Source organism: Pseudorca crassidens, chromosome 6, assembly GCF_039906515.1.
Source record: "Pseudorca crassidens isolate mPseCra1 chromosome 6, mPseCra1.hap1, whole genome shotgun sequence".
Classification (NCBI taxonomy): Eukaryota; Metazoa; Chordata; class Mammalia; order Artiodactyla; family Delphinidae; genus Pseudorca; species Pseudorca crassidens.
This window is the reverse complement of record NC_090301.1, coordinates 65922012-65980720: the sequence shown is the minus strand read 5'-3', so window position 1 is coordinate 65980720 and position 58709 is coordinate 65922012. Positions and strand designations below refer to the sequence as shown.

General features: G+C 37.7%; 1 protein-coding gene and 1 long non-coding RNA gene across 4 annotated transcripts; both read right to left on the bottom strand.

The window, feature by feature from the left end:
• Positions 1 to 402: 402 nt before the first annotated feature.
• GALNT3 (polypeptide N-acetylgalactosaminyltransferase 3) lies at positions 403 to 45902 on the bottom strand. Of its 3 annotated transcripts, none has more exons than XM_067741679.1 (11): positions 45416 to 45902; positions 21613 to 22236; positions 17220 to 17392; positions 13569 to 13718; positions 11332 to 11566; positions 10596 to 10713; positions 8961 to 9161; positions 6819 to 6950; positions 6513 to 6614; positions 2360 to 2512; positions 403 to 1486 (listed from the first exon to the last, which is right to left on the bottom strand). In XM_067741679.1, the coding sequence occupies exons 2-11, from the start codon at positions 22125 to 22127 to the stop codon at positions 1364 to 1366; spliced, it is 1902 nt and encodes a 633-aa protein (XP_067597780.1). In that variant the 5' UTR covers positions 22128 to 22236; positions 45416 to 45902; the 3' UTR covers positions 403 to 1363. The 3 variants fall into 3 exon arrangements, with proteins under 3 accessions (XP_067597780.1, XP_067597782.1, XP_067597781.1); XM_067741681.1 differs by having other exon boundaries at positions 45869 to 45891; XM_067741680.1 differs by lacking the exon at positions 45416 to 45902 and adding an exon at positions 45102 to 45328.
• Positions 30917 to 37597, bottom strand: LOC137226578 (uncharacterized). Its single transcript, XR_010944413.1, has 2 exons — positions 31666 to 37597; positions 30917 to 31187 (listed from the first exon to the last, which is right to left on the bottom strand). It is a non-coding gene; the product is annotated as an uncharacterized lncRNA (long non-coding RNA).
• Positions 45903 to 58709: the final 12807 nt, after the last annotated feature.

The following is a 58709-nucleotide window of genomic DNA, read 5'->3' as shown; positions in this document are numbered from 1 at the left end:
ATGAGAAGATGGAGTCAATAATTGTAAAATATTTTCTTATGTACAACTGAAGCCAGGTTTAAAACATAAAGCCAATCATATATTACTTCTTCAATAAGAATAGATCTATATATAAAATGACCAAAAATTGTTAAATCTTCTCAGTAAGCATCACATTTTTAAAAAATTACTCTATCATATGCTCAAGGAAAGTTATCAGAAATTGGTACAAAATTTTCTAAATATCTAACACATAATCTTCTCCATTCCCCACTTTTTATGCCATTACTATTAAATGTTTTTTCCCTTCAGAAATATCTGATGACTCTGCAGTGGGTGCTTAGAAATTCAGGATACAAAATTCATGCTTTCCCTAGCTATTATCAATTATATATTTTATCCAAAAAATAAAAAAACAAATAGTTACAATAGTGATAAGAATTTGTTTTATTGTGTTTTCCATAGATAGTAATAAGGTTTTTTGGTGAAAAAATTCATTACAAAGACAATCTATAATTGAATCAGTAACAAAAAAATTTTTGCTTTAAATGAGTCAAGTATTCTGCATTTGAAATTCAATTTCATAAACATTCAAGATTAGTGAATTTTGATAGGAAAAAAGACTAACAGAAAGGAAAAAGACACCTTTTTAACAGATAGCGACTTAGAGGTTTTTTTTAAATTTCTTTGGGAAAACACACAGTATAGTTATTTTTTTAAGTCTTTTGCTTCAAGTCAAGTGAACTTTAGACTAAGAAATACTTTTAAATTTGCCAAGAAATTGAAGTGTTAAAAATAGTCTTCTCCTTATTCATTTAATTTCATGTTTAAGGAAATATTTGACAGATAAGTTAACAAAATGCAAAAGAAATTTACCTGCATTTTTATATAATAAATTCTAGCTCTATAAAAAATTTCCTGGTTTTACACAAAGGCCAATTTTTGACCTTCATTGATCCATTTTCTATGTAGTTAAAAAAATACAGTATCAAATCTTTCTCCCTCCCCCCCAAAAAAACTAGAAGAAAATTTTTAAATTGTGAGTGTGTGAATGTAGCTATGCATATTCTCAAGCGTACAAAGCACACGAACATCACTTTACTTGGAAAATTATTTTCATCATACTGTAAACATCTTTACCTCTGCATCTGGACTTTTCAAAATAGTCTTTGGTATTACTAGCTATTGTGCTTTGAAATGGAAACTTAAGGGATTTCTGTAGCGGTGCTACATAGACATTTTAAGATATAAATAAGAAAAATGCACTTGGAATAAGTTACAGTTAGCTGCTTTTGCATAATTTTCAAAAACTACAGTGTATGCCTAGTCACAGTTTTATAAGAAAGAATATCTCCTTTTTCAACTCCTTAATTTTAAGGAACACTTAACCATTTTGGCTAAAAATCCATTTTTGGAGTGGATCTGATGGATTGCATGACACTAAGCTTGGATGCTCTCCACTTGCTGAAAGGCACATTTTAAAGAATGAATTATATAGAAGTTGGTCCTAGAATAAAAAGAAATACAACAGACATTAAGTTTCAAAACTCAAAGTTAACGGAGAAATATAAAAACAATTTATGGTCTCATGGAAGCCAAAGAGAGACTTATGTAACAAATATACACCATTCTTAACTTTTAATCTTTCTAATATCTACTATGTCTGATAAAATCTTGTTGGTTTTTGGTGTAGGCAACATCATTTATGCCACCACTGTTCAATTCACAGAAGGTGTTATATAAATGAAGAGAGGTATGCAGAAAAAGGTCTCAATCAAGTTCTCAAATAACAAATATTTCATTGATATAAGTGATAAAACTCTAAAAAATCCTGTCATAAAAGTCAGTTTTATAGTGTTCTAGAATTACACAAAACAATATTCAGGTAGGAACTGTTAGTTTCCAGCTAAGTTTTAAAACATATGTTTAAAAACAGAAAAAAAGCCTTTCACATATTCTCTCAATTCTAGATTCATGAAAAAGTATTAAAATAGGGAAGGAAAGAATTAATCACTTTAGGTAAGAAAAAATAATTATTTTTCTCTTCTCTGCCAGGAAAACAAAAGTATGACTGTCACAAGAAGCATCATAAGAAATTCTAAAACATATACAAACAAATATTACTAATAATCCACAGACATGTTGAACTGCATAAATCACGCTGTAAGATATTTTATAACTATTTTGCTCCTAAGAGTATTTAATTCATAGATATCTTCTTTCTTACCACATGGGTAGACATACATAATGACAAAGTTAACAAAGACAGAAATTCTGACAGATAATATCAATATAGTATGTTTCATGTATTTTCCCAGATAAGCAATTAGAGCTAATCAAAATAATTACATAAAGGGGTGAATTAATTGTACTGAGGTACCTTCTGGATCTCCCATATCTGTTCTCCAGTGACAAATGTCTTGTGACCTTTGTAAGCACATGCCTTCAGCTGAACGACACCTTGAGCAGCATGAAGACATAATTCCTTCTGGATGTTATGCCGAATTTCATGTTGAACAGAGTATTCAAAGTACTGTGAAAGGAAGAATGCTGTTACTGACGAGAGCACTCTATATCCTCAGTTGCAAAATTGTCAGCCAAAAAAAAAAAAATCAGCAACTCACTGAATAATGGAGTCAGATGTACTTCACCAAAATAATACAATGAAGTAAGTATCAGAATCGTAACCTGAGTTTTTGGGACAGAAGATATTATAGCCTTTCTCCAGCCTATCACCAACAGATAGTTACTTAATTAAGAAGGCATTGTCTTCCTTCCCATGTCAGAAATTGGAAGCTATCAGGTAGGATGGAGGCTAGAATAAGTTTGCCACAGAAAAGAGTCTGGAAACATTTAGCAAGCCCATTAACTACCTCTTTCTCTCCACAAGTGTTTCTTCTCTCTTATTCATCTCAATTAATGGCATTTTCATTTAAACTAGAAACATTTGAACAGGGTACTCTTGGGAATTCCCTGGTGGTCCAGTGGTTAGGACTCTCTGCTTTCACTGCCATGGCCCATGTTCAGTCCCTGGTTGGGGAATTAAGATTCTGCAAGCCGCACGAAGGTGGGGGGCGGGGGGCACACGATGACACTTTTCCTGCCTCAGTTTCCTTGCCTGTAAAATGGGTAATTTAATAACTCCTACCTCATAGGGTTATGAAGATAAATGGTTTAATACATGTAAAACATTTAGACCAATAACTGGTACATGGTAAGCATTCAATACATTTTTAGCTGTTGTTACTATTATTGATGTTTCTCTCTCCCCACATGTCCAATTAAGTAGCCCCTTAGTCTTACTGAATTTTCCTCTCAGATGTTACCATCCCACCGATCCTTACTTCCACATCCTCACTTCTTTTGTTCAGGCACTCAAAATCTCTACTGCAATACCTCCAGGTACCTCCAATTTCTGCTCCTATAATTTGGTCCACTCTGCTGCCAGTTATTCTTTTGTAACATTGATTTGATCCCTTACATTCCCTGCTTAGTGATTCACAATCACTACTGTTGCTAAGATAAAGTCCACACTTCTTTTTTTTTTAAATTAAGGGTACTTTAATTAATTAATTTATTTATTTTTGGCTGTGTTGGGTCTTCGTTTCTGTGCGAGGGCTTTCTCTAGTTGTGGCAAGCGGGGGCCACTCTTCATCGCGGTGTGCGGGCCTCTCACTGTCGCGGCCTCTCTTGTAGCAGAGCACAGGCTCCAGGCGTGCAGGCTCAGTAGTTGTGGCTCACAGGCCTAGTTGCTCCACGGCATGTGGGATCCTCCCAGCCCAGGGCTCGAACCCGTGTCCCCTGCATTAGCAGGCAGATTCTCAACCACTGCGCTACCAGGGAAGCCCCCACACTTCTTAATTGGTACGTGAAATCTTCCACTTTCAGTCTAACATCAACCATTGTCCCAATTATACACTATGCTCCTTTCACACAATTCTACCAATGCAGAACATATGTATCCGTAACTCCACTTTGCTTTACTCCCTAGAATATCTTTCTGGATCCTTTTCTGCCTAGCTAACTCCTTTTGATCCTTCAAAAGCCAATTCAAATATTACCTTCCTTCTTTAGTTTTCCCTGAATTTGTCTTATGCACAAAATTACACTCTTCTCAGGTTTCCCATAGTGCATCAGAGATAACCTTCATAGCACTCTATTGGAATTGTGTGTGTAGCTAGCTGACTTCACCATAGACCAAAGTCAGGCAGTGTATCTAGTAATAACATCCATTATACATCAAATATTTCATAATGTTGACATTCCAAAGAAAAAATGAGTGAACATAATTGATTTTCAATAGTGAAATTATTAGTCTTAGCACTAATATTTATTGAGCCCTTATTATGTGCTAGGCAGGGACTGTTCTAAACCCTTTATGTGTATTAGAGTAGGCACTCCACAAACATTAGCCGAATTAATCTTGAGTTCCCCTGGTCTTAGCCTCATGCTTAATTTATCTCATTCCATAAATATAATATCATTTTTATAACTGATAGCTCTTCAGATGGAGACATTGAAAAAAAATGGGTTTAGATCACGAAAACAGCACTCTGGCTGTACTTCTTTAAGAAAGATAAACCTTAGGATTTCAAAGATGATAAGAAAGGCTGACCAGAACTTTACATTACTCATATTATTTTTTAAAAACCACTAAAATGGAAGTTATAAGGAAAGGAGAATAGTTGAAGATACTTAGACAACCAAAGAGTATGTTATTATCTAGTTGAGAACACTGGAGAGAATTTTACCTTAGAACCAGGACAACTACACTGGAAGAGAAAGGGGAAGAGGAAAAGCATTGTGTTACAAAGCCATAATGAATTAAACTGCACTGAACCAGTATATTAGTCAATTTAGTCACATTATCAAAATACTTATTTTCATTTGGCATAGTGCAATACTGTTACAATGGAGTTTTATGCTATAAAAAAAAATATCATTATCTGGTCAAAACAGTAGAAGGGAACATGAGGAAATGATCGAGTTAGATGATATCTCAAAAACATCTAGCACTCAAGGAACTACAATTCCCAAACTAGTTTAAATGCAATGCTTGATTGAAAATAACATTTAAAGGAAATAAATCAAAATAAAATCAATGGCTATGTCAGGGTGATAGAAGCCAGAGTTATCTTCTTAAAATATAAACTAGAAAATATAATTCTTTAGCTCAAAATCCTCAGGTGGCTTCTGTCACACTTGGAATTAAATTCAAGTTCCTTAACGAGGCCAGCAAAGCCTTATATGACCCGGCCCCTAATTCATGTCTCTGACCTCATTTTCCACCCCTCTCTTCCTGGACCACTCTGCTCCAGCCACACTGGCTTTATGCTTGCTCTTTTTACCTGCCGCTGGGCCTCTGGCCTTGAGTCCTCTGCCAAGATGCTCTCCTCCTGGAACATGGTTCCTCTCCCAACTCCTCAGGCCTCCACTCTAAGGTCACCTTCTCAAAAACGTCTTCCTGAACCTCCAAAATTAACAACCCCCCCGCACACACATTATCCCCCTACTCTGCTTTATTTTTCTTTATACCTAAAATTACATATTTATTTTTTCCTTTCCTTCTAGAATATAAGCTCCACAAGATAGAGACTTTGTCTTTTTCACTACTATAAGAGTGTGAGTTACATTATAGGCGCCAAACAAATACTTGTTGAAAGAATATGTGAATTATTTCAGCATCCCCAAATTTCTAAAAGATGGCTATATGCTATTTATAATTTAAAAATTATTTTAGAGACAGAACTATAAAAACATCTTTATGGCAATGATAGGAGAAAAACAGGCAGAACAATGTATAAAATATATCTTCAACTTTTACGATAAAATAGATGTAATGCTAGAAGAAGCCTGAAATAAATTTATAAGTATTTACATTTAGTGATAAGATTTTTACAAATGAGGAAATATTTCTCATTGCTCAAAACCTTAATTTTTACTAGGATAGTCCAGTGTTATTTCTAAAAGAATGTAACTATTTATATAATTATGTTTTCTTCTAATATATAGTGTGTAAGGAAAATTTTAAGATATGAATATATATACACATCGACATATATGTACATATATGTATCTGTATATATCTCTGTGTGTGTGTGTGTATCTCTATCAAACTTTTAATATCATGAACCACAAAAATACAGTATGAACATGATGTTATTTGCTGTCAAATCCAGTTAAATATAGCCTTTACGTATAATTTAGCAAAATCACCATGCTAATAGTCATGCAACATCAAAGATTCACATAGAAGATCCTGTTTTTCATTTCAAATGGTATTATTCTATTATTTTCTCATTTACCTTTCTACTAAATGGGTAAGCAACCTCAAACTGCTTTCAGGGGCAGAGTGAAAATCAAAATAAAGTACTCTACAACTTCTATATGAATTGCCAAACTTAATCTAAAAACATTTCACATACCAGTTTACCGGAACATAAAATTGATTTAGGGATTCTGAAAAACGCGCAACAACTTACTTCTGTTTGTAGGTACTAAAGAGAAGGGAGGATTTTTAGTGCAGTGCTCACCTGGTTTCCCCCAAGTCCATGACACGTATACAAAATTAATGGTTTGCCTCCTTGATTATTTTCTCCAACATCCAGACATAGAGGCTGACCAAGACTCTTAATCTAAAGGGAAATTTTCAAGTTATAAATTTTTTTAAAAATCTATGTGGTTTATATTTTTTCGCAGTTAATTTCAGGAAGTGGTGTTAATAATAATGTAAAATCTCAAAAGCAATAAAACAGAAAATCTTTCAGCAATTTTTCTGAATCACATAAATATTGGTGGAAGGGAATATACCAACTAAAAAGGAACAGGAAAATACTCACATATCCAGCTATAACAGGATTAAGGTCTGGCACATACGCTTCTGGATAAATATTGTTCAGATACCATGTAAAATTTTTACACTGAAGGCGGTGCTTTATTTCAAATCTTTTTGAAAGATCACCAAATGACTTCTGGAGAAAGATGAGAAGTGAAGGCGGATGTTTAATTAAAACAGAACTGATAAAGTACTTCGAATGCTACTATTTGTATTTACATTTAGGTCTTAAAAAAAAAAATTCTGGGCCAAAATATAAGATGCGATTTAACTACAGTCACCATTCATTCAGGCAACAAGTATGCCTGGCTGCTCACTTCTGGCTTCAAAGAGAATCAAGGACCACTGCAGTGCCGACCTAGTGCTATTTTATTCTTCCTTTGTGCCACAAACCTCTGTCATGGGACAAAGATCCCTAGCGAAATGCTGAAGGCAAAAAATGGTAGTGGGGGCATCCAAAACTGATCCTAGTTTTATACGCAAAAGTGGTCTGTAAAGTGTGGTGTGAGAAAGCAGGTATAGAGAAACAGTGCCAACTGTGCATCATGTAACATATCTCTTCTCCAGTCAAGACCACAAAAAGCAACGCAGTTGGGAATATTTTTTTCTAGTTTTAAGGGTATTGCTTACTCCTAACACTATCTTCTAATAATATCCTAACAATAACAATGTTTTAGTAGAAAAAGTCAAGTTTTTAATCAATTGTATTTTATTTTCCTTTACCTTATTTAAAAGGACTAAGAAAACTTAAAAAAAAAAAAAGCACTAAAATTGAAAAGGTATTTGGTACAGGCAAAATTTTAAAGAAAATTTACAGTGGGTGCCTAAATATATGAAAAAGTAAATATTCAAGCTTATCAGTTCAACTAAGGAAAATATTTTCTCTGCCACCTTCAATGTTTTGAACCCAGGTGTTTTAGCAAAAAGTATGAAACTCTGAAGGACTTCTGGGTAGCTTATGCATTTTACCGTATGGATCTACTTGCCCTATGTTAAAAACAAGGGTTTGCTGGCTCACTTGCCCCTCTGTTGGTGACAAGAGAGCATAAACTGTATTTAGCATCCACTCGCCTGGTTAGCCAAGCACTTTTGTGCAGTACACAATCTGCCCGATTTGTTTTGGTGGCCCTGGGTAAAAAGTTAGCAATCTGACCCAGTAGTGCTCTGACTTTGCATGGTACTGACATGTGACAGGGAGATACCAGAGACCAAAGAAAAAGCGAAATGAGGTAACCAGATCCTTCTTTATGACATTCGAAATGTTGATGCCCTTTAATCTCAATATATACCGGCTTGCAAATCGGCACTGTTTCTTACAAAGAGTTGGGTGCCATTTGCCGAAGCATGCCCTTAAACTCTCCAGTTTATTTACCACATCCAATGTTGAAACTGTTGGGACTCAGTTCTAATGCGTTAGGCATGATGATTCTGCAGAGCTTTGATCTAGGACAGGTCAATAACAACCACAGTGCCATGCACTTGTTCGCAATTATTTCCTTATTTCACAGCTGCTCTGGGAGACAGGCAAGTATTTTATCTCAAGACAGGGAGGGAGAGAGAAGAAACGTGGTAGAGCACATGCTCCATGTCAGGCCAATCTGTCAACCACCCTATGAAGCACCATAACCATTTCACAGTCTCAAGGGGCTTTGCCAAAGTCACCCCTCCAGGGAGCAGTGGAACCAGAACTGGAAATAAGAAAGCTTGATACTTCTGGTTCATTTTCCTGCCCCATTCTGACACTGTCTAGCTCTCCAGTTCAAAATGTCACTTAGCACCTTGATTTAGGTGCTAATCACATCACCTAAAACCAGTTAAAAGCAGTTCCACTTAATCTTATTTTCTTTGAGTAAAATACTGAACCAAAGCAGTTACAAAAACTAAATATCTTCCATATTAAAAGGGTAACATCAGGTAGAATGCCTCAACTTTTTAAATGCAGTTTACTTGACTTTTTCAAAAAAAAAAAAAGAAAGAAAAAAGAAAACTGACATCAATGAGTTATATATTTTTGAGTTCAAAAGCCCAGCTTTAAAAATAACTTTTTAAAAAAATGTTTTAGGCTTGAGTTGACTCAAACAGGTAAAAGGACATGTGAACTTGTTGTGGATTTTTACCGTAATTTAATTATTTAGTCCTAACTTACTTGTTTAACAATTTTTGCTGCATCTGTGTTTCTCCTATAAAATATTTCCTTATATTCATCCATCCAGACTTCTGCAAGGCGAACTTGGTTGCGAGCAATCACCTGAGTGCCTTTTGGAAAGGTATGAGGGCTTTTGCTGCGAAAAACATGTCCAACAACAGAGCAAGGCATAATCTCCAACTGCCCACCACATTGCCACACCTGATAATTAATGATATTTGTTTAAATTTACAGTATTTTAGGAAAATCAAAGTGTTGCTTTTAAGTTCACCGTTAAGATACTAATAAAAACAAAATAAGAGATTTATTGCAGCTTTACAAATAGTCTCTGTTCACTGCCAGTTCAGTTTAAGTTCTCAAAGATAAAGAACTATTATTAAATGGTACAGATCCAAGAGACAAAAACCCCCACATTTTCAGAAATTACTTTAACAAAATAGTGATTTCAGATCTCTCATAAAAGTCCACAATTTCTTCTTCTTTTTTTTTTTTTTTTGCAAAAATTATTCAAGCTATCTAGTATCCACACAGAAGACCAATGGCTCTTCTGCATTTGACTTCCACAGCAGACTTGGAGAAAGTGAGCCCAGACTCTATTTATCTCTTGTATATTCAATTTTGTGATCAAGAAACAAATTCCAGACAGTCATTATTACCAAAGCACAATCTATTAAACTTGATCATTATAAAAACTTCATACTATTTAGAGATAGAGGGTCAAAGAACTTATTTGCATTAACTCTAAAATGGCAAATCACTAAATCAATACCTACTCACTTAAATATCTTGACAGTTTGTTTGTTCTGCCATAAATGAAAAATCTAAAAGTCATGTTTAATAATATGTGCTAATATTAGGGCAGTGGTTGTATTCTCTCTCTCTCTCTTTTTTTTTTAAACAAGTGAGAAAGCTTGGTGATATGTTTTGTTCAACAGACTGCTTAAGATCCAACATGTGCTGGGGGTTAGGAATACTTAAATGAATAAAACAAGATCCCTGCCCTTAAGCAGCTCAAACTTGGCCAAGATCATCACTGCCATTATGTGATGAAGCCAGAGCCAAAACTTAAATCTTCCAACTCCTAGTTCAGTTCTTTTTCCACTACATTCCAGCCTAAGTGATAAGAAATGAATGACAAAATCATTGTAGAAAATGAACTCATGAAATCAAATACGTATATGTGGAGACCATCTAACACCTTTCTTTTATTTCTCATATTAACGTTTAATATGTATAGGGGAAAAAAGCTTGTTTAATCCGAAGAGTTAAATTCAATGTCCTTTAAAATTATACATAAATGTTTTTCCATTCTGACTGGCTTGATAATCAACCAATTTCCTGAAGCACTAGATTTAATTATATTTATCTTGGCTGGAATTCAGTAGCTACAAGTGCATTAATTGGTGTTACTGCCTGGACACAGGCGTTTAACTGATTCTTCTTGTTACACTGGCAGCAATAAATAAATATATTAAGTTACACTTTAAGAGGAAATATATTTATTCTAAAATTTCTAACAATTAAATTTTAGAAAGCACAAAAAGTAAAGACTACATTCATCCATGATAATCTGTATCAGCCAACTAGAAATATATATTTCATTGTTTAGTATAAGCGCTATATTTATAAACTTACTCTGAAAGACATTTCTATATTTTCACCTCCCCAAATTTCCATTTCTTCATCGTAAGTTCCAATATATTCAAAATAGTCTTTTGATATGGAAAAAAGGCCTCCTGCAAAAGTGGGTGTTCTGAAAAATAATCCATTGTTAAACTTTGTTATAAAAACCAAATAAGAAAAAAAACATATTTTAAGAGCAACTGAATCAAATGTACAAATAAATTAAAGAGAGATGACAATTTCAAGGCTTTATATAGATTAATAAAAACTAAAAATGCTATCTTCAAAGTCAAGTTTTGGGGGATGGGGAGGAAGAACTTTAAGTATCCTTCCCTAACAGAACAAAATTATTGTGTCTTCTAACCAAACTTAAAAGATTCTCAAGGGAATTCCCTGGTGGTCAGTAGTTAGGACTCCGTGCTTCCACTGCTGGGGGCCCGGGTTCGATCCTTGGTAAGGAAACCAAGATTCTGGCCTCATGGCTCGGCCAAAAACAAAAAAGATTCTTAAGTAATGATTATAAGGAAGACATAAGAGCTCACTTAATTCTACTTCCTACTCAGTAACATCATGTATAAACAAGTACATAAATATATAAATGACTTTCCTATTCCTTCTATACAGAATATGTGTATTCTTTATTTTGTTAATGTGAATTACCTTTGTAGAAATTACTGTAAAAAGCAAAGAATGCATACATATTCAAATACTTGAACTGTATATAAGACTTTGAGAGCAATCATCTTACTTAATTGGATAAGTTTCATCCTTCCTTCTTTGCTGCTCATGATCGGGAAGTGACTCCCAGCCAAATGAAAGACTCCAGTCAAAATTCCCACGGTTGTGGTTACTTCCATAAGGAGAAGGTTTGTTGAATTCAAACGTGTTCAGATCTATGGATGCAATATCTGGGCTCACGACAGCAGTGTAGTTCTCAGCTATTCTGGCCAACAAAGGTTCTAACCAGCCATAGAAACACTCACCTAGAAGGAATACAATTTTAATTAATTCAATGAAAACACTCAGGGTTTTTTTCCTTTTGTGTTTTGGAAGAGGGTTTACAGAGAAATGAGAATAACCAAGTCATTAGTGTTTTGAACATTTATATAGGGGAGATTTCTTAAAGGTTTCTTGTGAGATAAGGGTAGGATGAAAAATATAAGACAAGATTAAGCATAGTTAGGAAATGACTGATTTTTTTAACCTTACAATGGAAGCAAAATGATACTGATATATTTATGTTTCAGACTGTGTATTTCTGTTTAAAATGGGCTATGAATCAAGGATAATGTTTTGCTGATCCATACCACCTAGCTCCAGAAGTGTTCTGATTTACTTAAACTTGTCTCCCTGAGTAAGGTAGAGTAACTGAAATCTTTATTTCTCTGACAGGTTCTTAGGAGAAAATAAGTAAAGGAATCAGAATATTCTGATTTTAGCAGTTGGAGACGAAGTACCATTCAAACCTGCCCAGCGCTAATGAAAGAGAGTGGAGGAGTGGCATGAAAGGTCTGGGTTCTGGCCCCAGGCCAGGCTGTCTCACATCACACATAGAGTTCAGGAGATGTGGCATGTACAATGCTACTCAGGGCTTCCCATCATTCAGTGGAGTTTGGCAGTCATGGTCCAGGAGGACCATCAGACTCATTTGCCTGGAGGGGAAGAATGCCCAGTCTGACAGTATTGTAATTTTGGATCAGGAGAGGGAATGCTGGAGAAGCAGCCATTTCCTTTTGAAAACACCTCTCCTGGATTACCTTTAGACCTTTCTTAAATGCTGGGTATTAAGAGAATACTGAGGGCTTCCCTGGTGGCGCAGTGGTTGAGAGTCTGCCTGTGGATGCAGGGGACACGGGTTCAAGCCCTGGTCCAGGAGGATCCCACATGCCGCGGAGCGGCTGGGCCCGTGAACCACGGCTACTGAGCCTGCGCGTCTGGAGCCTGTGCTCCGCAACAAGAGAGGCCGAGACAGTGAGAGGCCCGTGCACCGCGATGAAGAGTGCCCCCCCCCACCGCCTCGCTGCAACTAGAGAAAGCCCTCGCACAGAAACGAAGACCCAACACAGCCAAAAATAAATAAATAAATTTATTAAAAAAAAAAAATAGTCACAGGACAAGGCAGTTCCCATTCTACCATTTAAAAAAAAGAATAAAAAAAGAGAATACTGAATGTGAAAGCTCTAAAGAGACTCAAGCAAATCCAAAAGCCCTTCTGTAAAAATTAGCGTATGCTCAAAACCATTTGCTTGGTCAGACATAACCTAAAGGCTGGCCAATCCAAAGCTAAACACTCACACAAAGAGTAAAACTCACTAAACTTAGAGCTCGAGGGAATAAGTGACATTTTAATAATACCTAACATGTACATTAAACATTGACTCTAAAAATACTGTCTAAGTACTTTATTTAAAATCACTGACACTGAAAAAAAATCAAAATACAAAGAGAAAAACCCCAGCAGCAACAAAAACTAACAACATTCATGGGAAAGATACCAGAAGCTGTAAAGGAGCACCCCTAACTTGGCACAAAAAGGAGTGTGTGAATCTTTGGGGGAAAAAAAAACCTGAAATATAAAAAGTAAAAGTGTTAGGACAAAGTTTAATGATAGGGTTGACTACACTTAAACAAAACTTTCACTCACTTTAAAGTGTAGTAATCAAGAATAATAAGGAAAACCACATTTTTTTGACAAAATGAGCATATGAAAAAATCCTAGGCATGGATAAGTCGCTGGGGAAGCTGTTCACTGGAGGCCATAAAGTTAAGGAGCCTCAAACAAAAGGACGTAAGATCTTTGAATAAGTGAAAGGAATTTCCTACCCAGAGCTGTAATCTGCTTGGGCTGTCACTGCTATAATCACTAGCTGAAAATGATGTTAAAGAAAATGCAATTAGGCATTTAAAGAAAAGGCTTCCTTACCTTTTAAGTTAGAGGGAGGGGGAGGGAAAATGTTACAACTATGTCTATACTTGTATACTTACAGTGAGCATCTAAAAATGTGAGTGTTTCAGCTGTTGCTACTGTTGCTCCTAGCAACCTTGCAGTGATCAGACCTTTTCTCTCCTTTTGTCTGACTATTTTTACGATAGAAAATTGTTTTATATATTCCTCTAGTTTACCATGCAAGTACTCTGTAAGAAAAAAAATCAAGATTAACTCCTTTCTAAGTATATTTTCATATATATGAAAGCTAATAAAGAAACCACAGAGCAATGAGTCCTCCACATGCATAATCTTAACGGTTGTACACATCCATCCTTAAGACAAAAATTATATCTTCAACTCTTATTGGAAAACAAAAATTACATATACAGATCTTAACTTTTGAACGATTATAATGCGTGACATTACCACACATAGTTATCCTGCCCATGTCATATCAGTAAACACAATGTGTTTGGAGGGGGACACTTCCAAAGGAATAGGCCCCAGGAGTTAAGAAGACTCATTTAGAGGCCAGAGAAAAGGGACAAAGGAGTGAAAGAAACTGAATTTGGCCAAAAAGATATTTGATTCTTATTTAAATTGGCATTTAAATCTGCAAATGTATAGAAAAGTTTCAAGTATCAAAAAAATTATCTGATATTTAGGCAGTGGTCAAAATAATTTAAGACCAAAATCTTGAGAGAAAGATGAGTAGGAAAATCCAGGGCTACAGCAGTTTGGGAATATTTCTACAAAGAGTCAGCAAAAAATTTTTGAAAGCTCTAGAGTCTCCTGACACAGAATTTTTTCCTGTAAAAATACGAAGGAAGAAAAGAGTATGTAAATCAGAAATGAGGTTAGAAACAGGCAAAATTTTAGTCATGGGTGTGTATAATTTAAGATACCCCATAGTCCAATTTGGATGACATACATACTAGGCAAGAGTTAAAATAGCAGGTAAAAGAAAAACACATCAATCAAGTCAATCAAGTGTTGTCCATATTTTTAAACAATGTCTTAAGCCTGCTTGTTCACCATTGAATTCTTGACTCTTTGTTGAGTATATAATGCAGTTCTTCAAGTGGCCTCTTTGGACCCATAGCACAGACTCAAAAAGATTTGGGAATATTGAGAACACCAGCAAACATCCTGGGTAGATGTTTGCTTCTGCCAGATTTCAGAAGAAATTGCAGGTGACGTTGACTTTATCTGTAATTACATATTTTTAAAAACTCTCCAGTGGTGCAGATAAGAGAGTTGCTTATTTAAAGCTTAAACATTCATGAAGGAGGTAAGAGTCCAGGAATAACTTTTGTGGAAAAATAAGCCTATCTAAACATTATCGTCTCAGAGTAACAGATTAACTTTTTTAACACCTTCTAAGTACCTCAGAATTAATACTCCGAAAGACAAGTAGGATTGTAATTTGTCTTAAAAATATAATCATAGCTATTTCTGCTTTAATCATAGACTTATAGAGCAGTAACTTAAAAATAGAAACATTGTAAAGGTCTTAATGGGAGTTGATTTTTAAAACAGAGTCACTACAGATTCCTTCAATAAACCCTCCCACTGTTCATATGTTAAGAAATTTTTATTCATCCACAACTTCTGAACTTCCTATAAATTCTTACCTGCCCTTTAAATTTAGCCCCCATCCACACCCTAATTTTATGAAGTTAAAAACACAAAGCCGTGAAATCAGATTTCCTGGGTTTGATTTATAGCACCATTACTTTTAGCTATGTGACCCTGGGCAAATTATTTTACCTTACTGTACCTCGGTTTCTTTACCTATAAAGTGAGATAATAGAAAAAATGGGGCTAATAGGACTAACCCTCACAGGGAATTGTTAGGAGGATACAATGAGAGATTATTGTACAAATAAAACATTTAAGACAAGAACTAACTAGCACATGGTCTATGCTCTGAAAATCTTAATTATATTTTGTTTGCTATCATTGGGATTTAGCTACCAGTTAACTGATTACCTACATATTTATGCTGCTTTTCCTTAAGCAAATTGAACTCAGGGACTATGGTTTCTACTTCACAAGCTCTTCTATGGTAACAAGGGACACATTTTCCACAGTGGGGGACTCATTAGGTAGTTCTTTGACTGACTCAATAAGACAAATTACACTATTCTTCAAAGATAGCCCTCGCCAAGAAAACTTTTCCAAATCTATTGTTGATTGCTATAAAGAATTATAAAAAATACTCAGACCCTTTGACCAAGCAGTCCTACCTCTCCTAACTTATCTAAGGATATAATTCAAAAAAAGGGAAAATAACATAAGCACAAGGATATTTATTGTAGTATTACATATAGTAAGGCTAAGGGGTAAATAAAAGTGAATGGTTAAGTAAAATGTATCTAGTCCATTTTTGTCATTAAAATTAAAGTTTTGAAGGTAACAGAAACAGGCTAATAATGTTACATGAAAATGTCAGATTTCAAAACTAGATTTCTGACATGGATATAATTAGATAAACATTATATGTTTATGTAGACAGTGATTAGGAAAGAAAAGATTAAAATGGTTGAAACATTAGGTTAAAAATGTTATGCTTTATTCACTTACAACCACGTCTAAAGTCTGGATACATCTTATAATTAATTGATGACATGTCATCTAATAGGTAGTGGGGTTTTTTTTCCCATGGTCTGTAAAGTAATGATTTACCTTACAGTAGATGGTGCTTTGGATTTGATGGAAGAGTGTTATCCTCAGTTTACAGATATAAGGAAACTGCTCATTAGTGCTGGAGCTAGAATTTGACTTTAAGGAATCTAGTTCCAAACTTGGGCTCATTCAGGAATAAATTTTGCAATCGTTGAAATAATCTGTATTTGTTTGGTACTTAAAATACTTGTAATGTTTGAAAACTCAGCAAATTATAGTATTTGTCTGATTATCCTTGTGAGTCCAATTTAAAATGTGTAACTTAGCAACTGATTATTGACATAAAATTAAGTGAAAATTCATTAAAGATTTTGGCTAGCTTTGTAAATGGTATTGGAATATTTAAAAGCGCCAAAATAAAACAGGATGTGGTAACTCTTCAGTAATTTTTAACTACTCTTTGATATTATTAATTAATAGATTATTTATATGAATACTTCTAATCTTTAAAACAACCCTAGGAGTTATGTACTAATGTATTCCCTCATTTCTAAGCTATACAATTATATACTTCTTATAAGCGATGGTATGTTCGTTTAATTGGCTGTAAGGGTCTTTTATTCTACTGGTATGTAAACTAATGATGTATTATACAATCAATTTGATGAAATATGGCATTTCCCCCATTTTACAGATAACGAAACTGAGGTATAGGGGGGTTAAGTAACTTTCCCAAGTTACATAGCTGGTTAGGACCAGAACTGGGATTCAAATCAAGGCAGCCTAACTCAAGGCTCAAGTGTGTGCTCTTAACCACTATGTCTTACAATAAAATTCTCATATTGAGGACTACAAAGTTATAAATAATGGTGTTTCACACGTTTCACACATTTCTGAACTCCAAAATATTTGAATATGGACTTCCTTGGATTCTCCCTTCATCCATCATATATAGCATCCAAGACACTATATTCAAGATCTGAGGTGGCATACAGAGAGCACCATATACCCAAATAGACTTAGGACAACGCCACATGGATTTACTTAGGAAACAATCTAATTTGCATGTGCTTTCTTACCATCTACACTAGCATCATCCACCAAAATGATCTCCTTCAGCAATATGGCAGGTGAAGAATAGAGCACGCTGTGGACAGTTCTAAGCAGCGTGGACCATGCTTCATTATGAAAAACTATTATGACACTGGTGGTAGGCAGGGGAGGACAGCGCTTAAATTTTTGTTCAATACATCTAGAAAAAGTCAAAGTAGAAGAACAATTATGAATTTTATTACTTTATTTCACAGCTATACCATTACTAAATTATCATTATTTAAACCTTTAAAACAATAGAAATGATAGTGGATACTTTATTTATATGTAAGATGATCTTAATGCTATATAAAGGCAAATAGATCAAAACAAAATTTCTTACAAATAGACCACTCACCCAGAGATCATGTCCACTGATATTGATCACATGTCACGAATTAAAACATGCTATTGTAAGCTTTCTCCATAATATAATTTTAAATACAAATAACATTTTAAATAAGAAAAATAACCTAGAAGTGAGACAACCTGTAAAAATAGCAAATACTTGTAACTGCTCAAATACAAACCAAGTTTTTTTCTTTCCTTGTAGAAATCATGCATTTTTCTTAACATTTGCAATTTTTAATTATTAAATGAATATTCATCTTTGTAGAGATTATCTTAAATTAGATACTTTCCTAGGAATGTAATATTTTCTAAGTTTAATCAATTTCCTTAACCGGTAACTGAACCAAAAGGGGAAAAAATTGCTTACTAAAAATCCTATTTCCTTCAGCAAGAACTTAAGTACCTACCATATGTCACATGCCATGCTGTGTTAAAGATTTTGCTCCAGTAAGGAGAGAGACCCTAAATAGTTTTTGACTGATTAGCGGTATTACTCATTCACTAAAAACTTTAGTTATAAATTTATCTTGAATTCATTTTGATAGCAATGTCATCCTCAATGAAAATAATCTTCATATGAAGCCATTGGGGTGTGTGTGGGTCTGTACAATGTCCAGGCTTTGAGAATGGAGATGACCACAGTCCCTCACCTGCTGAGTTGAGGTGAGGATCAAATGAAATAACATATAGGAGAGGGCTTCAAAACACTGTAAAATCAAACAGAGTGAAGCTGGGACATAAAACATGTGTGATCTATGGTAAAGATAAATAAGTAAAATAACTGGACCTTTGATAACAATAAATGGTTGTACAATTTTAGACAACAGGCTATGAAATCCTCCTACACAGTCAAAAGCCACTATAAGTAGTGTGTGAACAATCAAACAGTGCTGTTCAAACCCAAAGATAAGGAAGTAAATCATTCACTCATGGAGATAGGAGCCCAGCACACTTTGGTTGCCCTGCCAGGGCCAATGGTGAAACCAGAGCCCCCAGAATGGTGGCCTGGGAAAGCCACCCTAAAAGAGAGATTCTACAAACTCTCATTAATTACTACATTTACAGCCATACCTCAGTATGAATGTGTTTCAAATCCTTTCCTGAGAGGATGTCTTTAGGTCGAAATATTTGTAGTGATAAGAAAGGAATTAAATTAGGGATAAAATATTGAGAGGGTGTCAACACCACTGAGTAGGAAAAGAGGAGGAAGGTGAAACTGATTTTGCTTTCTAGGACCATCATGATTTTAAAGTGTAACATACATGCATAGCCAGAAGAAAATAATCACATTCATCCTCACTGGTAGATGAAAGCAAATGATTTATTCTAAAGTGAATTTTGGATAAACTATCAATTAAAAATAAAGTCCAAACACAAACTACCTATTTATCTATCTTCGAATTAAAATTACACGGAAACAAATGACTAAATATAAGTTTGTATTTTTAATACATAAAGTCTTATAAGCCAACATAAAAGTATAAGTAAAAATTATGAAAAGCTCCATACTATAGTATTTCTTTTTTAGGAAAAAAATTTATAATTTTGTCTTATAAGCATTTTGGGGAGTGAGTTTGGGGATTTAAAAAAAAAATTTTCCTATATTTATTTGCCACGTGACTAATTAATATAGTTTTAATATAGAATTATTAAAAGGTTTTGAAGATTTAAAGTATGACACTTTACAAAAATTCACACTAGGGCTTCCCTGGTGGCGTAGTGGTTGAGAGTCCGCCTGCCGATGCAGGGGACACGGGTTTGTGCCCCGGTCCAGAAGGATCCCACATACCGTGGAGCGGCTGGGCCCGTGAGCCATGGCCGCTAAGGCTGCGCGTCCGGAGCCTGTGCTCCGCAATGGGAGAGGCCACAACAGTGAGAGGCCCGCGTACCGCAAAAAAAAAAAAAAAAAAAAAAAATTCACACTAATAAAGTGTTATCTCCTTAATCTCACAAGGCTTTCCCTCAGTTTAAGCAAGGATTTATTTGCTTAACTGATAAGTACTAATATCAAGTAAAAGTGTCATGTTATATCATCAATGCAAGTGATAATAAAATTTCACAGTATGATTTCATAAGCCCCATTTATTTTGAAACAATTAGCATGCTCAACTTATGTTTAAAAGTTGTTTCACATGTCATTTAAAGTAGTGAAATTCAAATAACTTGCCAAAGTGATTACAGATTCCCAGTCAAACCATTTGAAAAATTTGGCATACAGAAATGTGCTTAAATTATCAGTCACAAGACCATCTGGCTTCGGGAGAAACTGGATCTATATTTCTAATGAGCATGTAAAAGATTAGCAGTTCTTCAGAAAATGTGTTCTTTGATGATATAAGTTAAATTTAAAGTATGAAAGTATTAAATCTTCACAGTTCTAGGTACACATTCCTGTCCAAAAAAAAAGGTTCTTTGTGTGCATAGCTATTTTGCACTTACATATTGATTAACATTATTGAATATTACTGCAGTTTCTCAAAGGTATATTGGAGAAGAGGCTTATCCTGAGCTCCCTTTGTCATGTCAGAGAATAAAAATCATGCTTCTTGATTTGTGATGGGAATTGCTTTTCAATCAAGACCTCTCCCAAAATCAGTAAAGGGCCATATTGCATTTTAACCTATTAGCATAAAAAAGGAACTATACTATGCCCTGTCAGAACAACTAGAATATTTTACATTCATTTGTTTCTTCACACATTCATTTAAAATGATGAACAATTTAACCTTGAATCACACAGATTAGAATAGAGCCACAGAAATCTAATCTACACAGCTTCAATATTGAGGAACTCATAGTTGGAGCAGGTATTCATGATCATAAACCTAGAAAAATATGAAGGAAGCAATAGACCTAAGTCTACTAAAGTACTTTTCTTCAGGTTCACTTATAAATTTAATTCTCATAACTAGAAAGCAAAATATGTAAGCACTGTTTGCTTACAGTTTGTCTATCTTGCACTTTTAACAAATCTACAGATTGTTTCAAAGTGCTGAAATTCATTTTAGCTATTTCAGTTCAAATAGAGCATTTGAATACTACCTCAAAGATAACAAGACGGTTAACTAAGAACAAAGAGACAGCACAGTAGAATCGGGGGCTGGGGGGGATTTTAATCAAAATACTGTATATTTGAGATTAACATGTAAACAAAGTGACAATGAAAAGCAATGTTGGCCTCTCAGAAGAGAAAGGGAGAAAACTCTATAAATACAAGAGCTTATTCAACAAAACTCCAGAGAAAGAATCACAGTTGAACTACTAATTAAAACAATACTGTCGGGCTTCCCTGGTGGCGCAGTGGTTGAGAGTCTGCCTGCCGATGCAGGGGACACGGGTTCGTGCCCCGGTCCGGGAGGATCCCTACATGCCGCAGAGCGGCTGGGCCCGTGAGCCTTGGTCGCTGAGCCTGTGCATCTGGAGCCTGTGCTCCGCAACGGGAGAGGCCACAACAGTGAGAGGCCCATGTACCGCAAAAACAAACAGACAAAAAAACAATACTGTCTCCTAAAAGAAAGGTTACAAAACACAGGATATTCTGAAATGTAGTTATAGCACTAAAAGTAGCCACAAAGTCCATGACTTAGCTCATAAACTATCATAGCTCCAAAATCTTGGCACAGTTTTTAATATTTCTATTCTATAGCAATACACAGAAGAACAGAAACAACTCCTCCACCTCCCACATTTCCCATAAAATCCACCTCGTATTTCCTCCTAAATGGATGAGAAAACTAAAGCATTTAAGAATAAAGGATTTCCTTGTGGTTCTATAGAGGTCAGATCTAGAATTCAGTTTTCTAATTTCTAAGATGATAATTTTTCACATCTGCAATGCCTCACTAAACATAGATGTAGAAATCTAGCCTCAATAACAATAAGCAAAAAATAATTAAGACAGGTTAAATAAATGGTATTTGTCGATTCTTTGCCTCAAAGTGACTAAAGACCAAGCAACTTCCTTAACTAGTGCCCCTCCCCTGAAAACCCTCCTGATAAACACTAAACAGTGAATATTCTTCAACATACTCAGGAGGTCGAGTGTCTGGTCCAAGATCTCGGTGTAAAGAAATCCTGTCACTTGCAAAAGCATTAAAACAGTGTTTTGCTTCTCCACGTTCTTTTTCCTTCTGCTCTTCAATACTTAAATTGGTTGTCTTGAATGCTTTGCCAGAAGCACCAGGTGCATTAGAATCCTGAGGCGGGCGGTCAAGAATGGGTTTCAGTTCTGCTGCTGTATAATATCCTTGCAAACAGGGTCTCTCACCAGCATCAATGTTTTGCCTGACAGGTGCTCCTATTTGCATTTTTGGCATTGCATCTTTAATATTGTTTACAGCTTCTAGCATTAAATCAAACATCTTGTTTTTGTTTTTCATGTTTCTTTCCATCCTTGATTCCTCTTTGGAATATTGAACACTTACTTCTCTTTGCATTAAAATCAAAAATATTATAAAGAAAAAAACTACTGCACCAAGTTTCCAGAACTTTTTATGGTAATGTCTTTTAAGATGTAGTTTTACTAGTCGTTTTAGGTGAGCCATTCTGACATTAAAAGCTTGTCACTTGACAAATGACAGTTACAGTTTCCTCTGTTACATATATTTTTTATCATAGATTTGCTGGCAAGAAGGTTTCCTTAAATTGCAATACCTATAAACAGAAATGACAGGTTAGTAGCTATTCATTCCTATAGGCATGGTTCACTTCATTCACTCAGCCAACAACTGAACATAAGCTATAAACAATGTACTCTTATGGTTAATAACAATACAAAGATATCTTGCCCTCAAGAAAATTACACTTCTGGAAGAACACAGTTGCTATCATTAACTATAATCTATCGGGGTTATAAAATATTAGAGACTTCTCTCCAGTAAAAAATACATTGTTAACTCTGCCTAATATCTGCCATATAATATGCATAAATGAGTTTTATAAATATATTTTGAGTTTTTTAAAAAAAATCTTAGCTCTGGGGCTTCCCTGGTGGTGCAGTGGGTGGGAATCTGCCTGCCAATGCAGGGGACACGGGTCCGATCCCTGGCCCGGGAAGATTCCCACATGCCACGGAGCAACTAAGCCCGTGTGCCACGACTACTGAGCCTGCGCTCTAGAGCCCGTGCTCTGCAACAAGAGAAGCCACAACAATGAGAAGCCCGCGCACAGAACAAAAACCCAACACAGCCAAAAAAAAAATTAAAACAAATAAATTTATTTTTTAAAAAAATCTTAGCTCAATAACAAAGGGGCTAAAGAACTTCATTAAGCTGATTGTAAAGAAAGGGGTAATCCATAAGAAAGCAAAGGTACACTGACAGGTACTGTCAGGCATACATCTAAAACTGTGGCTTTTAAGAAGTTCACCATCAACCTATGAACTTCAGCTAAATCAATTAAGATGATAAAGCAGTAAACTGGCATTCTCCAAAATCTGCTCACTTGTTAGCACTTGTTGAATATAACAGCTATTTTCAATAACTCACACAAACACACACAAAAAAATAAGAAGAAATAGAAAAAAAATGGCAGTGAGCATCACTTGGAAGTGTCTCTAAAGAGGCAATAGAGATCATTAAGTTATAAAAGCAGTATCTGGTGCAACAAAATGCTGCTTGCAGTTGATCCTAAGAACAGAGCAGCATGTTTACCAAACCCTAGTATGGGACATCAGGAGCAAAAGAGACGAAAAATAAAAGAGGACATTGACTACTGCCTGAATCACAGTGAAGACGGACTTTCTTCATGATGTCTAAAAAAATGTACTGTGAAGGGTTCAGTACATGATTACATACCACGCACCATTATAGTCAGTCAAGTAATTAGCAGAGACAAAAGGGCAAGGAAAATGCCTTTGCTCCCTAACTCTAAACACATTTTAAGAAAAATGTCTATAGGAGTAAAAATTAACACTTTAACTTCTTTTCCAAAGTTATCACTAAATTTAAAATTTAGTGATATTACTAAATTTAAAATAAGAAAACCAAGTTCTGAGATGGATTCTCTGGTCTTTAGCAAAAAATTTGAAGCTGAATAAACAAAATAGGCAGAACTTGAAAACTTAGTTCTACATACTATTTCTAATTGGACTGCTCTATATGTTTTCAGTACAGACTGGATACTTTGGTTCCAACAGAGACCTCATTTATGATGTTTTGCCCATAAAAATGAGATTCCAATATTTCTGAGCTTTGGATGCTTCAAGAGCCTCATGTAAGGATTAAAATGACCTCTTAAGATTTTAACATCATTTTAAGATATAATGTAAGGAGTTTCGGACCACACAATTGCGGTTATATCTTTTCCTACGTGTCAAATGTTGTGCTAGGCTATGGCTATTAAGGTACCTTAAAGGTAAGCTTCAAGGAGCAGAGGTCAGCATGAACGATGGCACTTCAACGGGCAACCACAAAGCAGCGTGATATGATGGAGACTACGAAAGCACATGGAGGATATGAAGAAATGTTAGGGAAAATTTCCCAGCAATGACACCATTGAGCAGAATCCTGACAGATAAGCAATTTTTAGGCTGGTGGACAAGAGAGAGGAGAGGGAATGGTAGATGCAAAGGCATACGGCAAGAAAAGATGTGGTCAATCCTTGGGTACAGCAGAAGTGGAGGGCACAGGCAGGAAAGGGCAGGAGGTGAGGCTGGAAGGTCAGTTAAAGACCAGCTCACACAGTGAATTTGGAATCTACCAATTTTGTCCTGAATGAATAGAATGGAAAGTACTGAATGATTTTAAGGAAGGATCGTAATCATATTTATGTTTTAGAAAAATCACAGGTTCCTCGGCGCCAGTAAAGGTAATGTATACCAAAGAGTTGAGGGAAGCAGGAAGGATGGAGAGGGCTGACTCAAGAGAGTCCAAGAAATGAGATCGAATAGGACTTGGTGAGAGAAAGAGAAGAATGGGAGGTGGATGGGGAGAGTGATGACATTGACAAAGGCAGGGAATATAGGTAGAAAGATTTGGGATGGGATGTTCAATTTTGGTCATGACAAATTTGAGGTGCTGGCAGGGTTTCCAAGGTGAGTTCCCATGAGCAAAAAGATACATAGGACTGAAAATTAGGCAAAAGCTCTGTGCTAAAGATGAACTTTGACAGTCTTGGGGTACAAAAGAGTTCACCTACAGTATATAAAGTAAAGAAGTCCAGAGAAATAGCTACAATTAAGGGTTAGGGGAGGAAAAAAGAGAAACTGGAAAGAAAGAGCAAAAGGAATGAGAAAACAAAACAAAGGAGAATCAAGGGAGAATAGATTGTCAGATAATATATCCATGTCAAGTGGATACAATCTACATCTTACCCTTGAGAGATGTTAATTGTTTGACAGTGGTTGATCTTTAAAAGTAAACTTCACGAGACCTGGTCCAATGGGCTTTAGTGCAAACCAGAAATGAACTTTGGCAGAGAATCCAATAGGCTAGTTGTAGTCATGCCCCCAAGATCCTAGGGCTTAGGATTCAGGACACTTTCAGACTAATGGGGCAACAATGATCTAAGAGGTTCCAGGGAGAAAAGGATGGCCAAAATGTTGAGTTTTCATAGGATAATGGTTCCCCAACTTATGAAATACAACCTGATCACCTTTCTCTCTTCTAATGGCCTACGCACAAATATGATTTCTGCATAAAATATTCATGCTTGGGGCTTCCCTGGCGGCTCAGTGGTTGAGAGTCCACCTGCCGATGCAGGGGACATGGGTTTGTGCCCCGGTCCAGGAAGATCCCACATGTCGCGGAGCGGCTGGGCCTGTGAGCCATGGCCACTGAGCCTGTGTGTCCAGAGTCTGTGCTCCGCAATGGGAGAGGCCACAACAGTGAGAGGCCCGCGTACCACACACACACAAATATATATATATATATATATATATATATATATATATATTCATGCTTGACAACAGATAGATATAAATTAACTTATGTTCATCCCCCTTTCCGTCTCTGAGACAACCATCAAATATCCCCTTCTCCAGTGCTATTTAGTGATACTAAATTTCTTCAGTAGCCAGGATAAGCTAGATTAGGAATTTGAGAAGGAATGAGGTGGTCTCCTTAGAATGTTTTAATAGAACATAGAACAGGAAAGAGTCCTGGGAAAGTATACAGTAGAAGGAGATGACAGAACAAGATCTTTCTCTTTTTTAAAAAATTATTTATTTATTTATTGGCTGCATTGGGTCTTCATTGCTGCGCGAGGGCTTTCTCTAGTTGCAGCAAGCTGGAGCTACTCTTCGTTGTGGTGTGTGGGCTTCTCATTGCAGTGGCTTCTCTTTGTTGCAGAGCACATGCTCTAGGGCATGTGGGCTTCAGTAGTTGTGGTTCGTGGGCTCTAGAGCACAGGCTCAGTAGTTGTGGCTCACGGGCTTAGTTGCTCCGTGGCTTGTGGGATCTTCCTGGACCAGGGGTCGAACCCATGTTCCCTGCATTGGCAGGCAGATTCTTATCCACTGTGCCACCAGGGAAGCCCCAGAGTGAGATCCTTCTACAGTAGTGATGGGTTTTCCAAAACATTTTATGCCAGAAATCATATCTGTGGGTAGGATGGGGAATTGGAAAGAAGGATTGAATTAATGAGGCCAGTGGAAGAGAGTTCTTTTTTAAGGATGCATTATAAACTAGAGGAGTTCATCAATAGGGTAATAATCCTATACTGTGTGCACGTTTATCTATTTAAGCGAGTCACTCAGTTAGGTTTTAGTATAGGATATCTCTAATGAGAGAGTCAAGACAAGCTCATAAAGGACATGAATAGTATCTCCCTTACTCATGGTTGTTTTTTTGGCACTTCACAATGTTGGTGACGTAATGGGTACCCAATAAATGTTTGTTGACTAGAAAAGGGATGAAAGAAGACCAAGCTTTCATTTACTATCAGAAATAGTTAACTTTTGTTAAATGTTGATTAGGTCCCTGATACTTTAACACTTACTACATAAGTTCTCTTTTAGTCTTTCCAACAATCTTGCAAAGTTTATGCTATTCCCATTTTACTGACAAACATTGAGAGCCAAGTAGATTGAGTGCCTTGGCCAAGGTCATTCAGTTTAAGTGGAAGACCAGCATTTCCCCAACTGTATTCCAACTCAGGTCTGATGTAAAATCCTGAGATTTTCACTGAAGTTGTCTGAAGTAAGGTCTTTATAAAGGAGTCAAGAATCGATGCTATAAATGTAAGGAAGTAAGGGGAAAACCTAGGAGAAAAAAACTACAGACAGCCTCACAACACCTCAAGTGAGGTTTTCTGGACAAATGAGTTAAAAAAAAGAAAAAAAAACTATTTTCAGAGCATGTTTTTGGAAATAAAGATCGAGGAGGATGAGACTGTAGATTTTGACAATGGCGGGTGAAGAAACTGAGACTGCTTAGCGGTAGAGTCTACTAAAGTAGGAACATGATGCTTTGCTTTTTTCAGATTATTCCTAAGGGAATAATTTTATTTTATTGATTGCTGATCAGTTGAAGATTCCAACATAGATCCCCCAGGGACTGTGTATGACTTTTCTTTGCTGCTAATGTACAATATCAGCCTTCCATTAATGATAAATTACACTCAACATTAAGCATCTCCATCAGTGGTCTTCAATTCTGGATACACATGAACAGAGAGCTCTTTAAAACTGCAGTGCCTTAGGCCCCATCTCTACAGAATTGGATTTTATTTATTTTTATTATTTATTTATTCGTTTATTTTTGACAATCGTGGCTTTTATTGAGAGGAAGGAACTCCAGCTGTTTGGATCACTATGTATTACTAAAAAGAGACTTTTTAAAACTTTTTCCATAGCTTTACTGAAGTGTACATGATGCACAAGTTGTACATATTTAAAGCATATAATTATTTTTGTTGTTCTAGGGATGAGGTTTAGGCCCTGCTTTTGTTGTTATTTTCAACTCTCCATATAATTCTGAAGGGTGGCAAAGGTTAAGCATCACTGGTTCAGGTAACAGGACTTTGGGCAAAATTAGCACCTGATGAGAAAAGAACTACATCTGGATCTAGAGACTGTCATACAGAGTGAAGTAAGTCAGAAAGAGAAAAACAAATATCGTATATTAATGCATGTATGTGGAACATAGAAAGGTGCTACAGATGAACCGGTTTGCAGGGCAGAAATTGAGTCACAGATGTAGAGAACAAACGTATGGACACCAAGGGGGGAAAGCAGTGGGGGGTGGGGGTGTGATGAATTGGGAGATTGGGATTGACATGTATACACTGATGTGTATAAAATGGATGACTAATAAGAACCTGCTGTATAAAAAATAAATTAAATTAAATTAAAAAAAAAAGAAAAGGACTTCATCTAACCAAAGGCAACCACATTATTAATTTCTAATACTCCAAAGACAGGTTTTCAAAATAAACTCTTGATGTAAACTAAGGAAATTATTTTGACACGGAGGGATAAGATAAAAAATCCAAAGCAAGAATGACACAAGGATTCCTGAAAAGTCTAAGGGATTAACTGCTGATATAAATGAGGCATTGAGGTTATATTCCAAATTATGATGTTGTAAAATCATTTTTAAAATATTTTATTCCCATCATAAACATGGAAAAACTGAGACTCTGAACAATAAAAGACATAATCCAAATTAATTAATTAATGAGATAATCCTAATTAATTAACTAGGATTCTTTATTTCTATTCCTGGGAATAATACCATGTTCCTAGACCACACTACTTGCCAAACTTGAAGACCATATAAAAACAGCAGAAACAGAAAAACAGATACTGTATGCTAACACATATATATGAATCTAAAAAAAATGGTCATGAAGAACCTAGGGGCAGGACGGGAATAAAGACGCAGACCTACTAGAGAATGGACTTGAGGACACGGGGAGGGGGAAGGGTAAGCTGGGACAAAGAGTGTCCCAGAGAGTGGCATGGACATATATACACTACCAAATGTAAAATAGATAGCTAGTGGGAAGCAGCAGCATAGCACAGGGAGATCAGCTCCGTGCTTTGTGACCACCTAGAGGGGTGGGATAGGGAGGGTGGGAGGAAGGGAGACGCAAGGGGGAAGAGATATGGGGACATATGTATATGTATAGCTGATTCACTTTGTTATAAAGCAGAAACTAACACATCATTGTAAAGCAATTATACTCCAATAAAGATGTTAAAAAAAAAAAAGAAGAAAAACAGCCAGTGAAACGAAATTAATCTCTCCAAAACCAACTTCTAACTGGATTATTAAGTTTGGGAATTAAAAGACTCAGCACAACAGCAAGCTCAGGATATTTGCACATTAGAAATGTTGTATTTGCACATTAGAAATGATTAGCAGACAAAGGGTTTGTTCTTCTTGTACTCTTTCTAAAATCTTTAAACATGCCTATCCGAAATGGTCAATTGCTAATTATAAAAGATCACATTCGCAGAAGAAGAGAAGGGAATACCATGAAATCGTTTTTTAAAACTAGAAAAAAAAAATTAAAATTCAGAGATTTTCTAAATTCCAAATCCCTATAAATGTCTAAAGTTAGAAAAAAATTAAAATTCAGAGAACTTCTGGTCTTAAAAAATATTAATCTATACCTTAGTATATATGTATACATTACAAAAAGGCATTAATAATAAATAAAGATACCCACAAAATGATACTTTGAAAGGTTAAAACAATATGCACAATTCTAACAGTCTGTGAGACTGGGTTAAAATCAATGAATTGTTCTCAGGAGTAAAAATATGCTTCCATCTGAACAGAAAAAAACCAAAATCTCATAAGCTAAAATAATATAACTACAAAACTGTGCTTCCAGGTATCTGGACCATGGCTTCTTAAACTATGATGTGGCAATAAATCATCTGGGGATATTGTTTAAATGAATATTCAGGTGGGAAAACATCAAGATAAGATCCATCATCCATCATTATAGTCATGAGTGTCCTTCCACATGAAAAAGCACACACTGCAAGATTAGTTGTTAGTTTAATTTTAAAATTCCACCTAAAAAAATCTTCTAAAGCAGTGAAATGTAGAACTTCATAACTGCACATGAGAGTAACATTTAATAAAATAAGCGGACAGTGGTTCTTTCCATTTCTTGTTTCTGTGTTTGTGACAATAAACATTTACAACTCCAGGGATTTAAGGTCTGGTTCCAGTTGAATTTAATTGGCACAAAGCCTAATTGTTATGTGAAACTTACTTACAACTTGAGTTAAAGCATGCTGTAAAGACTTAAGAATAACTACACAAAGCAAGAAATTACAAAATTACACCCTCAAATCACAGTGTAGATTAACAAAAGTACACTACTGTGAATTAATACTCATTGGATCTTTCCCATGTATTATCATCTGGATTTTCTAACTGAATTTAAAAACAAAACAAAACAAAACTTGCCTTGATAATAAACCCTTAAGTACTTGGGCAGAAATTTTAAGTGCCCCTCATCTGCTGGTGAAAACGTTAGGGAATTGAGGAGTGGTAGGAAGTCATTTCTGTTTGTATTTATTGATGGGATCAAATTTCATGGTGATTTGCTACTGTGGTTTGTTAGTTTTCATTATGTTTTAGTCCACGTTCACATTCTCGCCAACAATTCTGAGAGGAAGTAACTTCCGGATGTATGACAAGTGACAGACACTGATGCAAAGCAAACCACATTGAGAAAGCCGCACGCAGCGGACATACCTCAAAGATCTCAGGTAAAGATCAAGCAAAGCTGCTCTGGGTGGCTGGAAAATGCCACCAGCAGCCAACTAAATGCATGAAATTGTCATAAAGTAGGATGACTTTTGTCATAAAGTAGGACGACTTCTGAACCTAGGTATCTTCAGGTTATGAGACAAAAAGCCTAGGGACAGATTTGACTTCCAGCAACTGTAAGGCACAGGTTAATAAGGAAAAGGGCATGGTCTGACATCCAGCTTCTCAGCCACACCTGGTCAGATAAATATCTCCATTAACTTTATCTTAGGTGAAACGTTGTAGACAGGATCTTGATTTGTGGACAAGGCAATCTATCTTTACAGTTTGGAAGAAACAAGTAATTACAGAGCTACACTTACCCATGGGGGTAACAGGGTAAGTGGGGAGGGAGGCTCACATGCTATCTCCTGCCACATCTGCACCTATGAATGAATTTCACATAACATATAAAAGATATACTATATTATTTATGGCATGCTAGAGGGTAGAGGAATTTTTCCTCTACTGGAGTGATTCCAGGGGTTCCACAGATTGTCCACTTAACTGATTTTTCCCCCAGGCAGAAGCACTGCATTTTGAAAGATCTGTCCGTCTAACTATTTACCTTGAAACATAGTTGATGGCTTTGGATTAGTAAGGAGACAGAAACTACATAGTGATTTGAACAAGGAAAGTTTTATCTATCATTAAGAGAGGACTGGAGTAACAGGGAATTGGCTAGTAAGAGTTAACAAGAATGCTAAAGAACACAGGCGTGGTAGATATAAGGGGCAACCACCACCCCTAAGGCTGAGATGAAGGCCCAAGGAAGAACCATCCCTTCTTGAGGGCTGAGATCCAGAGATCTTAATGGAGATGGCAGAGCACTGGCTCCCTGATGGTGGAAGAGTCACAGAGATGCCTCACTGGTGATACTCCCTCTGGATCCTGGAAGAAGCCATTCAGAGAGAGGTGTCAAACCCTGGAACTTGCTAGGTGCTGAGGAAAACTGCTGGCTGCTGATGGAGTTGGAAAGCTGTCCTCTGTAGGAGTCTAGTGCACTTTCATGTGCATCTTGGGCCAGTGTAGCTCCAGGCTGGTACCTGAGATAAAAGCTGGGCAGCGGGCTCCCTAGACACCCAGTGCTGTGGGGCTCCCAGTGTGTACATGCATAGGGCTAAAGAAAGAGTATGGGGAATGGTGATCTCGGCTGGGAATAGGTCCATGATGTCTGTGGCTGCAGCCAGTACACAAATCAATCTCTGGAGAAAGTGCAGGGGGCAAGGAGGTGCCAACTCCAGAGAAAGCTGTGCCATGCAGTTACCTAGCACTGGGGAAAACCATGTGGGGCAGTAGAGGAAAAGTATGCCCAGCAAGAACCTGGCTAGTGAGCCACCCTGAAACCAGGAAGAGAAGCTCCTTCTACCTTCAGTGTCCCTCCAGTGTTGTCTACTGAAAAGGCTCAGGAGAAATATTTACAGGGCCCAGCTCCATCATTACAAGCAGGCAAACAGAATGACTTTGGAGCTGAGAGAAAATAAATTGATAAGCAGCACAGTCTGCCCTTTTGATGACTCAGCCTCTCTGCCACACATCTGAACTCCTGGACAATAACAAAGTAATTGTTATTTACTATCTCCTGCCACATGTACACCTATGAATGAATTTATATTCCGCCTAACAAGACGCAAGCATCCTTCTCACCAGTGAAGGGGAGACCTCAAAATGAGGAGACACAGAGCGCCAACAGCCATTGCATCCATTGTTGTGACTATGTGAATTACTTCTCAGATTCTGTCACAATCCCACCTAATATTCTGTCACCTAAAGACTAAATTGTAACCTCTAACAACTTCTATGTAATATTTTTTTAAAAAGAAAGTGGGGGGACTTCCTTGGTGGTCCAGTGGTTAAGAATCCACCTGCCAATGCAGGGGACATGGGTTCAAGCCCTGGTTCGGGAAGATCCCACATGCCGCGGAGCAACTAAGTCCGTGCACCAAATCCGTGCACCACAACTTCTGAGTCCACGCTCTAGAGCCCGTGAACTGCAACTACTGAAGCCTGCATGCCTAAAGCATGTGCTCACAACAAGAGAAGCCACCGCAATGAGAAGCCCGTGCACTGCAATGAAGAGTAGCCCCTGCTCGCCACAACTAGAGAAAGCCTGCGTGCAGCAACGAAGACCCAGTGCAGCCAAAAAAATTAAAAAAATAAAATAAAATGGGAAGGAAAGAATAAAATTAGTAGCATATACAAATAAACACATACATATAAAAAGCAAAGGAAAAATGTGCAAAGCTACTACAATCCTCATTTATCTAATTGGCCGCAAGGCCATAACTGATATTTATGTCTTCCTTCTTCCACTACCCATTCTGAATTTACCCTGTCCTCAGGCATTCCATGCTGTTGATGTGGGCAGAAAAGGCAAATCCATATCCAGAATATTTGTCTGTTTTAATGAGGAAAAATCTGCTCCCTCAATATGATGGAAAATGTCATATCTAAACAACCTGCCACCCAGTGGCTGGCTGGTGCTTGTAGGCACTCCATGTTGGCTTCTCATTGACTAGGAGGAACTCAGCAGTAGTGCTAGCAAGGTCAACCTTAGAAAGAAGAAGTCCACGTTGCTTAACCCATGCACACATAGCCTCCACTTCTGCCACCATGGCCACTATTCATGGGCTCACTGAATAAGCATTGGAGTGGCTGGGAGAAAGGCTGACTGACATCCACAGAGTGTGTAATTTTGCCCACTTGATTATTAAGAGCAGTAGATGTCTTATGGTAGGCATTAAGATGGGACATGAATTTCTTCAGGGTCTACTCTTTTTGAAAGGTCCATCCTCATACCTCTTCCTCAAAATTCCTTGTCACCAATCTTCCAACCCTGTTCCTCCCAAGTCCCTGACCACACAGTCAAACCATTAGGAACTGCCCATGGCCCATTATATATCTTTACTTCTGGCCCTCTCTCATTCCAGATATTGTATACAAATCCTATCTACTATTCAAAATTCTGCTGACTGGGAGAATTTTCCTTCTCCACTGTCCTTCACGATTACTCATGAGTAGGACTGTAGTGTTGCAGCCGTCCACTCTTGAATGGTACCAGAATAACCTGTAGACTCCTCTGTAAACCAGGCTTGAGGTTTTCTTCTTCTATCAACTAGACTAAGGAAATCCTCAAGAGGCCAAAGGCATGGGTTGGAGGAAAAGAGGCAATACAGCAGGAGTTGCTATCAAAGGAGTCTGAGTCATTTGCTTGTACAACTTACTTGTACTTTCCAGAGCTGCCCAAGCTCTGCCTCTTACATACTACTGGGGCCCAGGGCAGGCCTCCCCCAAAATATGCCTCAATGGCATACATCCAATGCAAGAAGGACACTTTGACCTTCCTGTCTCCCAGAAAGCAGGAAATAAATCTCTCATGTGAACGGCACACTCCCTGCATCTGGAGGTAGAAGGACAACTTTATCGCCAGAGACAGGGAATTTGGGGCCAAGAAGCTTGTATTTAAAAAAAAAAAAAGCACTTTGTTACTTCTTTAATTTACTACTCCAAGCCCAAACTCTGTTTAGATTCTTCACTAAGCACCCAAAGCCTAAGTTTCTTTGTCCTGTCAATTCCTCACAAATTTATTGTTCGTCTAAAAAGTATAAAAGCTGCCTGCTCTGGCCACTTCTTAGGTCCCATTTGCTATGAGAGCTTCATGCACACAAATTAAAATGTGTTTCTTTTATTCCTGTTAATCTCTCTTGTGTCAGTTTTATTATTAGTCCAGCCACAGAACTCAAGAGGAGTAGAGGGGGATATTTCCCCCTCCCCAACAATACCATGTCCACTTGTTGGTAGACTGCTGCTGGGCATGGCCAACCTTGTGGCCAGGTAGGTCAGACAACACCCAGTTAAAGATGAGAAGCCCGGTCCACATGATAAACTGACACCCCATGGTCATGTGTTCAGGATCTACCTGGTAGCAAGCCAAAAGCAGTTTGTCAAAGGGTGAATAGTTAGCTGAAGAAGTCAGAGATTTTCTTCAATATCTCAGAGATCTGCATTGTGATTCTGCTATTGGTTCTAGCCAGAGGCTCTGTGCAGAATCCCTATTTGCTACAGACACTTAGAGAATCATTGAATCTGCTATATCTTAAAGCCAAATTGGTAGCACAGCATGCACTGTGTCCTGGACTTGCTGCACAGCCTTCTCTTGCTCTGATCATCATTCAAAACCAGCAGTCCTATGGGTTACTCTGTAGATAGGTTGAAGGGGCATGTTCAAATGTAGTATACGTCACTTCCAAAATCCAAAAGGGCCTTTTGAGCATAGGGACCACTGAATATCCAGAAATGTTACTGAAGTTCTCTTGAATTTTTGTGGGGCTGGATTATTACCCTTTGGTTCTCATATGCTTTACTAAGCTATCTAAAGTACTTGCTACTTTCTGCTCATTGGATACAATCAACATGATATCATCAATAGTAGGGCAGTGTGATGTTTTGTGGAACGTTGGGATGATTAAGATTTCTAGAACAGAAGAACTAACCTGACCCTGAGGCAAAACTGTGACAATATATGGTTGGCCCTGCTAAATAAAAGCAAATTGCTTTTAAAGAGGGGATATATGTATACGTGTAACTGATTCACTTTTTGTTGCAGCAGAAACTAACACAACATTGTAAAGCAACTGTACTCCAATAATAATTAATTTTTAAAAAAGGCAAATTGCTTTTGGTAGTCCTGGTAAATTCATAAAGTCAATAGCCGCACACCAAAAGCCCGGGGCTGTGTTGATTTGATCAAGTAAAGACGTTGTATCTGGGTCAGCAACTACAGTTGATCCTTGGACAACATGGCTTTGAACTACATGAGTCCACTTACACGTGTATTTTTTCAATAGTAAATACTAGAGTATTATGTGATCTGAGTTTGGCTGAATCTGCAGATGCAGAGCTGCCAATACAGAGAAACTACATAGTTGGAGGGCCGACTATAAATTATATTCAGGTTTTCAACTGCTCGGAGGGTTGGTGCCCCTAATCCCCACATTGTTCAAAGGTTAGCTGTATAGTATTTGGAATCGGCCAATGATTAGGTTTATGATAGTCCAGTCATTCTCTAAGATCCATCCAACTTCTATACAGGCCAAATAAGTGAGGTAAATGGAGACATGACAAACATCACAAGTCCTATTTCAAATCTTTGATGGTGGCATTAATCTCATCAATTCCCTCCAGGATACGGCATTACTTCTGATCTACTGTCTTAGAAGGGAGAAGTTCTAAGGTCTTCCACTTAGCTCTCCTTCCACAATGGTCCTAGATCCATAGTTTAGAGAGCAAATATAGGGATTCTGCCAATTATCTTGTATGTCTATTCCAATTATACTTTAAGAAACTGGGGAAATAAGCACAGAGTGGATCTTCTGACCACCTGGGCACACTGTGAGTCAGGCTTGAGCTAAGACTCCGTCTATTCCTTGGCCACTCTAAATCCCCATTTTGACTAGTGGGCCACAAGGATACTTTGGGGCCTCAGGAATAAAGTATGAAAGTTCTGATTATTTCCTTTTCCCCAAAGTGCAATCTAACAAATGGCTACAGGTCCCTTTGGGGAAGGCTTAAAGGAGGGTTTATGGTGTATGCTTGAGGCAGTGATGCAGTGCTCTTGCTCAAGGGGAACAGGCCTCCACTTCAATCAAATGACTCTGGATCTGTGAACTGACTTGGGTTTGGAAACTGGATGAAAGGTCATGACTCTCAACTGTGGCAACTAAAGTCAACTTTTTTGCTACCAGATCTAGAATTTTTCCTGTTATATACACGAAGTGACACTGGAGACTGCCATCTATTTCATTTCATTCATTACCTGCCACGAGAAGTCTGCTGATGAATTTACCTTAGACTTTACCCACAGAACCATCTGTGGGCCAACGCCTTCTGATTACACCTATGTCCCTGCTTTCCATTATTGTACAGGTAACCTACTTCATCTGTGCTGGTTAAGTGCTGCCACTTGGTTTCTGCTACTATGGGATCCCACCACCTCCGCTGAAATCAGGGAGCCAATTTTCAATGGGCTACCAAGGAGAGCAGCTACAGAATTTTTTCACCAGTGCAGGGGTTCCCTCATTGTTTTTTCTCAATACTTTAATGACGGAAGTGTGTACTGGGCCTTGTCATGGAATATAGGTAGAAGATGGGTGTACAAGTTGCATACAATAAATCTAGTCAAACATTCCTTTTTTGAAGGAGTCCCAAAACTCACAAGTAGTAGACAATGTCTGTCCACTCATTCTCCTTTTGAGGCCTCATAGCATTAAGGGATACGGGAGCAGGGGAGTAAGATTGCTTGCTCAAATTGCTATCACTTTGCATTCACCTTTCTATAGGTTTATGCACAGCTCATTGAGTAAATGCTCATTCTCCACCTCTCAACTTGCATTCCCCTCTAGAAAGTGTCAGCAAACTTTCTGTAAAGAGCCAAATAGTAAATATTTTTTGCTCTGTGGGCCATATGGTCTCTATTGCAACTGCTCAACTCTATTTTTGTGGTGCAAAAGCAGCTATAGACAATACATAAATGAAAAGGCATAGCTGGTTCTAACAAAATTTTGTTTACAAAAACAGGTAGTAGACTGAATTTGGCCCAAGGGCTGTAGTTGCCAATCCCCCAGTCTAGAAATTCAAAAAGACTCCCATCTCAACATTTATATATTTCCCTTACTTATCCCTTCTCCATTAGCTGTCACATCCCCAGATATAAAAGAACAAAATATATTCTCCACAAATCCATAACATTATTTTTTTATTTATGCACAAAAGCAATGTCTGCCTTTAAGATTAGGGTAGACATGTGCCTAATTTGAAGCACACAATATCCTGCCACTGACCCAGTTACCATCTGAAATTTCTGCATTACCCACTCCTCATGGTTAAAGTATGAAAAGACCCTTTTAATATATGTTTCAGTTGGAAATAAACCAATGTCAGGCTAAACTTTAATTTTTCTTTCAACAGCTGGCCTCAAGTAGGATAATTTTCATCAGGACCATACCTAGACAATTACCACACTGAGGCCTATGAGACACATGCTGAATGCCAAGCTCCACACAGGGAAGGGAGGGGTACCTAATTCTGTGGGATTTGTACTTAATTCTTTAGGCAAAGGGGAGAGGCCTTAATGGATTTTAAGCAGGGTGATGACCTAATCAGAACTGAAATTTAGAATGACTGTTCTTGAAGCTGTGCTGAATATGGAATTTTTTTCCTCAGGGGAGGGGGGTGGGGAGACCAGAGAGGAGGCTAGAGGCGATTAGGAAGCTATTAAGAGCAATCTAGGTGAGAGAGGAGTAGAAGGGGTGTGGAGGCTTGGGATATGCCAAGTTAAAAACAAAGAAGCAACTTTATATGCTGATATGGTGTTAACTCCACAATAATTAAATGAAAAAAAAAAGCAAGATTTATTTGCATTTCAAAAACAGAGAAAATATATATTGTTTTTGTTTAAAGAAAAAAAAAAAAAAAAAGCATTGGTTGCCTCCAGAGAGGAAAACAGTGAATCAGAGGGCAGCAAGGAAAGGAAAAGGGCTACTGGGGCTGGGGGTGGGGGTGGGGGTGGGGGGGGGGTTCCATACATATTAGGGAGTAAATAAACTCCAGAAGTCAATGTATCTAAGAAATACGAACTCCGTCAGAAATGTCAGCAAAGAAAAATCCCAAACAATTGCTGTGGAACAGGACTAGAAAGCAATAGTCCAAATAGAAACAAGAGGACAGAGAGTTCCAGGAAGGGACCCGTAAATCTGATAGGTCTGATTATGTGGAAAAATCTTACTGAGAAAGGGTTGGATTATATAGAAATAGAAATTCATACATGGAAAAACTAGGCACATTCTCTTTTCTTAAGTGAGTTTATTATTAACTCCACGATTTTAAAAAATTCTACAAGTAAGGAACCATGTTCATAATACACGTGCTTGGCTCAGCAGTGAACAAGATTTACATAATAATAAATACATACTAAAATGCAAACGAAATGTGAGAATTATACTGCGACATCTATTGGGAAGTCAAGAAAGGGAGGGCAAAGGGTATGTGTGTGAAAAAGCTTAATATTTATCTACCATAATGGACAGTCAGTAGGTAATGTCAAATATTGATACATTAAGAAATAGCAGTATAAACATATTATTTCAAAAGGTAAATATGGAGAGAAACATCTAAAAGAGGTGAAAGTGGTTGCCTTTACACAGCAGGACTGGGGGAGATGAGGGTTGAGTGGATTTCTGTTGCTGTTGTAAAATGTTTAATAGTCTTACTTAATTTTATTTACATATAAGTCAGGGGGAAGTACAGGATTTGGAATGAGACTGCTTAGATTTGAATCTTGGCTCTGACATTTCACTAGCCTTGTAGATAGAGGCAAATTACTTACTCTTTCAATTTTCCTATCTCTAAAGTAGAGGAAAAATAATATGCACCTCATAGAGCAGCTTTGAAAATTAAATGATTAATTCATGTAAGTTGCTTAAAATATGCCTGGCACATAACTGCTCAGTAGTAAAACAGTAATTAGGGACTAATACTTATTAAGACAATAAATATTAACTACTGTTACTTGATAAAAATATAAAGGTGTTAATAACTAAAATCTATTTTTTAAACATATGAGCCACATATTAAATTCTGCTCCTTTTGTGAGGAAACTTTTTTTTTTTTAAGTTAATACTCCCAGGTACTAAGTAGGACTTTATTTCTTTAGGTTACAATCTTCACTTTAATCCATAGTTGGAAGGGGGAGAAGACCCATGAAAAATTCCAGTCATAGTAAGAGCTTAAATTGGAATCTGAAGATAAATTTTAGTTAGATTGGCCAAAACGGGAGGAAAGACAGCTCCAGGAAAGAGAGAGAGGCAGGAGGAACTTGGCAATAAAAAAAATGGCTAATAGAACTAGAACAGAGAGTGATGATGCGAGAGGTGTGCTCTGGGCAGGAACTAAATCATGCCAGGCCTTTAGGCCACGTTAAGGAGTTTGACTTATCCTGTTAAGCAGGGGGTAACAAGACCAAATATTTTGAGAAGATCCCTCTGGGTGCAGTGTGAAGAATCAATTAGAAAGATTCATATAGGCAACAGGGAGGACCTTGCGAAAGTCCAGGCAAAAGATGATGGTAGTGCTAGGAATAGAGAAAAGTAAATGGATTTGAGAAATATTAATTAAGAGGTAAAACTGACAGAACTTGGAGAAGGGAGACTCCTAGGAAGGAATCTTTTGCCTTTTTTTTTGGTCTAGTCTAATTAAATTATATTCTTCAGGTAAAAGCTGACCTCCTAAACTTCTCACCAATACTAATGTACTCAATTGTAGAATATTTGCAAATAAAAGCGTAAGACATTTCAATCACAAAGTTAACTTTTCACTTCTAAATGGTAAAATCCAGATCTTGGAACAGAGGCGCAGAAATAACATCACAAAGGAATGAGATGGAAATAACAGCAACCTAAATTAAATAGCCTAATTAATTAAGTACAGTGAAACAAGTTTCCTACTTCCCAGTTTCTGCAGTTGCTGTCCATAAAAAAGGCAAATATACTGCTGCCCAATGCCTCTCCCCTTCCTGTGCCACTTTTACTCTAATATTTTTACTCTACAATAGTCTTAGAGGAAAGAGAAATTTTACATGCTCCGCAAATAATCTACAAGTTGTGTGTGTGTACACAGGTGAAAAAGCAGACTGTATTATATCACATATGTAAGTCACATGATAAAAGGATACCTCACCCAGCTCAGGTGTATGTGGAGGAATGTTGGTTGGGTTGTGCAGTGTCCTCAATGAGGTGAGACCTCAGTTGACTCTTAAGAACTGGAAAAAGTTATAGAAATAAAGATAAGAGGAAAGGAGCTCTCAGCGGTGGAGAGTAACAATAGAAAAAAACAACGAAATCTGTTGCCGGAATAAAAAATTTTGGTTTACGGAGTATAAATCCGTAGTTAAACAAGGGTCATATACTGTGGGACCATTTTAAGGGCCATAGGTTCTCTATTCTGTGAGCTATGAAAAGTCACTACGTGACTTGAAGTAGAGGAGAGAGAAGTTCAGGTTTACATTTTTAAAGAGATCCATCACCTCAGGGGTTCTGCTGAGGATGGATTCAAGCTTAATACTATCCACTGAGATATCAGGTAGCAGGTGACCGTGGTACCAAAGTCAAAAGTTGATGAAACCCTGAACTAGGGCAGTAGAAGTAGGAGAGGAATTTGTGAAAATAGGTGGAAAACCTTGAGCAGATCCGGTGATCTGATAGTTGTAGAAGTTAAGAAAAGAGTAAAAAATGACCTCTGGATTTCTGGCATGATACCTGGATGGTAGTACAGATCCATTACCCATTCTCCAACATCCCAGGAGCCTAATGTGTTTCAAAATTCAGAATATTTTGGATGTTAGAAAGGAGGTATCATTTACACGCCCAATATAACAGTGTACCCCCCAGCAGGGCCTGGGACAGTACCATGTAATCAAACACAGAACTATTTCTGCAGTAAGACACATCCTCCAAGCAGAGTAGATAATAAATAGCTTCCTGACAGTTCTCGCAGGTTTTACAGCAAATGCATTCAAGTTTTGCTGAAAACTGAGTTAACCAAAAAAATTTTTGCTATCAGAGATTTTTTGGTTTTGGAATTGTGGATAAGAAACGGTAAATGTACTAATACTCATAAATAAAATACAGGAAGTAAAACATTGTTTTTTGTTGTGGTTGTTGCTGTTTTGATGCGATAGAGTTTCTGGTTTACAAATGTAAAATCTCAGGTAATTATGACATCTTAAAGATGTCCAGCAGGCAACGGGATAGATGAGATGAGCAAACTAGTTTGGGCAGTTTGAAACAATTATAGGGAAAAAAGTGTAGCTGGGAAAATAATCTCTATTTAGTGCCAAAAAATATGAGCCCAACCTAGAGAATGACTGAAGGAGACTTCATCTAATTGCCAGTAGTCACTAATGACCTAGAATTCAGAGCCCTACTTGTCTCTGCTTTGCCATAAGTTAATGCACTTTGGTCTTTTGCCTTTGCTGGCATTGATTTGAATTAATTGTTGCTATTGGCAGTATATTAATTGTGTTAAGATTACCCAAATCATATAAAACTAATTATTCTGATACTAACTAGATGCATAATTAGATAGGTGATTGAAAATACTTCCTTCTCAATTTTATAATCATAAAAGATCTGGCATACCAAATGTATTTTTACACTTTATGGACCAGAAAATTGAATATGTCTGAAGATGATTTGGGCATTGATCATTTCCAAAATATTAAATACATCAATATTTTCTTTTGGAGAAAAATTCTTTTTACCAGGAATCTGAAGGCATGTTAAAATTAAAAGCTTCTATGGAAGGCGTAATCATCCAATCAGAGCTTCCAAGCCTACATCCCTACAGGTCCTAGGGATCTAATTTCTTAATTTCTCAATCTTTTTTGGGGGGTGAGTGGTATGATTCCCACAATATGTCTCATATTTGTCTCATTGTGAAAGCAAAATATATATTAACAAACTACAAACCAAGTAATAAACTTGCCTGTTTAATGATTTTTTTCAGACTCCACCCAGCATTATAACTCACCCATAAAATTTAGAACTTATAATAGAGCTGGACAGAATTTTTTCTCTCTCAAACTTTCACTTGATAATATTTGGTATTATCAAGATTATACTTGGTAACTTCAATAGTTACCATCAAAATCCCTTCAGAAAAACCTTTTCAGTTTTTTCTATCCCCAAAATACTACAGTATGCTGAGAAGCCATTTAAGATACAATAATGTACAATAAGATTTCACACAGTTCTTAATGTTTGAGAGCTTTAGTCTAGCACCAGATCCTAGAGTCTCAAGCCCTCCAAGAAATGTTTAATAAGGATTATAGTATAATTTTATATATTTTTAAAAGTATGGTTTGATTTTCTATTCTGTGAATGCATGGGTGTGTGTGTGTGTGTGTGTGTGTGTGCGTGTGTAAGACACAGTAAACTGGTAGAAAAATCAGCCTTAAAAAAAATGTAAATTCAATAGGATACCGCTATTTTTATTGTAGGTTCCAGCCCATTGTGGTCAGAAAATCGATGAAAATCAATGTAGTGTTTTAAGACCAACGTTTTTTAAAAGTAAATAATAGAGAACATCCATGCTGTAGGATTAAGTATTGTTTTGTAAACCTTGTTTCATTTATATGTACACATACTTGAGTGTATTGTGTTGAGGAATAGAATGCATTTCTAAGGATTGCAGTCCAAAACAAAAAACAGTTTAAAAAACACTGATGTTAAGGAAGTGTGCTTGCCAACCAAAAATCTAGAGTGTTGCAAATGGAAGGATGACCCTGGGTTGCTGCCTCATAAAATATATTTTAAGCCAATATAATAAAAGATTAGAAGACTAAATTATGTTGTCCGAGTTGACTCAAAAAATTAACTGTGGCTCTGAAATACCAAGAAAGGATTAAAAATCTCAGTCCACATGGCAGCTTCAATACACATGTGATCCACAATGACAGGAGAAGAATTATGGCCTCAATCTCCCTGGAGTCAGGCATCATCTGGACAAGTAGAAGTTAGGGTAAATCAGAGCTGGACAAAGAACAATTGACTATTCTGTAATTACAAAGGCCTTACAAACTATATGAGACACAACAAGGTAAAAATCTTATGATAAATGAGAATGTAGGTGGTGAAAAGTACAGATAACATGAGTCGTGAGTCAAGCCACTCAAATAATAATGCCATGTCTACCACTAACTTGCTGGGTGAACTGAAGTTAGAATCTCTCTCTCAGCTTCAGGTTATCACAAACTGGATGGGTTGACTAGACATCCAAAGTGAGAAGGGGATCCTAAGAATGCTAGGGCTAGAAGAGATTCCTGATTTAATTCCTCATTATCTTAATCTAGGGGAGTATTATTTTTCCTATTTTACAGATAGTTTAACTGAGACACCCTGTTACTCTAGCTAATGCAAATATGTTACATTTCTCCCTAAAATTAAGGGTAAAGATAATCTAATAACATCTGGCCCAATAATCAGTGAAGATTAAATTAATACCCTACACTCAGAGAGCAATACCTACATCTAATTTTTAAATAGTATTTAGCACATATATCTCTCCATATGGAGACACGATTAAGAGGACAGGTGAGGCTCTTTTAAGAAAAACAGAAAGCACTGGTTAAAGGTATCATAAATAATTATGTCCTCTTGTGCTGCGGTTGACTTTTTAACTTTGCACCTTTTAAAAAAACAACTATATGTGTTTCCTACAGCATTTTATGTTAAGTGTGCAATTTAAAATATATTTTTTAAAATTAGCAAAGATAGAACTAAACAAATATAGGCAGTGAGATTGCCATTTATTATTAAAATTTCTATGTAAAAATGTTAGTTAAAGCATTGCAAAAAGAAAGATGCTTGGTACAAACTCTTCAGAATGTTTTAACTAATATGTATGCTAGACTTCAGATATTAAAAGTTAAATTTAAAGAAGTCTATTTGTAGGGTATGACTTTAACCTCATGTATTTTAGACAGAAACTCAAAGAAAAATTTATACAGTAAAAGAAGCAACAGATTTTCCCACAACCAGAAATTCTCAAATAAATCAATTTTTAACAATACAATTTGAATTTAAATGTCTTCATTATGTAGTATAACTTTTACAGCAAGTTATGTTCACTTAATAAGGTTTTCTGGAAGCCAGAGAAATTGGTAACTCCTTGGAGTTCTAAAAACAGAAATAGTTATTTGATAAATTTGAAGTGAGGTGTTTGGGTGAATATTTGAGAGAGAAGGAAGTGCTTTGATGGGCTTTGAAAGAAAAGGAAATAAAGTCTAAGGTAAGCACCAGTTTCACCCTCAATTCTTAGGCTTCAGAAAAGCCTAATTAGGCAGGGAAAGGAATTGGGCCTGGCACACCCAGGTTCAGACGTGGCAGGTTCCTGAAACAAAGTTTTTTTGAACCTTTGACTCATATGCCACAGGCAGACCAAAGCCGCGATAGGCAGGTCGTTTAGTCAACAGGTCCTTCAACGCGATGGTGTGCGGTTGGTGAGTGGCAGTTAGATTTCCTCCTGCCACGAAGAAAATAACTTCTCGATCAAACCGGAAAGTGGGCGCAGCTCTGGCTTAGGGAGCGCACCCGGAAAAGTACAGAGACCAGAAAAAAAAAAAAAAAAGAGAGAGAGAGAGAGAGAAGGATGTCCGCGTCCCGACCGCAGAGCGCCTTCCAAACCACTCGGAAACCATTTGAACGGCTCGGGCGGCCGCGGTTTCCAGCCTAGGACGGTCTGGGGTCCGGCTGGGAAAGTTGCCGGGCCAAGCCGTGCCCTTCTCGTCGCGGGTTCGCCCCTCCGGCCCCCGCACCGGGGCGGCAGGAGACCAGCAACCTGTGAGCCCGAGAGGAGCCCGCAGCCTCGCGCCCGGCCCTGCCCCTCCCACCCCCCACTAGGCCACCCTCGCAGGGACCAGCTCGGGGCCCCCAGGACTTCGGCCCGGGTCCGGCTCTTCTGAAGCCTCCTTACAGAGACCGACAGGGGGCACTGCGAGTGACAGGCAGGACAGGGCAACCCCCGGAGCGCCACCTCCTCCCCGGTCTCGGGAGTCCCTTTCGGCCTCTCCCGAGGGCCAACTGAAACATCGCTCTCGAGACCATCTCCAACCGGCCACCGGGACCTTCCTCGTCTCTCCGCCAAGTGAGCCCCCGCGTCTGTCCTCCCCCCCGCCCCCCCACACACACCTCCGACGCTGCCCAGGGGCAACGGGTCCCCCGCCCCGACCCGAGCGCCGGCCCGCCGAGTTACCTGGCGGGTGGGCAGGGCAAGGCGGCGGGAAGCGGCGGCCGGGCGGGCGCTGGACGTGGGCCGGGCGCCAGGTGCAGGTGGCGGCGGCGGCGGCGGCTCCGGTGGCTGTAGCTACAGTTGCCGATTAGTCCAGCTCCTCCTCCGCCGCCGCCTCCTGCCTTCCCGCGGGGCCTCCGGCGTTGCCAGGGAGAGGCCGAACCGAGGCTCGGCTTCCTCTCGGAGTCTCCCAGGTGAGCTCCAGCCTGCGACGTCGGCAGGGGCGAGGCCCCCGTCCCGCGCGTGCGCGCCAGCCTCCCGCCCCGCCCAAGCCCTACCTGAGCGCTCCAGGTGAGGACCGAGGACTGCGCGCGGGGCAAGGGCGCCGTCCCTGCCCGGGCGCGGCCGCTGCGCGGCTCCTCTCTCCGCGGGAGGCGAGGCTGGTTCTCGGCGCGAGGCGAGTCTCAGCCCGTCTGCCCTGGGGAGTCCTGCTCTGACCTGGTGGTAGGGGTCACCTTGTAACCAGAACACGGTCTGCGTCCTTAGGGAACCAGAGAGTCTAGATTTCCCTCACACACACTTCTCTTCCTCTGCGTTTTGCCAAAATGAAGGGGTGCGCTGCCCGGAGATCCGGGGGCCCCGTGCCTCCGAGGACCACCTCATGACGGCAGCAGTGGTTGGCTCGTAGGGTTTCCACGAGCAGGGTTCAGCAGCGTCTGTCACCACTTAGGTTCGTGAGCTATTGGGTGAGCCTCCTTCCCATGCAGTCTTGATTTCATCACTTGACTCACTTCAGCGCAGCTAGTGGTTTCCGTTTCTGCAAGCGCGCGCTCTGGTAGGGGCGCCTCACGTCCAAAGGAGGAGCCTCCCTCTTCCAAAGAAGAGCCTCTGGTATTTGGCAGAGCCTCGCGAATTTGGGGCGCACCACCCCTTCCTGAGTTGCTATCGAAAGGCAAACCAATTCCCAGATGAGAGGGAAAGCAGCGACAATAGAGAAAAACCCGCTGTTCTTGTTTGAAAAGACACTGTGGTTTCCTAGAGAGGGCTTGCTTCTCCTGGTGGTGTGCTTAAACCCAACATCTATTGGCAAGGTGAGAACGCAGACTCTAGGGAGATGGTGGGGTTTGCCGTTGTTTCTAAGACAAAAAAAAAATTTAATTCCTTTCTGTTTGTCTTCCTTCTGCTGTTCTGAACAAACATTGACACACTCGAAACCAGGACTTAAAATGACCTTTCTACTTTCCTATGAACTTATTCATTTATTTGGCTCTATCTTCAATGTTCACAGGAATATAAATATGAAAAGAGCTGCAGATGTTTTAGTGGCATGCTTAATTACATGTTGGCAGATTGTCCATAAAGTTTGCCTGTGGCCTTCCTCCTGTATTTTGACACATACTCTTATGGTTCCCATTTATTGGTATATTAGTGTTATGTGTGACCGGTTAGTACAGTATCAACAGGTGTAGCTTTAGGACTCAGCTAGTCTGACATTGGTTTTAGCATCCACAGTACTATTTTATATTACACTCATGAATTGGATTTAAAACTTTAGTTAGTTGTTTGTTTTGTATATTATGGTTACTTTGCAAGCATCAAGGAAGCATCATATTGCAAGCATCAATATGTTTATGACATTTTAATATCAGTACTTACCTGCAATTTTTAAGCTCTCCCCCTCTTCCCCCCAAAAGTTCAGGAGCTACTTATGTGCATTACCATACCAACTAGATAATATTTGTCCTTAGAGCCGTAGCTAAACACTACCTAAATTCTACACCACCCTCCTCCTTCTTAAAAATATTCTGCCACTTTCTTTGTTGTTTGCTTTTAAATGGAGACTAGAGTGTTAGTCTTTGGGAAATTTGGGAGAAATCTTAAATGTATAACCAAGGAGTATCTGTATCTCTTGTTTTGTACTACTCATCCCTAAATGAAGCAGGAGCCAAAGCCTATCAGATTTTTGATGTCCCACCAAGCAAAGAGCCAGAATTTTCACTGACAGAGCAGAACAGAGCAGATGAATATAGAATAGCAATCTGGAATCCAAGGACTGAAATGCATTGACAGCAAGACTAGTAAAGCCAAATAATAACTGAAAAGAGAAGCTAGGGGAGACCTATAAAAAGAGAGAACAAGCAAATAGGACCAAAATGCTGCATGAGTGAAAAAAGAACAGGAAAAAATATAAAAATCAGAAATTACTAAAAATTGACTGTTTTATTGACAGTTTTATGATGAAGACGGATAATTTAAATAAGGAAAACAATATTTCTGTGTCTGGCATACCTATTAGCATTACGTCTGAAAGCAAAGTCTTAAAATTAATGAAAGTTACTTACTTAATAATAAAATTAAAATGCTGCAGGCCCAGAGAAAAATATTGTCATGCTGAAATGTTTAATGTCCTAAATGCAATCAGTTGAAAGTATCATCCTATTCAAAATTATGGAATAGAGAATTTGTTTTATAAAGGGGAAATTAGTATTTCATCATAAAATAAAATCCAGGAGACTCAGTGTAGACATGCTTCTCAGAAACAAGCTTATTTTAATACTACATGCTTGGCATAAAATGGCAGTTAAGATAGAAAACCAAACAGATTTTATACAGGAAGGAAGACAGACATTCTCTCTCCCCCCGGCCCCCCGCAGGAAAACACACACACACACACACACACACACACACACACACACAGGACTAACCACAAATGTTCGTTTATATGGATTTAAAATAATACTCACTGTTTAATCATTTCTGTTAACATGTAAATTAATGCCAAGACCAGTATCTGACACTTAGTAGGTACTCAATAAATATTTGTTAAATGAATAAATAGATCCATTAAATACCATGAAAAAACCAATATGCAGAGTGTCTTGAGCAGAGTACAAGTCTAATGCCTTAAACAGTATGGAGAAATAATCTGGGCAAGTAAGAGTAATGGACTAGGAATCTGAGGGCCAAGCTTCTAATAACAGTAGTTACCAGTTATCATATACTTATGTTTCAAAAGGCGCTATGCAAAGAAACTTACACTCCTATGAGTTACTTCTGGGCTTACATTTTCTCTTCCACAAAATAAGATAATGGTATAATGTGATTGCCAATTCCTTTACACACTGATTCATGTAAATGCCATGATAATTGTCAGGGGAAAAAAAAAACCTCTAGGTAAAGGAATAGTAATGGAAAACAAATATGAGGATATGTAAATTACTTGAGATTGAAATTTTAATTCAAAAAATTATAATATATAATGTAACTAGTGAAATTGTTCAGATTCACTAAGTCCAACTTTAAATGTTTTGGATTTGTTAATTGTTTAATTTATGGTCACCCAGGGTTTAGCAACTTTAGTTTGAAATGTACTGCCTTGATTTAACTTTTAAAAACAATTTTGCCTTATGTGGGAACTGGAGTCTCCAGTTCAGGATCTCAAAGTCAAATTGAGAGTTTTGGCTCAAAGACTAAACAGATTGAAATAATTTCTACTAAAAGAATTGAAAGGCTATTGATTTAAAAGGGGAATGATGCTGGTATCATGATGAAGAGCCACAAATATGTGGGTATTTTTTTTAAAATAATGATTCAGCATAATTCTACATTGTGCTTAAAATATTATGAGTGAAAACATAGATAGATTATTTTTAGTATGGACTCTCTTGGACATTGTCTTGTATGAAGTTTACTTATGATTTTTTTCCCCTGTAGGCTATCATCAGCACAACCATCTGGGACTTTCCAAGATGTACAAATTTCTATGACGGCACTATTGCCTTAAACTGCAACAGAATTATGTCTTGTTAATCTTGTATCCTTAATGCTTGGCACATAGTAGGTGCTCAATAAATATTTGATGAAATGGATTGAGTAGAGTGCAGAGTTTCAAGCTTTTAAGCATTAGCATAAGAGAAAAAAAAATACTATGCTGAGTCAGGCTATGTTCAATCTAGCCAGCTCTAAATTCTGACAGTGCACCAAAGGATATTCTGTGGGAAAAGATGGGGACAGTCCTGCATGATGTTGACCTCAGAGAAGTACTCCAGGTATCCCTGACTCACTTTTTTCCTCAACTTATCTCTCTATTGTCTGTAAAACGATTGTTTAAACTGTAAAGCAATTCATGTTCATTACAGAAAAATCAAAAAATGCAGGCAAATTTTGGAACATACAAAATTTCTCCCATAAGGATAAATCAGTACTAACTACCAGACCCTTTTCTGTTATATATCTTTCCGGATATCTTTTTTTATTGGAAAAAGTTGGAGGGAGAGGAATGTGAGATATGAAGGGAGACAGAGACATGTTTTTAAAATAAAAAGTATATCATTTGGGGGTCTTGTTTTGTATCCAAAGTTTTCTACTTAACATATATTTCCACATCAATAAATTCACTTTTTTACAGATTATTTTTAAATTACTGCATGGTTTCTTTTTGTATAGATGTGTTTAATCAGTCATTTATTATGGATAATAAAGATTGTCTCCAAATTTTGCTATTGCAAACCATCCTGTGATGATCAAGCTCTTCATCTGTTGAACCATTTGTAATGATTTCCTTCTGACTTTTATTAAGCCACTTTGTATCAATCATTCAAGATCCTAAACAATGATGATATCACTAGAAGAATCATATCACAAAGACAAACAGTAAAAAAATAAACAATTTAGCATTTTCTATTTGTAAGAATCTTAGTTACCAAACATTTATGTAAAGGATGTTCATTATGATTAAAACCTTATTACTTCAGAAATATGGAAGTAGAGTGCCCCCTTATTTTAGAAAAGTCAGATCTTTTACCATCTTCTGATCATGCCACACTCAGCTTCCCACCTCTGAAAATCCATATATCTTTTGATACAATATTCTTCCCTCTCTTCACTTCTCCAAAACCTCTTTAGCCCAGCTGAAGACCCTAGTCTCCTACAGAGACTCCAAGATCAGCCCAAATCACCTTGATACTTTTAAATTCCAGTGCAATGGCATAAAATAAACTACCCTCCTCCCTTGGTCCCTACCCTCTCCTTACTCCAGTATCATGAAGAGAGAATTGTGGAGAGACACTACCTGGGCGTGGTATCATTTATTGCCAAATAGGTTATGAAATTTGTTAAATAACTTAAATCATAGAAGACAGGGATGCTCTTTTAGCATAATAGGTCTAAGGTATTATACCAAAAGAAATAACATCATTGTAATTAAGTTAAAGAGAGAAATATTGATTTTTTCATGCATACTAGAAGGAAAACTTTGAAGGAAATTATATTTTTCAGTGGCTTTGTTTTTAGTTGATTAACAGAAAAGTCATTTGCTCCTTCCCAACATCTAATCACAGAATAAGAATGCACCTGTTCTCTATTCCCAAGGGAGTCAGCAGACAGACCACAGCCCACTCCTCCCCTCTGCAAAGCTTCAAGAATAGGCGTCCCTGACAAGCAGCTGACATTTGCAGCCACACACACAAAATCACTGCTAGGGAAGGAAATGTGCTTATTTCTGTTAGAAGAGTTGATGGACCACAGAGAAAAGGGGAGGGGAGAAGGAGATATTGCAAAAAGGGGTTAAAGGGCTTAGAAATGATAAAGAAGGAGAAGAGTAGAGCACAAAGGACTCATTCATGTGGGACATCCTCTGAAGGCTTAAGAGCAGTCTTGGGAACACATCCCTTCCAAGGCCTGGTAATGTGGCTTCACTCCTGGGATTGAATAGGGAGCAAAGGAGGTAAACTAGGAACGACATCCAATTTCTTTCCCTCTTCCCTTCTCCCCTCACTGCAAACTCTATGCAGCTTTGTAATAACTACCTAAATCCTGTGGGAAAGACCTTAGCCTTCATCGAGATCCAGTGTGTATTTGACTCACACTAAGATGATATTCAGCTGGGCCTCTACTAGCCTAAACAGTGTTTTGTGTGAATTAGAAAATGTCACTAATAGGCAGAGGGAGTTCATGGGCTCGTGGCTTGGCAAGGGGATGACCCCATCCTCCCAGTAGATATAAATTCACTCCAAGTCATCCAGCTGGCTGAATGGAGCCCAGAATGCATTTCAGCCCTACTTGTCCTTTGACAGGATACCTTTATGCAGGCAGGGCACAGGACACACAACCTTGTGTCCACCAGGTAAAGCCTGTTTCCTCACCCTTTGCATATGGAGTGTTCTGCCACCTGTGTTGACCAATAGAATATGGTGGAGGTGATGTTATGTGACTTCCAAGGCCAGGCCTTAAGAAACTTTTTACCTTTTGTGTTTAGCCTCTTGGAATGTTGCTATGCCATGAAGAAGCCCAGGGTGAAAGACCATGGAGAGAGGCCCAGCTGTCCCATGTGCTCAGCTGAGCTCAGACCCCAGCCGACCACCCGTTGAATGCAACTTTGTGACTGAGCCCAGGCAGATAACAACAGAAGAACCATCTGGCCAACCCAGTAAATCATGAGAAGTATTAATTTGCTGTTGTTTTAAGCCACTACGTTTGGGGGAGTTTTTTAAGTTATTTAACAGTTTCATCTAAATTTGATCTCTCAACAGGAACAAGCACCTTTTATACTTCTGCTCCCTTTGTACTCTCCCAGTTCATACAGAGAAAACTTTTGAAATGCAAAGGTTTGGATTTATTGGAATTTTGAAGTCTAAACCTTGAATGCGCAAAACATATGCCATAAACCTTATATTTTGAAGAATATGTGCTCAGTTGGAGCTAGTTTTCTCTTCCCACCCCAAATCTTAATAAAATGTGTGCAGAATGAGGAAAGAGAAGATAGGCGAGGTGGGCTGGGGGTGAGGGCATTGGGAGAATGCCTGAGAAGAAACCCTGTAACCTGGCTGAACAGAAATGCCATATTGCACAACCACATGCGCCACCATTCACAGAATGGTGTGCAGAATAAGATGTGCAGAAATGCAAACTTGACGCTAAGAGCCAGACTGGTGAGGCAACTCTGAAAGCAGAAAAGAAGCTGGCTTCATAGACCCTAACCCGGAGAACAGAAAGACCCGCAAGTTTATTCCTTGCCTAATGTTAAGTAAGAACAGAAAACACTTCTAAAAGGCATCTTGAGGCAGACGGGCCTGGTACAGCCCCAAAGCCCTCTTGGGCCCCAGGAAGACTCAGGGAGGCCCCAAAATGTTTTTCAACAGACTGGTGAGGCAACTCTGAAAGCAGAAAAGAAGCTGGCTTCATAGACCCTAACCCGGAGAACAGAAAGACCCGCAAGTTTATTCCTTGCCTAATGTTAAGTAAGAACAGAAAACACTTCTAAAAGGCATCTTGAGGCAGACGGGCCTGGTACAGCCCCAAAGCCCTCTTGGGCCCCAGGAAGACTCAGGGAGGCCCCAAAATGTTTTTCAATATAAGTAAGAATAGATGTGAGAAAGAAATTACCCTTAGGTATAGATATGGAGAAATAATTTTACATTAAGTTTGTTGTATATCTGATTCTGTCTTCAGAGCTAGCACCCACTGCAAGGCCTTCCATAGTAATAAGCACAAAATGATGCAAAAGAAATCTATATTGAATGTTCAGCCTCCATGGGATTTTCTTTGGTCTCTTATCTTACAAAAGCTCATTCTGTCATTGCCATTTCATATAGAAAGTATGTTATTCACAACTCATGTCTTCTATAAGCTTTCTTCAATGAAGATGGTAATGATAATACACATTCCTTTTTAGTTCCATCCCTTCCCTCCACAGTAAGTTTTTCCATTCCCTGAGACACCATTTCTCTCCCTTATCCCAAACCCCTCAAATGAAAAAGAATGATGGATAGGAAAACATGTATGACGTTAGTGGGAGGAGACAGTAGGGCAGGAATCCAGAAGTCTGTGGTTTATGTCACAAAAAAACACTGGTAAGTGCTTTGGATGATAAGGAATTTGCTTATAACCTGTTGCAATGACTTGATATTCTTGTACTGAAAAAATTTTACTTCCTACTTTGACCTGTGATGTGGGGCAGGGAGAACATTTACTGAGTAATATCTTTGTACCAGGAATTATTCCTGCATTATCTAATTTAGTCTCCATAAAAATCCCTGTCATCTTTCAGGTGAGGAGATCTCAGTAAATAGCTCAAAGATGCACAGCTGATAGAGCTGGAATGTAAAAGCAGGTCTGTCAGACCCAAATACCTGTGTTCTATAAAATACATCATGTCAGAGAAGTTGTAAAATCATTTTGCCTTGAATCCAAGGGTGAATAATTTGGCATCTTCAGCTTGTCTTTAAGCATTTGTTGACAATTTCTGTTTTCACAGTTTCTGTTCCATTCATGTAATGATAACATGTGGAAAAATTAAGCAGTAAGATTTTTTTTCACATATAAATCTTAAAATATCTTCAAATATAATAAAACCAAAATTGTTAATTTTGTTTCATATGAATCTTTCTTTAAATATAAGATTCTGGGGCTTCCCTGGTGGTGCAGTGGTTGAGAGTCTGCCTGCCGATGCAGGGGACACGGGTTCGAGCTCTGGTCCGGGAAGATCCCACATGCCGCGGAGCAACTGGGCCCGTGAGCCACAACTGCTGAGCCTGCGCGTCTGAAGCCTGTGCTCCACAACAAGAGGCCACGATAGTGAGAGGCCCGCGCTCCGCAATGAAGAGTGGCCCCCACTTGCCGCAACTGGAAAAAGCCCTCGCACAGAAACGAAGACCCAACACAGCCAAAAATAATTAACTAATTAATTAAAAATGAATATCTGCTTAAAATAAATAAAAAGATGCTATGAAACAATGTCATACCAAAAAGCAAACACACTGATTTCTACAATCAAAACATTGAGAATTCCAGGATCCTCTAGATAACTCAGGAGGATAAAAGAAGGTATAAAACTAACTCAGTACAGTGCTCCATTTAACAATAGGTGCATGAGTTGTTCATTTAGTACTTTAAGTACAACAAGGATTTCCCAAAAATGAATTGTTAACATTTTGGTGTGATTGTAAACCGTAAACTGGTAACATATTTTAAAACATAAACAAAATTCTCCAAAGTAATGCTTCATCATATTTAATAGTACAGTTTTATCCATTTAATTATTACTAGAAAAATAGAAATAAACTACCTCCAAATTGATATTTTGACATTAAAAATAAGCGTCTCTTACTTTTAAGTGATACCTATACTTTAGTTGAAAGTGAAATACTTATAAAGACTTTTGGACCCGTTGGTCCAAATCTATCTCTTGACAAAGTAAAAACATAAAGTGAGAAGTACAATAAAGTTCATTAATATAAAAAATGAAATTGTGAGTTTTGTAACTTAATTGTATTGGAGCCCATACAAACACACTAGATAGATGGAATTGCAGTGATGGACTGTGTTTAAGGAATCATTCTAGAAGAGTATAATATAAAACTATTCAGTGAAAAGGTAGAATGAAATAAAAATCCTCAAGCAAAATGTATTTTATAAAATCTCAGTGCATTTTCAAAATAACTTTTCATTTTTAAAGATTGTCCAAAGCAAAAAGTCTTGGGACAGGCTGTCAATTGGTTTTATGGAATTTGACCTTTTGTAGCGTCACAGAACATAATGAACTAGACTGACTAGTTTTGCCATTTTTTTTCTTAATAGCATTTAAACACTTCCATAGTTTCATAGAAATCAGGAAATAATGTCCCAGACCACACACAAGTAGATGAATTATAAAGGACTGAAAATTATATTACTTTTAAGATATTTTGCTTAGGTATAATAATGGCAGTAATTGTGTAGCACCTTTTGCTTTTTATTGTTTTTACCAAATATTGAGCAGTTTCAAAAGAACATTTATTAAATATATGCAAAATATAAAGAATCACAATGAAATGAACAGCTCTCTACCCACCACCTACTTAAAGAGAAAGAATATTACTCTGATATTCCCTGTGGGACCCTATCAGGTCCTAATCCTTCTCAACTTGGAATTTTGTGCTAATTATTGTCCTGCTTTTCTTTAGTTTTGCCACATATGTTTGTATGCCTAAACAAAATAATGGCTAATTTTGTACATTTTTGAACTTTATATATTACGGAAATATATGTGTAATATTCTGCTACTTGACTTTTTTGCTGTGTAGACAATATTCATACGTATTTTTGCATGTAGCTGTAAATAATTTATTTTCACACTGTATCAGGTTTATCCATTCTGCTCTTGATGAACACTGGAAAAATTTCCAGGTACATGTGTGAGAGAGAAAGAGATCACAAACAGTGCTGCTAAAAACATTCTTACACTTGCCTTCTGGTACATGTGAAAGATCTGCTCTTGGATAAACACCCAGGAGTAAAATATCTGGGTTATAGAAAATCTACCATATAGTGCCCAGTTGTTTCTCAAAGTGGTTATATAATACACCCCCATGGTTTTGATGGCATGCTCCTTTACTGAACTATACATACGCATATAATTATATATATATAAATAACTCTTTTTATATATGTATTACTTCTTTTCTGAAAATAATTTTATATACTAGAAATCTAAACACTATTAGTGCTGCTTTTTCAAAGAACCAGGAATTGTGAAAGATGTGGTTGATTGGGAATTTTTGTTATTTGTTGCCAGGAAACAAAATATTACGGAAAAAATGAGAAGAATGTTTCAGTTATGTCTTAACAGATGGAAAAACAAATGTATTTATCTTTCACTTGCCTTCTATTACACTACGGATGTCTTCGTTTCTAGGACTGAAATAGGCATTCACTCTATTCTCGATCTTGGTCTTTGGTCTAAATAAGTGCAAGGGCTTATTGCTGACATTCAAAATAATGTGTTATACAAGAAACCAATTTCAGTGTTGGAAGGAAAGCTGTACTTCTTTAGCTATAACTTCTAAGAATCATCGAAATGGGAACACTGGAAAAGATTTCAATATCTTTTGGTCTCCTCCATAACTTTTTTGGTACATTTTTTTTCTCTTGTAAGACTTCTCTACTTTTTATTTATTTATTTATTGGGAAAGAGCTCAGTAATTTATGGTGTTTTTTTTCATCAATTTTTATTGGCGTATGCTTGCTTTACCATGTTGTGTTAGCCTCCACTGCACAACAAAATGAATCAGCCATCCTCATACAGATATCCCCTCCCTTTTGGACTTCCTTCCCATTTAGGTTACCACAGTGTATTAGGTAGAGTTCCCTGTGCTATACAGTAAGTTCCCGTCAGTTGTCTGTTTTATAACAGTTCTCTACTTTACGTTGAAGAGTGTTCATTAACTGCCCAACTGGGTATATTTCAAATACTCTAAAAGTTTGGACTTTACTTAACTAAAAATCCTCTGGGTACAATACTACCAGAAGCACATGCTTCTCATCTACATCTAATAAGGTTTCTTTAATCAGTGCAGGCCTATAAAAACATGTTGTTCTTTAGAAGGAACATTTTGTAAATGCCAAAAAAAGTTTTCTTTTTTACTCTCTTTGGTCAACATTCTACTCTTCAAAGCTTCCTAATCTTATAAGAACTCCAAATTATTTAAATTAGAATCAAGCAAATGGTAATATTATCTTGAAAGTTCCTTGAATGGGACTCTCCCAGATCTTGTGCTCAGTTGGTTAATGTGTGTACCCCTGATGGTCTCTTGCACTAGGACAAGAAAGCTGCAGAACCCTATTTTGAAATTAAGGTACAGTGGCCTAGCTATTTCATGATGTGTTCATTCCAATGGGGCAATGTACTCACTAATATACATTACTCACTAAGGTACTCACTAAGAAGCATTTATAATACGCTTTATAAATACTAATCAAGTAACCAGAGTTATTTATAAGAAATCATTGCTATTAACCTAATGAAGAATAATTGGGGCTTCCCTGGTGGCGCAGTGGTTGAGAGTCCGCCTGCCGATGCAGGGGACACGGGTTCGTGTCCCGGTCTGGGAAGATCCCACATGCCGCGGAGCGGCTGGGCCCGTGAGCCATGGCCGCTGAGCCTGCGCGTCCGGAGCCTGTGCTCCGCAACGGGAGAGGCCACAACAGTGAGAGGCCCGAGTACCGGGGGAAAAAAAAAAGAATAATTGGACATTAAATGTCATGATAAGAAGTATATCACAGGTCTCTACAAAAATTAAATGGAGAATTGCAGAAAGTTTTTTGAGATTTCCAAGCGAAATATATATGGGCCCTAAATTATTTGGTCACCGTTATTCCTTGGATGATCAAGGGCTACTCAGTGCAGAGACACTTTCTAACCTACTATCAAATATTGCAAAGCAAGCATATCAGCCATTAAAAAATCAAACTTCTTAAGCTCAAATAATAATGATACTAAGAGTGAATAGTAATGAGTGTGTATTATGTGTACTAAGCATTTTATGCACCTTATTTCATTTAATTTGCACAAAAGCCCTACGAGGTAGGTAGTAGAATTACCATGTTTCAGGTGAGGAAACTGATATTTAGAAGATTATGTAAGCTACCCAAGGCTACAAAGCCGTTGAGCAGCAGAGTGAGGATTCAGCCCATGCAGGCTGTTATAGAAGCTTGTGTCCTTAATCACTGTATAATTCAGAATACTCTAATATTATGAGTTTTCCATTAGTAGCTTCCTTCTCACAGCTAAGAACTCTGATGGTCCAAACACTAGGTGTATATACTTATGTTTGAATGAAATGCCTACTTTGTACACTATGCTGTGGGGAGTGATATAAGGACTTACTATCCCTCTCCCCAAGGAGCTTACAGTGTTGATGGGGGGATAAAATGTAAACACAATACATATAATCAAAAGCAAAATATGGCACGTGCCGTAAGGGACATACTGCGGTGATGCACAAAGGAAAGAAATCCTGTTGGCTAGAGGGACAAGAAGTGTCTTTGTAAAGCAGGTGATATGAATCTTTTGAGGAGCAGGAAAGTAGAAAGTCGGGATTTTGGACAAAGCAGGTCCTGCAGCTAAAAGCTTAAGGCATGTTGTAGGCCAGCCCTGTTCTATTTTAACCTGGTTGGGCTAGGACAGGTTATGTATAAAGAAGACCTAGATGTTGGGGTGAGGAATTTATGCTAACTTATTAGACAGGGAGAGCCATTGAAGGTTTGAAGCAGGAAGGATATCATTCATTCAACAAATATCTTAGGAGTGTCAGTATGTACCAGGCACCGTGCTAGATGCTATGGCGAACAAGACCAGCCCATTCCTTGCCCCATAGCTCCTACAGGCCAATGGGGGAGAAAGAGGCTAATTTTCACTCTCACTGAGAACGTGATGACTGTGTACAAAACAGGAGCAAAGACTGAGTAGAAACGAGTTTTAATGCTTTGGTTTGTATTTTCACTATTACCTTTTTTAAAAAAAGTTTTGTTTTAGAATAATTTTATATTCTATTAAAATTTATTTTAAAATAGTATTATGTAATGATCTTTTTCTGTTTTTGAAATGTGCTTATATAATTCCTCTGAACTTCACTGAGTATATTCACAGATATGCAAAATATTTTCTTGATAATGATTTCTAATAAAGGTGTTTTTTTGCTCGTAAAGGATTTTCAAAATCCATCTCTATTTTTCACTATTAAAATTGCTATTTAATCATTTAAAGGATATCATTCCATGTCAGAACTCTGTGGGATAAATTTCAGAAAGACTAAAGCCACTTTTTACAGATAGGTTCGTTGCACAATACAAACTGCTACTGTTACTAAATAGATA

Coding starts and splice junctions, on each gene's coding strand:
- GALNT3 (XM_067741679.1), bottom strand. CDS start 22,127: ATGGCTCACCTAAAACGACTAGTAAAACTACATCTTAAAAGACATTAC. Junction 13,719..17,219: donor GGATGATGCTAGTGTAGATG/GTAAGAAAGCAC, acceptor TTTTTCTTACAG/AGTACTTGCATGGTAAACTA. Junction 6,615..6,818: donor ATCCTGTTATAGCTGGATAT/GTGAGTATTTTC, acceptor ATTTCCCTTTAG/ATTAAGAGTCTTGGTCAGCC.